Source organism: Ochotona curzoniae, unplaced genomic scaffold, assembly GCF_017591425.1.
Source record: "Ochotona curzoniae isolate NIBS_2020 unplaced genomic scaffold, NIBS_Ocur_1.0 scaffold_461, whole genome shotgun sequence".
Lineage (NCBI taxonomy): Eukaryota > Metazoa > Chordata > Mammalia > Lagomorpha > Ochotonidae > Ochotona > Ochotona curzoniae.
This window is the reverse complement of record NW_024467120.1, coordinates 3,336,500-3,408,024: the sequence shown is the minus strand read 5'-3', so window position 1 is coordinate 3,408,024 and position 71,525 is coordinate 3,336,500. Positions and strand designations below refer to the sequence as shown.

At 48.0% G+C, this 71,525-nt stretch overlaps 1 protein-coding gene across 1 annotated transcript; it reads right to left on the bottom strand.

The window, feature by feature from the left end:
• Positions 1–48,759: 48,759 nt before the first annotated feature.
• On the bottom strand, positions 48,760–66,836 carry LOC121147666 (myosin regulatory light chain interacting protein). The gene is made up of 7 exons (XM_040967553.1): positions 66,539–66,836; positions 65,266–65,456; positions 54,029–54,214; positions 53,443–53,640; positions 52,700–52,864; positions 51,476–51,896; positions 48,760–50,301 (listed from the first exon to the last, which is right to left on the bottom strand). The coding sequence occupies exons 1-7, from the start codon at positions 66,623–66,625 to the stop codon at positions 50,212–50,214; spliced, it is 1,338 nt and encodes a 445-aa protein (XP_040823487.1). The 5' UTR covers positions 66,626–66,836; the 3' UTR covers positions 48,760–50,211.
• Between the last annotated feature and the right edge of the window lie 4,689 nt (positions 66,837–71,525).

Below are 71,525 nucleotides of genomic sequence, written 5' to 3'. Positions count from 1 at the left end.
ATGCTGAGGAAAAGCCCAACCAACTCTCACCCACTCTAATTTTTGCTTGCACCAGTCTGAACAGTCAGCCCAAGCTGGTTTTTCCCTGATCTAGTTCACATGAGGCCACAAGTGTTGTAGCCCTGCTTAGCCTGTTCTGTCCCCATCCCAACCCATGTTCTCCATGGGTTAGCCTTCCAGTAGCCTTCCAGTAGGGGAGCCCACATTCCCCCTTCCGGCCTTGCCCCCTCCCTTCCTGGTTCTCACGTGTGCTGGTGGGGTGCTGCGGCCACATCTGGTACTGATCACCTCACCTTGGCATTCCATAATGTGCACTGGTTTGTGTCATGACCAAACCTGGCCTGACCCACACTCTGTTCTGGTGCTCGGATTTGCCAGTGGATGACATGAACTGGTTCCACCTGGTCTGCACCCAACACATGCCAAATGTATGCCAGTGGATACCTTTCCATGGCCTGGTCTGGGCTGTCCCCTATAATGCTTCTTGTGCTTACCTGCAGGGACTGTGTCCTGCCAGAGGAGTTGCACAGGCTGCTCCATCAGAACCTCTCCCAGTGCCAGATTTTGCACATATTAGTGGGTCCACGAGCCAACCCTATTTAGTCCACCTCCTGTCTAGTAGGAACAGTGGCCTTTCCTTGCTGGCCTTCAACCCATTCTGGTTCTTACTGTTTGATGTTTCAGTCCAGCCATGGCTCGTCCATACCCACACACAGTTTACATTGGCTCAGTAGGGGCAGAGACATAGCCTAGTTTCGAGAATGTTATTAAGACAATTAGTGAAAGTGATGTTAAGGTTGTAGATTAAGGCATTAAATTAATATTAAATTTGTTGAATTTGATACCTGTCTTATTCTTAGAAAGTAGATACTGAATAGGTATTTAGGATTAGAAAAAAAAATATGAATTCTGAAACGTTCTTTCAAGTGATTCAGAAAAAGATTTGTGTGTGCATATGTGAAGAAGAGAGGGCAGAGAGATCACACAAGTAGACACACAACTCAAATGAGGAAAAAAGTTAGAACTTAGTGAAAACTGGTGAAAATGCATAAAGGGAATAAGGGAGTTCTTCGTGTAATTTTCAACGTTTTTACCGACACCTAAACTTACTTACAACGAAATATTGGGCTTTAAATAATTATTTACTTAGTGAATTTAAAAATAAAAACACACATACAGAAGTAGCAGAGAGAGAGAGATAACAAAAACTCTCCCATCTTCTGGTTTGTTCCCCAAGTGTGTACAACAGCCGGGGATAGACTAGGCCAAAGCCTGGAGCCAGGAATTCAGTCGGCATCTCCTGTCTGGGTGGCGTGGCTCAGGTGCCTGAGATGTCATCCGTGCCTCCCAGAGCGCACAGCATCAGGAAGCTGGACTTGGGAACAGAACCAAGATTGGAACCCACATATTCCTGTACGGGACATAGGCATATGAAATAGCAGCTTCCCCACTGTACAAAGCCTTGCCCCTAAATAAACTAGGCTTTTAATAAATCACTGATATTAAACATTTGTGTAAATGACTTCAAAAGTCCAGGTGAAGTCCATTAAAAACAACTGAAAAGCCAAATTCATTATCCACCAGCAGAGAAGTATACTAAACAAGCACGAGCCATTGAAGAAACTTACTTGAGCTAACCATTACGAGGGATTAGCAATGCCGCCATGGATTCTCTTTCTATGTTGGTACTACACAGTTCATGAACCAAAAGAATCCCACAGGCAGCTAAGCCATTCTCTCCCCTCCTTCCTCAACCCTCAACATCCATGTCCCACCTACTGCTTCACTTTCCAGATACTAGTAATGTTTAGGGAATTAAAACCAGGAGCCGGAAATCCAGTCCAGGTCTTTCACGTGGATGACAGGAACCTTGAGCCATCATTGCTTCCTGCTTGAGTCCACATCACACATTTACAGGAATCTGGAATCGGCAGCAGGAGCCAAGAGGTGATCCGGTGTTCCTTAATGATGGGCACAGGTGTCCCAGTTGGTCCCTTAACCCTTAGGTCAAATGTCTACCCCAGCTTCTTCAGCCTCTTATTTCCCTAACAACTCTGGCATGTTGTGACTTCTTAGTGAATGCTCAGTTAAATGGAAGATGGAGTGATCAGAAAGAACATAAGCCTGAACTTCATAAAACTAAAATAAACAAATTTCAATACAATTAGAACTTATTTTTTTTTTTTAGTTGGAAAGGCGGATATACAGAGAGGAGAGACAGAGAGGAAGATCTTCTGTCCGATGATTCACTCCCCAAGTGAGCACAACGGGCCGATACTATGCCGATCCGAAGCCAGGAGCCTCTTCCGGGTCTCCCACGCGGGTGCAGGGTCCCAAAGCTTTGGGCCATCCTCGACTGCTTTCCCAGGCCACAGGCAGGGAGCTGGAAGGGAAGCGGGGCTGCCGGGATTAGAACCGGAGCCCATATGGGATCCCGGGCGTGCAAGACGAGGACCTTTAACCACTTGCGCCACCGCGCCAGGCCCAATTAGAACTTATTTTGTATAAGTAAAGTATGAGTAAAAACTACCAATAGTTCTCCACCTGATGGCTGTAAGATTTACACATGTCCAGAAGGGGAATGATGCTAAAATACGGCTGTACTTCTACAAGTCTGCAGAAAAATGAAATTAAGAGGTAGCTGACTAGGGTGCAAACTTTAGGGATTAATGCACACGGAAGCTCTTCAAAAGCTTCATAAAAATACATATTATGAAAAAAATTGAATGGATTTCAAAAAGTGTTACATCTAAATGAAGATGATGTAATTCCATCACTCCATGAAGTTTTTGCCTTTGCATGTGACAGCCACCTTTCTCTTTCTTCCCATTGAGGCCAGTTTTGCTCCAATATTTCTGGTGAAAGTGAAGTCAAAGATGAGAAGGTTACAAAGCTGTTCATAGATGTTTAAAAATTAAGTAGAAAAGTGTGTTCCCCCCTACTGTGATGGACGCTCTATGAAATGAATACAGTAGTAAAAAGGTGTACCTTTTTCAAAAGGGCTTGCAGTATGTCAGGTGGTATGCCTCGGTTCATTTTCTTGATCTGACTTATTCATCAAAGCTCCATTAAAGTCTTATTACAGAATCTGATATGGGAACAGGAATTCGTTAAATCGTGTTCTCAAAGTCCCACAGCTGATAAGAGGTTGGCATTTGATACTGGTCAGATTAGCCATTTCTGACTTCATGTGATTTCCGTGGAGCAGGAGGAGTGGGACTGGGGATAGAAAAGATGAAATTTGGTGTTAAGCCTTAGGATTGGATGAGCAGCAGTTCTTGTCACATGCTGGAGAGTGGATGAATGGGGAGGGAGTTCAAGGGCTTGTTCCTGTGTCTGACTCAATAGCAAGAACTCTGCCAACGTCAGCCGCTCTTAATCATGTTAAAATATACATAACCATGTATGCAGATATTGTTGTTGTCACTGTTATTAAAGGCTTATTGATTTATTTGAAAGTCAGAAAGAGAACAACTGGTTCATGCCCCAGATGTCTGCAAATGGTTAAGATGGGACCAGGAGAGCCAGGAGTTTCCTTGGGTCTCCCCCCATTGGTGGTGGGGACCCAAACCCTTGAACCATCTTATGTTGTTTTTACCAGGGAGTTAGATCTGAAGTGGAGCAGCCAGGCTTGGAAAGGACACCCATATGGTGTGCAGGTGTCACAGGCCAAGACTTTACCTGCCATGCCACAGTGCCGGCTTCATAGGACTAAGCTTGCACCTTATGTGGCATCCATTTATAAATAATGTTGATTATTGGCTCAATATTGATAGAGGGAGTTTCCGATGTAACCAGGTTGAGATGGTAGGAATGTCCAGCAGCTTTGTGGGACCTTGAGTGAATCCCTTGTTGTTGCTTACCTGTGTGATTTCAGATGTACATGGCAATAATAACCCACCAATATCTCAGGGTTGTTACAAGAATGAAAAGTCTAATATATACAGTGCACTTTTAATTCTTGTTTTATTGATGGTTTAGTCAAAATAGAATCTGATATGTAAACCTGGCAGCTTGCCAATGCATTCATTTTAATGACTGCATAAAATCTATAGTGTGGACATACGGTGATTTATTTGTCATAATTTTACTAACAAGTGTTAAATCCTACACATGTGACTGTTTCAGCAATTTAGTGCACATGTTAGAGTCATCCAGGTCAATGGATTTGTGAAGCGGACTCAAATAATCAACTGATAGGTCAAGACATAGAACATTCCCACTTCTGCAGAGGTCTTCATCTCCCCTTACTGTCATCAGCAGTTATCTCCTCCGATTCCTGTGTGTTTCGTATCTTTTGGGACTCTATATGAATAGAATTATGCCTGGCTTCTTCTCTCTCTCTCTTTAAAGACTTATTTATTTTTGCTGGAAAGACAGAATTACAGAAAGGAGAGAAAGATCCGCCATCTGCTGTTTGATTTCCCAAGTGGCCACAATGGCCAGAGCTGAGCCGATCCAAAGCCAGAAGCTTCTTCTGGATCTTCCACTCGGGTGCAGGGTCCCAAGGCTCTGGGCCCTCCTCCACTGCTGTCCCAGCCTACAAGCAAAGAGCTAGGTGGGAAGTGGAGCAGCTGGGAATCGAATCCCGGAGCTTGCAAGGCTAGGATTTAGCCATTAGGCCATCATGCCCCTGGATTCTTTTATGAGATTCATTCACACTAATACTTGGAGTTATAATGTGCTCATTCTTATTCATGCATGAAATACTGAATGAATATGATAATGCTTGTGCCTATTGCATTCTTCACGGCTATTTCGGTGTTTTCTATGTCTGCTGTGTACTGCTCCAACAGAGTATCAGAGGCTGGGTAATCTACAGGGAACAGAGTCACACTCTTCATTGTTTGAGAGCTGAGTCCAAGATCAGGTTGCCTCATGGAGGCTCAGTCTTCATTTGCAAAACGGCACTTTGCGCAATGCTTCCTCTAGGAGAGGAAGAATGTGGTTCTTCAAATGGCGAATGAGCAGAAGAGCTGAGAAAGGCTGGGAGACAGAGGGATCCAAAGCCGCCTGTTTACACTGGCACTGATACTGCCCATGGTGGTGGACCCTCACGGACCAACTCTCTCTTGAAGATGGTTAGAGTGAGTGTTGGAGGGGACATCCAGCCCATGACAGGTGGCTTCCAGTTTCAGCCTGGTGTGCGTCAAGCTGCATCCCTCATTCCTTCATTTTTCTCAGATGCACACCTCTGCGTGGAGCAGACACCGCGAGTGGCATTGCAATGTGACGAGGCCTGCAGGTGCTCAGGCCTAGAAGGTCCAGCCAGCAGGTTTTCACAGTGATTCGATCAGAACACACTTCTCTAAGCAGCCTAAGTGATTTTCGATTGCCCCACAGTCTTGCCAAGACTTGGCAGTTTTCTTACATGTGAGGTTTTTACTTCTAGGAATGGATTCTGGAAGTGAATTTGCTGTGTTGAAACATATACATATATATTTTATGTATGTATGCATGTTTAAACTGACGTGGCCAAATTGTTTTCCCAAATGCTATAAGACTGCACATTTTCACCAGGAGCGTAAAATCATACTCTTCTTGCTACATTTTCATCAACAAGAACAATAATTGCCCAGTAAAAATTTGTTTGACGCTTAGCTGGGTATAAAGTGATCATATGTCGCTATTTTGATTTGCACCCCTACTCTCAATTAACTTTATATATATTTTTGGACACTTGGATTTGATCTTCTATAGACTATCTTTCTGGTAGGGAAAGGTTATTAAATACCGACTAAAGCTGTTTAAAGGAATGATTTTAGTCCAGAGAAGAGAAAGCTTTTAAATATTTGAAGGCTTATATTCTATGTGATTCCATCCAGTTTTGAGTATCTCTTGGGGGAAGAGTTGGAACCAAATGACCGAACATTTTGAAGTTAATGATGATAAGTTAAATCAAGAAAGGACTTTTAAGTCAATAGTGCCATGTCATTAAAAAACAGCTTTTCTCTCAGTTTGCAAATTCTCAGATGCTGCATGAGTTCTTTAATTTTTTTTAAACGATTATTATTATTATTTTTTTTTACTGGAAAGGCAGCTATACAGAGAGAGATAGAGAGGAAGATCTTCCATCCGATGGTTCACTCCCCAAGTGACTACAACGGCCAGAGCTGAGCCAATCCGAAGCCAGGAGCCAGGAGCTCTTCTAGGTCTCCCATGCGGGTGCAGGGTCCCAAGGCTCTGGGCCATCCTCAACTACTTTCCCAGGCCATAAGCAGGGAGCTGGATGGGAAGTGGAGCTGCCGGGATTAGAACCGGTGCCTATATGGGATCCCAGGCACGTTCAAGGCAAGGACTTTAACCACTACACTATCGCGCCAGGCCTGCTGCATGAGTTCTGATGACACTGCCCCCTTGCATGTCAACAATGGTGGGAAAGGGTTCCTCCTCAACCGGGGATGGACTTGGGCAAGGGACTCCAGAGCCATTTTCTTCTTGGGAATCAATTTAGAAACTTTAAAACTCAGATTCCTACTGCCCTGCCTTGGATAAGAAGGCCTAGGGAGAGGTTCGGGAATCTGTATTTTTTGCCAATGAACCAGGTGACTCTGACGTAAGGTATATACAATCACTAGTCAAGAAATTCTGATGTAGGAGAATTCTAGACTCTCTTGGATTTTTAAAATGGTAGATTCGTAATAGCTGACATGTTAATGCTGTAACTTAGCATAAAATGTTACATAAATTCAAAAGAAAAGAGCCATAAACAGCCCCATCCACAGGCTTTACCCCTTTGAGTAGTACTTCCCACTTATTTTTCTCCTGCAAATGAGAATATCATAACCATAGCCCTCCTACAAGAAAGCTGCCTTTGAAATTATGAACTGAAGGTAGGTAATTTGTAAAGGAAGCAGCTTTGGAATGCTGCTGCTTCCTGTTTGGGGACAGGTGATGCTCCTGATCTCAGGAGTTCATTCTCTGAGATGACAAGCCTCCCTTGGGAAGGCGTTTGGCACGTCAGTTAAGACACTACTTGGGGCACTGTTGTCTCGTGTTAGGGTATCTAGATTGAGACCCTGCTCTGCTTCTGGTCCAGCTTCCTGTTGCTGTGCATCCTGGGAGGCAGAAGATGAAGGCTTAAGTACCTGAGTCCTTGACATCCTCGTGGGAGATGCAGATGGTGATCCTGGCTCATGGCTTTGGCCCAGTGCAAAAGCTGTTGCAGGCACCACTCTATAACCCAGCAATCCATCTACTGAGTATACCAGTACTTCTCCACCTCCCAAAGTTAGCATGTCTGTCTAAGAGCTACCCACACGCACATGTTTATGAGAGTACTGTTTGCAGTCCAAGTGTCCATCTGCAGATGAATTAGGAAAATGTGGCATATGCACAGTGGAATACTATACAACCACAAAAGGATGAAATCCTGTTAGGTGGGACCACCTGAGTGAACCTGGAGAATACTCTAAGTCAAACGTGACAGACACAAAAGGAAATCCTGCGTGATTGCACTCATGTGGCATGTGAAGACACCGATTTGGATAAATAGAATAGAAGGTGGCTACCAAAGGATGTGAAAGATTGGGGGTATGGAGCTTGGGGCACAGTTGGGCAACACGTACAAACTCGCCCTCAGGTGGTAGGAATAAGTTGTAGTGTTCTATTGTATTTTCAGGTGACTTCGGCTCAAGGTGATGTATTATATATTTCCAAAAAGCTCTTACAAAAAACAGATATGTATTTGCAGTGATGGATACACTAATTATACTGATTGAACCATTGTGCAATGCCATGTATCAACATGCCAACTTGTCAATGCAAACTAAAATTAAAAAAGCAATTCAAAAATCAATCATCATGAAACAGAATAAACTTTGGAACTGCAAGTCTGAATTGCTCCTCACCCTGGTTTCCTTATCTTGAAAGTAGGGTCCATAGCACAACAGTATCTCCTCCACAGAGATTTTTCTCCAAGGACTAAGTGAGATAACATGTAAGGTGCCTAGTGCAGAACTTGGCAGACGAAAGTAACTCAAGACACACACAAAAAGTAACTCTTAAATCTCTTCCATTCTTTGCATTCTAGGGCGAGCAAAAGCCACTTCACTTTTAGCACAGCTTGTTCTGTCTTTCTACAATTCAAGAAACCAGAACATAAGCTTGATTTTGATATGATCATTTAAAAGTATGGCAAGCATTTCAAAACATTTGGCTTTTGATATTCATCAAGCATTTCAGGGCACATTTAAAAGAATGTATTTATATTCACAGAAGAGGAATAATTGGTCTTAGGAATATTTCTAAAGGTTACACAGGAAGGCTATTTTCAGAATACCCTTATCTGTTCCAGAAGAGTTGAACAAATTAGTGTCTTTTTTATCTTTTCACCAGTTATTATGGGCTTGAGCTATTCTTTGGGGCTAATATTCAGTTAAGTTTAATTTTATAGATAATTTCTTCTGCTAAACCAAGAACCTGAAGCCACAGCTTGACCAAGTTTCTATTAAAAGAATAGGAATTTCAGTCATTCTCAGATTGTCTGAAGTGTTTAAGAGATGACACGATCAGTTCCCTTGGAGCAACTGAGGCGAGTTGGTAAGCCAGGCTCTGTTTTAACCAGATCTCCTGTTACCATTAAAACACACACACATGGGCCCGGTGCGGTGGCACAAGTGGTTAAGGTCCTCACCTTGCACGCCCGGGATCCCATATGGGCGCCAGTTCTAATCCCGGCAGCCCCGCTTCCTATCCAGCTCCCTGCTTGTGGCCCGGGAAAGCAGTCGAGGACGGCCCAAAGCTTTGGGACCCTGCACCCGCGTGGGAGACCCGGAAGAGGCTCCTGGCTTCGGATCAGCATAGCATCAGCCGTTGTGCTCATTTGGGGAGTGAATCATCGGACGGAAGATCTTTCTCTCTGTCTCTCCTCTCTGTATATCCTCCTTTCCAATAATAAAATAAATCTTAAACACACACACACACACACACACAACATGTAGTAGGTGCTCAATAAATGCATTCCAGATAGATGAATGGAAGCAGAGCTAGGATCTGAGAACTGGAAATTGGGAAGAATGCAGTGCAGAAGATACAACTAAAACGCTGACAATGGACTCTAGCTGTAGGAATACAGAAAACCCAAGATGTCCTCCACCCATTCCCCCACATAGACTGTTTATATCATGCCTCAATACAGATTGTCTAGAAACCAATGCAGGAAATATGTTCCAGAATCCTTTTGAGAGTACTGGAGGCATCTGTAAGAAACATTTGAATAAGTCATTTGAGGTGAGCACCCCCAGGATTGCCCATATAAGGCAAGGGAGGGGAGATTTATTTATGACTGTGGCAGGACAGTGGGAAGGAAGGAGGTGGCAGTAGAGGATCCTGAGCCTTGCGGAAAGCCCCAGGGCTGCCACGTGAATAACCTCAGTGAGGCAATCAGAGAGGCTGAGGTGCTCAGCTGCCTTGCTGAGAGCAGTGAAGAGAGCTCACCATGCCGTGGAAGGTGATGCACCTGCTGAGACGGAAAGAGGCAGGAGGAATTAGCAGCACGCCAGAGCTGGCAGACACTGCAGGGGAGGGGCTGAGGCTGACCCCGGACTTGAGAATTCAGGGTGGGCCAGCTGTCCCTGAGGGCGAGAGACCCTGCTGAGATCTTGGTGATGTGAACAGGCACCAAGAAGTAAAGTCCAAAGAGGGAAGCAGGGTGAGCCCTTCTTGGTGTGGTCTATTACTGTGCCAGGGGTCGGTGTTTGGTTTATTGAGCTAGCCACCACTTAGCTCCGTCTTACTCCTAAGGCTGTAAAGCAAGTGAGGGAGATTTGCAATGTTGTCATCAATATTCCCATCATCAATGTAACAGATGCATGTTACATGCATGTGTAATGTACATTACTTATATCCAGGCATGCCTGTACATGCACACACCCTTCACCTACCTATGAGCATAATCAAAATGCTGTGAAAATAATTGAGTTCCAAGATGTTTATCTTGACATAAAAAATTTGGAATACACAGTTATTTTTAAATATGCATTTCGCTAAACTCTTTCACACATATGTAGCATGTATGTCCACCTGTGATTGCATCGGAATTGGTATCAGTATTTCTGTTTCTTAACTTCTGCAAGAGCTTACAGTCCATCCGGTATTTGATTAAGACACCTGCTAACCAAATCAGCGTGCTCTGAGATACAAAGGTGCAAGAAAGCCTCTGAAGAAACAGTCATTTCTGACTGGAAAGGACTCGCCAGCAGGTGGCTTGCAGTCAGCCTGGTCCTGCGGCACACGCAGGGAAACGGGGCACACGCCTTATGGAAGGCATTCCCAGTGCTTGGGTTGGCAAGAGTGAAGAGCTCCAGGTGGGAAGTGACACAGTTTCTGGCAAAAGCAGTGTTGGTCTGCTTGACAGAACAAAATTCCTTCTCCTGGATCTCAACCCAGGAGTCCGGCCGTGAAATTGCCCATTGCTCAGAAGTGTCCAATTGCGATGGACATGCAGTCGCAGTTGGGTTTCTTAACGCTGCAGCTCTTCTAGACCAGGGCTCCTAGTTCAGACGCACTTCATGGTGCCCTGGGATGGATTCAGTTTAGATTTGTTGCCTATGTGTTCTTAAATGTAAAAACATTTTAAAAATTTTTTTTATTTGAAAGGCAGAGTTAGAGAGACAGAGAGGTCTTCCATCCAATGGTTCACTTCCCCAATGGCTGCAATGGCAGGAGCTCAGCCGATCCAAAAGCCAGCAGCCAGGAGCTCCTTCTGGGTCTCCCACTTGGGTGCAGGGGCCCAAGGGTTCGGCCGTCCTCCGCGGCTTTTCCAGACCATCAGGAGGGAGCTGGAGTGGAAGTGGAGCGGCCAGGACTTGAACTAGAGCCCAAGTGGGATGATGGTATCATAGGTGATGACTTAACTCACTGCACCCACAATGCTGTCCTTGACCTTGAGTCCATTTCGTCTCCAGTCTATGTACTGGTTTGAGCAGTGAAATCTTGAAGTCCATATTACTGCAATCAGAGCTTTTGTTCCATGAACTTAGATGACTCAAGGTTCTGAAAATGAGAATTCAAACTGTCGAAATTCACACCAATTCAAACTGTCCACATGAATTAAAAACGACTGGAGTATATACTCTGTTATCCAAACATAATTACTACTAATTAAAAAAAAATTAAAGTAAAGGCCTATTTAGAGCCCGGCACGGTGGCCTAGCAGCTAAAGTCCTCAGCTTGCATGTGCTGGGATCCGACATGGGTGCCGGTTCTAATCCTGGCCGTTCTGCTTCCCATCCAGCTCTCTGCTTGAGGGAGGGAAAGCAGTCGAGGATGGCCCAAAGCCTTGGGTCTCTTCAGACTCATGGGAGTTCCAGAAGAGGCTCCTGGCTCCTGGCTCCAGATCGACACAGCTATGGCTGTTGCACTCACTTGGGGAGTGAACCATTGGACCCAAGATCTTTCTCTCTGTCTCTCCTCCTCTCTGTATATCTGACTTTCCAATAAAAATAAATAAATCTTAAAACAAAAAAGGCCTCTTTAGTGGAAGGGCAGAGTGACACAAAAATAGGAGAAGAGGGCCCGGTACAATAGCGTGCAGTTAAGGTCCTCGCCTTGGACACCCCAGGATCCCATATGGGCATCAGTTCTAATCCCAGTAGCTCCACTTTCCATCCAGCTCCCTGCTTGTGACCTGGGAAAGCAGTCGAGGACGGCCCAGAGTCGAGGACTCTGCACCCGCATGGGAAACCTGGAAGGAAGTTTCTGGCTCCTGGCTTCGGATCGGCACAGCACCGGCCGTTGTGGTCACTTGGGGAGTGAATCAATCTTGCTCTCTATATATCTGCCTTCCCAAATTAAAAAAAAGAAGAAGAAGAAGAAGAAGAAGAAGAAGAGAGAGAGATCTCTCTGCCCAAATGCCCGCAGTACCAAGGGCTGAGCCGGGCAGAGGTCACGACCCAGGAGCTCCACCCTGCCTCCCACGAGTGGCAGTGCCCCGAGCACTTGAGCCATGATCCGTTGCTTTCCCAGGCACATTAGCAGGGAGCCAGGTGGGGTGGGGACGGACACTCCAACGTGGGATGTGTTTCTCTCGAGTGGCGGCTTAATCTGCTGTAGCCAATGCCGGCCCCCAATTTTATTGTTTTGAAATATTTCGCCTGGGATTCCTTCACCGTAGCCTCCTGTCCGGGCATTCTTCAGCTGTATAGAAACGCAGCCTTTCAAGTTGGGACATTTTAGATGATTACTGCTTCCTCTCATTTGTGTTTTTTTTCTCTCTAGGATTTCAGTTAACTTGGGTTAATTGCAGTCTCAAAATCTTAAATGGAAATTTCCAGAAATAAAGAATTTTTAGCTTTCAAACAACTTACAACATAGAATACTGTGCACTTAGGCCTGGTGTAGTAGCCAAGTGGCTAAAGTCTTCTCCTTGCAACCTCCAGGATCCCATATAGGCACCAGTTCATCTCCCAGCAGCCCCGCTTCCCATCCAGCACCCTGCTTGTGGCCTGGGAAAACAGTCGAGGACGGCCCAAAGCCTTGGCACCCTGCACCCATGTAGGAAGCCCAGAAGAAGCTCCTGGCTTCGGATCAGCCCGACTCTGGCCATTGCGGCCACTTGGGGTGTGAATCAGTTGATAGAAGATCTTTCTGTCTCTTCTTCTCTCTGAAAAACTGGCTTCCTAAAAAAAACGCATACCTTAAAAAAAAAAAAAGAATATTTTGTACTTTTCCTCTTTTTACTGTATTGATTTCTTCCTGTGCCTGATTTATGAATTCAAGTGTATCTTTAGTGTGTGTGCTGTTAGGGTCCAGGTTTGTCAGCCTCCCACCCCCTGCCAGAAACGACAAAGAGTCTCGCTGGTAATGCAAAAGCAAGCAGAGTTTATTGTGCCGCATGCTGGGGTCAGACCGTTCTTGGAGTACGCAGGCCAGCCAGGGAGGGGTCGGACCCCGAATCAGTAAATGCCAGCGATTTTATAGGCACTTTTGGGCGTTACATACATCACAGCCCTTGCAAATCCAGATACAGCAAATCAAGTTAAAGAGTAACACATTATCCAATCAAAGGAACACACTTCAAGCACACCATGGCCATGGGTTCTGGGTATCAATAGCACATCCTGTTTCCTGGAAATGGACAACTGCCCTGCCACCCAGGTGGATTCTATAGATAGGGCTCGCGGCACTGGTCACTGTGGATAGGGCTCGCTGCACTGGTCAATAGCCCTGACTCATCCTGACTAGGGTGGCATCTCCCAACAGCCCTGGCTTATCCTAACTAAGCAAAGCAGTGAGTTCTTAGCACCAAGAGGCCTGACAGGCTGGCCCAGCTTTCTACTATTCTAACACTCCAACATTCTATCGACATTGTAACAGTGCATAGTGTGTATCTATGTAGGGTTCAATTCTATCTGTGGGTTCAGGCATTCACTCAGGGTCTAGTAACTTATCCTCCAACGATGAAGGAAGCTGATGGAGTTTTCCATCACAGCCCAAATGGTCCTTTTTCTGTTAGTCTTGTCACACACTTCTGATGAGCATCGCGAGGCCCTGCGCTCCTTAGATTCCCAAATGCCTTCCCTATGAGTCCTGTATCCTTGGGCTCCTTTTCTGAGATGCTTCTTTTGACCATGAACTTCACAACGGCAGGATTTTGCTGCAGGAATAAACATTTGGTGCCCAAGCATGAATCAATCATCAGGCTAAACATGTCAATTTGATGCATTTCGGCTGCATTCAACTCAGCTTTTAATTTTTAGACATCTAATCAAGTTTCCCTTCAGAGCCTGGGAGCCAGGGCACAGCAGCTGCCCTTATCTCTGACTGCTTAGGCTTAGCACCCTGAGGAAGGCTCTACCGCCCACCACAGCAGCTAGAGGGTCTCTGCTTCCGGCTAAGCATGGACTCTGGGCTACTGAGAAGCTAAGACCTTGGGCCTGGTGCAGTAGCTGAGAACGCTGTGTTCCAACTAAAAGGGCTTAGTCATTTTCACCTGTGGTCCGGACAGTCAAAATCTGTCGCTCTTCCAGGAGTGGAAGAGGAAGATAATGTTTTTGAAAGGCGAGTTCATTGCTCGATGGGGGAGCAGTCAGGGAAATCCAGCCGTTTGTCTGAAAGAGCAGTATGTGGACCCAGAAGACACTTTATCCTTTACATAGTAATGTCACTGACTCCTGCAGACGCAAAACCAGACCAGCTTCTTAAATCTGAGGATCGCCTAAAGCAAAACCAGCTCAAGTGAAATTTTGCAGGAAAGCGAAAGTCTTCTAAGTATGCTTCTAACTGCCCGTGCAAAATGGAATTACCAGATTAGCTTAGGGACAGACTCTAACAGGTAAGACTCTCGCTAAGATACCCATGTCATATATCAGAATGTTCAGGTTCGAATCTAGTCCCTGGTACCCAATTCCAGCTTCCTGGCAATGGGCTCTCAGAGGCAGCTGGTGACGGTTCCAGTAGTTGACTTGCTGTCGTCCATATGGGAGACCTGGATTGAGTTCCAACCTTCTGGCTCTGGCCCACCTCCAGTCTTTGTTGGCATTTGCGGAGTGAACAACTAAGTGAGAGCTCTGTCTGCCTCTCCAATACACCTTTAAACATTCAGAAAGAAAAATTCACTATGGTGCAAAAATTTTAAAATCTGTGCCTGGTTTCTCCCAATATGCTCTCTGTACACTTGTTAACAGACAGCCACTAGAAGGGGCTGGGTGGGGAGACAGCCAGTATACTCACAAAAGAGGCAGCACCATCGCTGGTCAAATGACACCTTGGATGTCTTTAGATCTTTGTGTTAACAATGGGTGGCTTTGTTTCTACACACGTAAATGGCATTTCCGATTGCATGCTTGAAAGAGATGGCTGGAGGACTGACCACAGTTCGCAGACCTAAGAAAGCACAGGCTGCACAGACTTCTGTAGCGATGGTTGCAGCGCAGGAGCCACGAATCTGCAGCTTCGTGCTGTGTCTAACAACCCCAGGGAATGGTTAGCCTCAGACACCACACATCATCACCGTGTACAAGACAAAATGTTCCATTCGAAACCCTACAGAAACACAAGATCTTCTCATCATAATGTAAACAGATTCTATTTCTGCTTTTTCCTAGCCCCAAACCAAACCAAACAAACAAACAAACAAAAAAAAAAATCTGATTTCTCAAGCATTTCAGTTAAGAATCACTTTACTAGACTTAAGCTAAGTTGATCCCTGGGGGTTCACTTTCACATTGTAATTTCAATAGAGTCTGACTGGTAATTTTCTTAATGAAAAACACACCGTGTGGGCAGCCCTTGAAAAGCAAAGAGGCTATTCTAGTAAGAGCGAATATCTTAAAATTGGCACCAGGAGGTGGAATCTCCGGGACACAGCTGTCTCTTCCATGATAGGGTGAGAACGGGTGAGACTGAGTGTTCTTGGGATTGACTTGCTTGAGGAGACACTTCTGAGCATCCGTCTTGGCCTAGTATTGGTCTTCCTGTTCCCGGGCTAGTCTGGGCTTAGGTCATGAAGTGTGTGTTCACAGATGCTCCCCTTCCTTAGCGGGACTCCAACTCAGTCGATTACAGTTTGTGACTGATGGAGATCCACTCAACACCAACTGGAACCCATGTGACACTGCCTCGCCCCCATTATCCCGGGAGTGACTGAAAGAAGGCTCGTCCCCATGAGGCAATGCCTCCAGTCCTCTCCCATCTCCCCTTCCTTGCCAGTCTCATGTTGGTTCGTTTCAGAGATGTCTTTCAAGCCTGTTGCCTTTGGCTCGTGTTTTGAAAGAATGTGGATTCTTTCCACTGGTAACTCTGGTTGCCTTCATCTATGGAGGCTTGAGTGGTTCTTCTGGACTTGAAAGGATGCTGAGCTCCCCATCAGAGCACCTGGAGCCCCAGGGCAGTTAAGGACTACCGGAGTGCTCCAGGGAACTTGACTGTCCTTGAGTTTCAAAGACCACACGCTGGGGGTAAGGCCCTTGAAGTGCTCCAAGATCCTTGAAACTGACCATGGTCTCTGGCAGTGCTGTGAATAGCAAGCACTTCTAACCACAGAAGAAAATAGTTGTTGGCTCCCCACAGTGTTAGACACAATAGCAGCGAATCTGGTAGAGGTGCACGCTGTCTGATCTCTGCGGTGAGAGCCGGAGGCAGGTGGCTTATCTTGAAGCCATTCTTCTGGGAAGAAAACCAACTCTTATTGGAGTCTGCTGGTAGGTTCTGTGCCCTAACCTCCAACGACCGTGGCATCTCACTTTACCACACAAGGACATCTGGGTGCCAGGCCTTCTTCACCCTGGGCAGCAGCCTTGTGGGTCTCAGGGCCTCCACACCTGGCTGTTCCCTACACGAGACCGAACCGTAGGCTGGCACTGTAATGGCCTGCACCTCTGATGGTCATTGCTCAACTCACCATGGAGTCTCCCACGCGGGTGCAGGGTCCCAAAGCTTTGGGCCGTCCTCGACTGCCTTCCCCGGGCCACAGGCAGGGAGCTGGAAGGGAAGTGGGGCTGCCGGGATAGAACCGGCGCCCATATGGGATCCCGGGGGTGCAAGGCGAGGACCTTAACCACTTGCGCCACGGCGCCGGGCTCGCTTTTTTTAATTTTATTTTATTTTATTTTTTTGGCCTGCATTTCACAGAGCAAAAAGACTATCCAAACCCAGTGTAGGCCCAAGAAGATTTCATAGTCAGAAGACACTCCTGGGTAAGAGCAACAGCTTTGCAGACGCCAAAAAGATGAAGACCATAAGGAAATGCAAAAGTTCAGATACATAGTTATCGATGACACAACCCTTTTAAACCAGTCTCCCCCCCACCCCCCAAAAAAGGGGACCCTAGGAACAACCCGTTTTTCCACCTGGTCTTCTCCATTCCTTGACCTAGTTTGGGAATGCTGCAAAATACCCTTTTTTGTAAGAACCATTTATTTCTCCCAAGGACCCAGTGTGTTACGTCAGCTCAGTGTGATCATGGAGAGAAACCACGGTATGCCTGGGAATGTACAGCCACCTTTGCTTCTTATTTTTGTAGTACTCGCTGTTGGCCTCTAGGTGTCGGTAAAGATTCCAACCAGTTTTCACGAAGCCCAGAAGCCCCAAGTACCCAAACTTCCCTAAGGAGCCGGACTCCGTACCAGGACGATGAAGGTTGCCTCATTTCCTTATTTCAGGATTGCCTCGCCCACGCGCACCTTCATGCCCTCATTCTCAGATCAAAGTGGTGCTTTCTTTAGCGTGAAGTTGAAAACAGAATTTGTAGGAAAAGTTTCGGTTTAGATCTCCCTTGAAGCCTAGGGCAACACATTTCAAAACAAATGCAAATGTCTTTGAGTTTTAATTTGTTTACAAGGAAAAAAACCGACACAGTTTCCCGATTTTCATGGAAGAATATTGGATCATCAACACTTAATAACTGGCATCAGGTTGCTGGAGGAAGGAGGCAAGCATATGGTTTAGATTTCCTGCAGAACACATTTAAAAAATTAAAAGCGGTTGGGGAGGTGGGGGGGCAGCAGGCTCGGAAAGAATCTCTTGGACTCAAAAAAAAGTGTTTTGGAAAAACTTGTGACAATCAGAATCGTTCTGATTCGCTCTTGAACTTGAGCTTAGGAGACACGCAGACATAATGAGGCCTGCGTTCGTGGAGGTCGCCGTCTTCCCAGCAGCTCTCAGACATCAGCCCTGGGCATCAGACACACCATGCTGGTCTATATAGTCACCTCCTACCCTGGTGAGTTGAGGACCTAGACCTTGGACGAACACTTCTTGGTGTGTGTGAAGCTGTGAGCTGCCCGGGAGTTGGCCCGGAAACCCTCCAGATTTTGTCTTCTAGATTCTTCCATTCACACTTATTGGTTTAGCTTACAACAACACAGTGGTGTGGATAGTTTAGCCACCTTTATTCTGAATAACAAGTGCTGTGTCCGTGTTAACTGCATGCATGGCAGGCTGTAAGGCTAACAGGACAGTCACCTACCGTGTGCAGGGACAAAGTGGCTCATCAGCTGATTTCTTTTTTTTTAAGATTTATTGGTTTTTAAGGGAATGTACAGTAGTTATGTAATGGAGACTAACAACCAGATGTGAGGATGCAGTGTGGTAAGCATCTCTGTTTCCAGACAAAGATGGACTTACAGTGAAACTGTTTATATTATATTTTGACAATAGGATTCTGGACTCTCTGCCATTGTCCATGCCTGCAATGATGGACATATGACTGTTTATGAAGAACTAAATGTTAGTAATGATATAAAGGAACTGGGGGGAGGGAATTGGGGAGGGGATAAGGGAATATGGAACTGTATTGTAAAATGATAGCAATAATAATAAAATGTGAAAAAAAAGATTTATTATTATTATTATTATTATTTTTTTTTGCAAAGTCAGATATACAGAGAGGAGGAGCGACAGAGAGGAAGATCTTCCCTCCAATGATTCACTCCCCAAGCGGCCGCAACAGCCTGGGCTGAGTTGAGTTGAAGCCAGGAGCCTGGAGCTTCTTCCAGGTCTCCCATGGGGGTGTAGGATCTCAACGCTTTGGGCCGTCCTCGACTGCTTTCCCAGGCCACAAGCAGGGAACTGGATGGGAAGCGGGACTGTCGGAATGAGAACCGGTGCCCATGGGGGTCCCTGGTGCCCATTGGGGATCCTAGCATGTGCAAGCAAGAACTTTAGCTGCTAGGCTACTGTGCTGGGCCCTCATCTGCTGTTTCCCACATATAGATACAATAATTTAAATGTGCTATTTCTTCTCCCCAAGTAACCTTTTGGTCCCATAATTTTACTTTTCCAACTTCAGCGTTTTACTCTTGGAGGGGCGTGATCATGAGAAAAGCACTGTCACCCCCTTACCCACAGCCCTGTGAGACATAGCTTACCATTTAGCCATTAATTCCAGTGTTTGTGCCCTATTTACCGTCTGCATATTTCTAAGTGTGCGTCAAAGACGTATTAGGGAAAGGAATTGAAAGCTATATTCTGGGAGATGAAAGAACATTCTAAAATTCATGCATAGCAACAACCTTCAAAAAAAATTCACAGAAAATGTGTATTACCCCCCAAATGCATAAATTTCAAAAACTTCATGTACCCAAATTAACATCTTTCAGTTCCACATCCGTTAGCTTCTTGAGGTAGTCTTGTATGTTCCAGATTATTGGTGTGGGGGCGGGGCCCTGTGTCTCTTGCAGAAATTGCTTCACCCTTCTCTGTGTTTTTCCAGGTTTCTCTGAGAACCCCTTGCCCTTGAGCTATTGTGGCAGACAGTCATTAACTTAATGAATGGCTGTACGACTTTCCAAGACGGAACTGGAACACTTGGAGATTTAATGCTTGCTAAGCACTTTCTTGCAGGTGGTTTTATTTGTTGTCACAGCGAAGCAGATAAGTCAATGAAAAAGAGTGTGAACTTGGGAATCAGCCAGCCAGAGCTGAATCCTGATGAAGCCACCTGCAACCTGTCGACCTTGGGCGAGTTACTGATGGACATAGATTCCTTAGCTGAAAAAAAAAAAATGTTGGTTTTTACTCAACAGCCCCATTTCAGGTGGTTGTACAGAGGAGACTGTGAGACGGTATTCGTCACGGATTAGGAGGTACTTTATGTGTTCTTATTTCCTTTCTCTGACAAGAAGGTGTGGAGAATTTGATAAAGGTTCAATATGTATGTTTCATCAAACCAATATACAGCCCTATTGGGACTACCTGAGCTAAATGATAAATTTCAACCATTGCAGTAAACCTTGAGTCTACCATATTTCTTTGTATGGTGAAATAAATTGAGGTTAATTTTGGCTTTTGGTAGTTGCCTGTGGGGGTGCCACTCGACAAATCTTCTCCCAAATGTCTGGCTGCCTCCTGAGGAACAGGTGAACTAACAGAGAGAAGCAGACACGGATATCGCAAGTCAACCGCTAAGATGCCAATGTTGATAGATGCCAGTGTTTGATAGTGTTTTGGAAAATCAAAAGCTTTTCTGATCTCCGTCTTAGGGTGTCTTCTAAATGGCAATACTATTTCAACAGAAGTCTTTTTAGCCTTTCATAGTCCACCTATTGTCTTGAAGGCCTCCCAAAAGTTAGATGCTCGGAAAGAAATTGCCCCTTAACATGGGCTGTGGGGTAGGGAATGGAGGATGTTGACCAGAGAGCACAGAGAATAAATAAAGGTCAAGAATTATTGCACAGCATGGAGAACATAGGCAAGATATCATACATTTCATAATTACTCTAAGAACAGACTTTAATGTTCTCACTACAAAACCTGGTAAGGATGTGAAGTGACAGATGTTCATTAACTTGGCGTAGTCATCCCACAATGCATACAAGCATTAAAACATCACATTGTACTCTCTCTCTCTCTATTTGTCTATTAAAATAAAAATATAACTAGGGGCCGGCATTGTGGTGCAGTGCATGAAGCAGCTGCCTGTGATGGCATTCCGTATGCGCACCAGTTCAAGTCCTGGCTGATCTACTTCTGGTCCAGATCCCTGCTAATGTTCCTGGGAAGAGTTGAACAGGGCTTCAAGTACTTGGACACCTGCTACTCAGCATAGGAGATCCAGACGGCATTCTGGCCTCCTGGCTTCAGGCTGACCAAAACTGGCTCTCCTTATAATAATCTGCCTTTCAAACAGACAAGTCTCTTTTTTTAAAACGCATAGTTACAGACACACAGACAGAGACGGACAGGCAGAAAAACAGATGTTCCGTTCACTGGTTCCCTAAATGGCCGTGATGGCCAGGGCTGGGCCAGGCTTAAGCTGGGAGTCAAGAGCGTCATCTGGGTCTCCCACACTGGTGGCAGGGCTCAAGTACCTGAGGCTAATGCCTTCCTACACTATTTGCAGAGAGCTGTATCGGAGTACAGCAGCTGGGAAATGAACTGGCACTGCATGGGATGCCAGCGCTGCAGGTGGCAATTTAAACCATGAAGCCACAACGCTGCCCCCATTTTTTTTTTCCAAGAACAAGCTTGGGGAAAACAAAAACAAAAACAAAAACTGAAGCAAAAGCCATGTTAAGAGTTCCTAAACGCCAGTACTACCCCGCTGGCAGCCTAAGCATGGTCTGTGTCACTCAACAAACTCACTGCCTTGCCCAGGATCAAACCCTAAGCTGATCTCCACCCCCACCACGCCAGTTGCATACAGAAAATGTGGTACAAAGTTGCTGAATAGAACCTGAATGCCAACGACGGAGACCTGACTGACCTTGATAAGGCCGCTCCATTGCCATGGTGAGGGTACCAGGTGGATCCCACTGCTCAGCCAGGCCGAGGCAGCCCCTGCAGCTGTGTCAGTAACGGCCAGTGTAGACAACATCTAGGCCAGGCTTCAGTGACCTTAGTGTCTTTGAGTCACACAACTTGGTATATCATAAACATCAGGAGGAGCCAGGAGCGTGGCATAGTAGGGTAAGACTCTGCTCCTGACGTGGCTATCCCACATGGTACTTTTATGCCAGGATTTTATAATCCCCAGAAAATCATCAGAAGTCTGAAGTCAATGCAAAACCTTAAAGGCGGTTTATCCAAACTAACACAGCCTCCCAGCCCAGCAGGATGGGGGAGCAGTACCAGCTGCCCTGGCCACTTCTGCTGCCTAGGTGGCCTAAGCAAGAAGAACGCAGCAGAAGGGGTAAAAGACGGTCCAGAGGAAAGAAAAAGGGCTGAGGTTCAATAGCACAGGGTTCTTATACATTTCAGGACAATAATTATACAGTCATGATTGGTCAGTTTATCTGTTCACTTTTAAAAAGAGCAAGTTGGCAGGCTTCTATTGGTGGGTTTGAAGCAAGCAACTTTCAAGAAGTACAGACTGATGGGCTATAGGGCAGTGGGTCTTATCTAACACCAAGGATTTCCTTCCTGAGGAGTGCTCTGCCTACGTGACCTGCCAGGTGTCCTGCTGGATGTCAAGTCACGTAGACTGTCAGGCCTGGAGTTCACACAGCCCCCAGCCAAGTAAGCAAGGCGGAAACCACAAAAGCAGACAACACCTGAGTTCTTCACTTGCAGCTCAGTGTCCTGGCTGCTCTTCCTCTTTTTTTTTTCTTTTCCTTTTTCAAGATTTATTTGCTTTTATTGGAAAGGCAGATTTACAGAGAGGAGGAGAGACAGAAAGACCGTCTATCTGCTGGTTCACTCCCCAGGTGGCTGCAATGGCCAGAGTTGAGCTGATCCAAAGCCAGGATCCAAGATCCAGAACTTTTTCCAGGTCTCGCATGCTCTGGTCATGTTCTATTGCATTCTCAGGCTACGGACAGGGAGCTGGGTGGGAAGTGGAGCAGCGGGGATACGAACAAGCACCCATATGGGATCTCAGCACGTACAAAATGAGGGTTTGTGGCTGCTCTACTTCTTATCTTTCAGCTACCTTGCCTGGGATGGCAGTGGAGAATGGCTCAAGCCCTTGAGGTTCTGCACCCATGGGGGAGATCTGGAAGAAACTCCTGGTTCCTGCTTTCAGATCAGCCCAGCTCTGGCCATTGCAGCCATCTGGGGATTGACTCAGTGAGTGAAAGATCCCTCTTTCTCTCTCAACTCTTTCAAATAAAAAGAAAATAAACCCCTGAAAATGAGGAGAGTTTTGTCTCCTGGTTGAAATCATTCTTCTGCAATAGAGTCTGTTGTAGTTTATCTGAATGAGTACTACCTTTTTGAAGGTTCTCTAAGAACCAATCATACAAGCCCTGCATGACCAGGACAGCTGGGGAGGAGAGCCTTGGCCTCTCCTTTCTAGGATGACACCCATCTCTGGGTGGCGATGACTCCAGGCTGTTACTAAGAAGCCAGAGACTTCCATCACCCCGTCTACCACCGCGCACTAGAGGCTCACACAAACCTTTGTTCTTGGAGAAAGTAGACCGGAGGTGACTCTGGAACTGAGATGTTTTCAAGGACAAATGGAGTCCAGGGGTTAATGTTTAACACAACACAGCCCAAGGCCATCGGGCATCGACCAGAGGGAGACCTCTCCTAGATTCAGGACTGATGGCTTACGAGGCTGGAATGCTGGTTTGTGTCATGTTTGTCTTTGCAGGCCTGCCCCATTCACTCCTCCAGATGAAAAGAATGATGCGAGAAAGAGAAAAGCAGCAAAGAAAAGATGGTTGTGGACTAACAAGTGGCGCCACGTGCCGCTGTTTCTGCATCTCGTTGGCATTTTTTTCAAAGCCCTCTCCCAGTTCACTCCCCTCCTGTTTTTTCTCCACCCAAACATGCCTAATTGTACTTCTCAATGGAGAATCTAACTGAGCTCACATCTACTCCCCAAAGGGTAGGTGGGGGAAAAATAATATCATTCTAGTAGTTCTTAGCACCTGGAGAAAAGGTGCACCTGTGTTACTTTCAAAAGCACACTGAGTTTCAGAAGTTTTTGGCTTAGAGAAAAAGTCTGATGGCAGTAGGATCTCCATCCATCCCACACCTACTCCCTGGATATTTGTCACGGTCAGTGACCCAGGATGAACTGAAGTCTGTAACAGTCACACATTCCCAGCCTGTTACTCGGTGTCTTCTGCCTCACAAACAGCCACCCAGGATCCTGTAGTACCGTTAGTTGTCGCATCTCCCAAGGCACCTCTTGGCTGTTAACAGTTTCCCAAGGCTTCTTTTTAATGATCTTGATGCTTCTGGAAGAGTACTGGGTCAGGGACTTTGTAGAAGGTCCCTCAATGAAGATTCTCCTGAAGTTTCACTTGTGATTAGTCAGGGCCTAGGGGGTTGGGGCGAAAGTGCTGAAGTGTTTCATCTTAGCTTCTGCACAGTTGTTCCTTATCTCTCTTCAAAGCCAAGTTGCCTGGGGCACGTGTTGCTCCACCTGCCTGCACACGATTATTTGCCTGCAGGGACCTTCTACTGTGTGTGAAAGAGCAGAAATGCCGTTAGAGCTGGGGGTGTGGTGGGCGGCCTCTGCTGCAGGGAAGAGTGTATTGGTAACTCACTTCTAATTAGGAGCTGGCGTGCAGGAAGGGGTAAGGAAGGAGATGCGAACCTCACGTCTTAGTCACAGACATACGTGGTGAAGAAATTCCTTTAGGGAATTCCTGTCCAATAGGGGATCCAGTCTTTCCCCACCCGCTCCCCAAACAGTTTGCACCTTCTTCCATTTTTAATTTTCACTGCCACGGGGATCAAGTGCATCTTCAATGAGGCCTTTTCCCAGGATTGCTTTTGTACCTTCCAGTGTAACTGAAATTCAGGAAAAATGTACTGAAAAGGATATTAGGATGATGCATCAAAAAGGGGGAGCTTTTAGGCCAGTATCACTTACAAATGTCATCGCAAAGATCTTACATGAGAGATTGAACTAGAACTTAAGAAATTGTTAAAAATAACGTGTCAAGTGCAAGTGGGATTTATTCTAAGAAAGCAAGAATGAGGCGTTATTAGAACATTAAATAACAATCTTTCACGTGAGAGAGAGCTTCAGAGAGCAAGATCTAATCACCTTCACCACAGGTGTTTGACAAGGTTAACGTTCATTTGTGCCTAAAGCATTCAATAAAATACCAGTTGTGGCTATTTCTTCTCTATGTATCATTTACATACACAAAATGTGTCAATGACATACGTGTAAATGACTTGCTAGTGCTGGCTGGGTGGGGGGCAGTGTATCCCGCCTTCCACACTGCTTCTGCATCTTGGTTTTTTTTTTCCCCCAAGTTCTTTCCTAGTCCAAGCCTCCTCCTACTGTTTCCCACCCAAACAAACCTAACTCTGTTTCTCAATGAAAAATCAAATTGGAGCCGACACCATTTCACATTTCTGTATGGTTTCTTCTGTCTCACAGATGAGGATACTGCAAACAATTTATTAAAAATGGAAAATTTAAATGTAAGTTGATCTGGGGGCAAAAGATTTAGAAATTCGTGCACTTATAAGAGGGCTTTAAAAAGTCTGTGAAATTGCATGTAATGAAAAAATTTGCATGGATTTCCAAATGTTTGGATCAAAATAACTTTTCTAAACTCCGTTTTCCCTGAATTTTTTTTTTTTTGGCACACACTCCTATGAGGATCACATACACACCTGAGTGTGCGTTTGTGCACGCTTGCGCCCCAAAGCCAGATTTCCTGTTAGAGTGAGGAACAACGCAAGAATGCGCATTGTCTAAACACTGTCCAACACTGAGCTGGAGGTAGCAGGCGGAGTAAGTAAAGAGAAGTCATTAGAAAGAGGAAAATTGGAAAGGAAGAGATGAAATGACCTCCATCTGCTGGCACACCAAATCCAAAATCATCTGTAGGCCTTACGGAAATCCTGATTGGAACACAAGCACAGCACTTTAAAAAAAAACTTTGTTTGTTGATTGACTTGAATGGCACAGAGAGACGGTAAAGGAGGAAGCAGATGGAAGGGAGGAAAAGAGAGACTCCATTTGCCGGCTCATGTCCCAAAGGTCTATCACTAAAGACTGACATTTGTACCTTTGAAGAGTGGATATTGACTGATAGGTGTAAATTAACACCCTAGGTCGGTAAGATAATGACATGGAACTTACTTTTTTTTTTTTTAAGTTTTATTTTATTATCGACTGGAGCTGAACTGATCTGAAGCGAGGAGCCAGGAGTCTCTTCCGAGTCTCCCATGCGGGTACAGGGTCCCAAGGCTTTGGGCCATTCTCAACTACTTTCCCAGGCCACAAGCAGGGAGCTGGATGGGGAAGTGGGGCTGTCGGGATTAGAACCCGTGCCCAATTAGGGATCCCAGTGTGTGCAAGGCAAGGGTTTTAGCCATTAGGCTGCCACGCTGGGCCCATAAAACTATTTTTAAAATTCTTGTGTCTGATAGATACCTAATGACGCAAGCATGGATAACCACTGGAGCTGATCGCTGCTGGCCTGCTGGCCTGCTCAGTCAATACATGCTGTTTATCACCTAAGCCCACGTTTGTATAGTCCTGCAATTTGCCATAGTAAACATTCAAAGCAACATTTAAACAGAGATAACAAAATAGTCACGTGTAAAGATTAATGGTGAGTATACAGATACTTTGTGTAGTCTTCCTTTATTTATTTATTTTAAAGATTTATTTTATTTTTATTGGAGAGGCGGATATACAGAGAGGAGAGACAGAGAGGAAGATCTTTCGTCCCATGATTCACTCCCCAAGTGAGCGCAATGGCCGATGCTATGCCGATCCAAAGCCAGGAGCCTCTTCCAGGTCTCCCACACGGGTGCAGGGTCCCAAAGCTTTGGGCTGTCCTCGACTGCTTTCCCAGGCCACAAGCGGGGAGCTGGATGGGAAGCGGGGCTGCTGGGATTAGAACCGGCGCCCATATGGGATCCCAGGTGGTTCAAGGCGAGGACCTTAATGAAAGGAGTTCTAATTGCTCATTCTCGCAAAGAACTTTTAAAGGAGATTACAGTGAGAATAGCAAGTGGTTCCCAAGCTGAAAGAGTGGTACAGCTCTAAGTTGCAGGCTTTTTTTCTTTAAGTGATCTTCATTGAATAAACATTTAAAGCCAGTTGATCCTGGTGTGCCTCTTGTTTTTCATGCATCTGTTTTCTAATTTAAGTAGTCACTATTTTGTTTTCTTAAAAAGTTTTTAAAGTGTAGATAATGACCAGGTCACACAGGTCCTAAGAGTGAAACTTGGAGACAGCCATGAGGTTTTGTGCCAGGTAGAAGCAGGTAGAGGAGAGAGTCGCCGTGGAGAAATCGTATCTCCAAAACCCCCACCCTGCATTCTCCCAGCTCCAGCAGGCTCTCCCGGAAAACAGGCTTCCACATGGCAATGAACAGTGAACGCAGAGAGGAGGGGACACACTTCCCATTGGGGGTCAGCCCCTGGGGGTCTTGACCTAAAAAATACACTCCCTGAGCGCTCCTCTCTCTGCTCTCAGACAAGTTCTAAGACTGCTAGGTGAATCCACTCTGTCATTGGTTGAAGGAATGGGGAACTGACTTGGTCCTGTTTTTTGTTCGTTGTTGTTGTTGTTCAGTTTAGCTAACTCTAAAGAGTTTCAAAGTAAGATCTGGTCAACTGTGCAAGGCGTGTAAACCTGGAGGAAACGTAGCGAGTTTATACCGTCTCGACTGTGTGAGCTCAATATAACCCTTTTGGATGACCAGAGATGGCAAGAATTTGCCATGCCTTGCCCTGCAAAAGCCAGTAGCAGAGCTGTCACCCCAGATCTTGCCCCGGCAAGTCTAGAGTCGCGAAGGGAAGGCGTTGCATGGAGACTGGAGTGTGCCAGCTGAGCAACTGTAAATTCTTGCTCTGAATCCTCAGCAGTCCATCAGGGGCCACACCCACCAGACACGTGCATCCCAGCTGGCTTTGGTCTGTCTTTTCTGGAGAAAACACTATGGATTTGTTTCAGAGGAAGGGGCAGCATTAAGGAAGGTATAGTGTTGACCGCTTTGTCTCACTCGTTACTCTTCAGTACGATTATACTTTTAAAAGAGAAAAATGAATACTCGTGGGAGGAGTCACTGCAGGCTCAGATCAAGCACTCACCACGCGTTCACTCAGCTACTCAATGGTTTTAAGCTCCTAAATTTTATTATCGACTGGAGCTGAGCTGATCCGAAACCAGGAGCCAGGAGTCTCTTCCGGGTCTCTCACGCGGGTGCAGGGTCCCAAGGCTTTGGGCCATCCTCAACTACTTTCCCAGGCCACAAGTAGGGAGCTGGATGGGGAAGCAGGGCTTGGGAAGAAGCACCCAGTTAGGGATCTCCTGCTGATTTTGCAGTTACTGGGACCACACAGAGGCCACTTGCCGGGAGAGGTATTGGGTAAGAATCTGCCAAGTTTTGCTTCCACTAAATTGAATTGAAAACTGGCTGTTATTTCAGTAATTCTATAATTACAGGCAGTTGTTATCCGGGTTGTTTTTCAAAGGCCACATGTGTGTGTGACTCAGTGCTTCTTTGATTCCCTAGCCACATGCAACATGTCGCCAGAACGAAGCACACTAAAGGAGCCCGGGAGGGTTAGCATAGGAAAAAGGGGGCAGGGAAATGGCTCCGAGCACACTGCTCTGCCTCTGGGCTTCCCAAGGCAGTGGTTTAACACTTAAAGGCTACTCCAGCATTTACTCCTGAAAGTTTCACACATTTACCAACAGGAAGTACAATAGCACCCCAACATCTTCGCTCTCTGGAGAGGAGTTTCCTGCTTTTACTTTAGATAAAAAAAAAAAAAATAGCATTAACCTCTCTTAGAGCCTGCAGACAGGATTACGTTGGAGTCCTCTCACGCTTCCCTTTGTCAAATTGTGAATTGTTAGCCAGGAGATAATGAAACGACCTCATCAGGCAACCCTGGATGTTGCAAAGTTTCCCTCCACGCCCTTCTGTCTGTAAGGTTCCTGTGTAAATATCAGGAGGGCGCCTGACTCTTCCCAGACTGGCATGTCAATGGCTGTTTCCTAATTGGATCCTGCTGCCTCCAAGGGATTTCAGATTTTGTTTCTTATCCGTCTCCTGTGTTCTTCCTTGTGGACTAGATCAAAATTCTCTTAGCCACCTTCCTGATTTAATTTGCTGATAATCTGACATTGACAACATACATGTTCCCAGTTGTGAGGGATCCTACCCACGTGTTTAATTGAGCTCCATGGAATGATCAGAATGACAGCAAGTTTTCTTTAAAGAAATTGCAGAACAGGGCGTGGTGCAATGGCTCAATGGCTTAATCCTCTTCTAGCTGGCATCCCATTATGGTCACTGGTTTGTATCCTGGCTGCTCCATTTCCCATCCAGCTCCTTGCTTGTGGCCTGGGAAAGCAGTCAAGGACAGCCCAAAGCCTTGGGACCCTGTACCCACATGGGATACTCGGAGGAGGGGAAACTCCTGGCTTTGGAATGGCACAGGCTCAGCCGTTGGGACCATTTGGGGAGCAAACCAGTGGATGGAAAATCTTTTTCTCTGTCCTCTTTTTTATTTCCAATAAAAATATTTAAAAAAATATACAGAACAAAGCAATCCAATAGGTACTTTCATTAAAAGATGTCTGATAATAGAAAAAAAAAAAAAACGGCCAAATAGCAGTGAGTGGGATTTCTTGCGTGCATTCTGTAGAAATAACACACTGCTATTAATCTCATAGTCCCTGAGAACATCATGGATGGTCCAACCTGCCAAGGGATGTGAGGTCCCGAGGAGTAGCAGGAGTTCTCCATGGCCTTGTTACACTCTGTCAGAGAAGAAAAGAAGTCAATATCTAAAAGAATCCCTGAAACACAATTAAGGCTCAGGGATGGACTTGGGCCTTGCAGCTGTGATGCTGGGATTGGATGAGAATTCCTGGGACTGACAGGCAGCTCTAACTACTGAACCCAGCATCCTGTTAAGGTGCGCTCTGGTAGGAGGCTGGGGAAGGCTCAAGGACGTGGGTCTCTAAGTCTGTCCTGAAAAACCTGAACTGAGTAACCTGGCAGCTGGCATTTATGTCCATTGGTGGTTTTATACATTTGGAAATTAAATCAACCAATGGGATTACCTCGTCCCCCAACCCCTCCCTGTTTCTCTTTCCCTCAAAGGAGCAAATAAAGAACTTGATGGTTACTATGGTAGTTGGAGGAGGGCAGTTTGCTTCCAACCCAATCAGAAAATGAAGGCAGAATTCTGGGGGGCCCCTCAGGCTGTGAAACCACTGTTGCACCAATGAGGGGCACCAATCCATATCCCCCACCAAATAAGGGTTGAGGTGACCCCCATTTTGGCTTCCCTGTCCAGGGGAGTTTAAAAGGCCTCTGCATGTCTCCTCCATGCTCTTCTTCCTCTACAGCTCACTCCTTCATGTCTGTCCTTTCTGCTGTGCGGGGAAGGGAAGCCTGTGGCCATGGGTCCCTGGAATAAAGGCCACCTGGATTCTTTTTTTTTTTTTTTTTAAATTTAGAGAACTGCTTTATTGATGTTACATGATTTTTTTTTTTGAAATTAATTATGTTGCATTATGTGACAGTTTCATAGGCTCTGGGATTCCCCCAACCCCTCCCCACACCCTCACCCCATGGTGGATTCCTCCACCTTGTTGTAGTATTACAATTCAGATTCAGTCAAGATTCTTTCATTGCAAGCATATACCAAGCATAGAGTCCAGCATCTTATTGTCCAGATACATTCATCGGTTTCTTGGGGAGACCATCTCTGGTCTGAAGGCAGAGCTGGCAGAATATCATCCCGATCAATTAAAAGCCACAACATAACATCAGCAACAATTTACAACATTATGGAATTATTAGACATGGTATTGAGTAACCAATATGTTCAAAAAAATGCAAGTTCTTAACCACATCCTGTGACTACTTCATTGACATTTCTGTTTTAGTTTATACACAACTGGTTTCTATACACCTTAAAATGGCTATAGGGTACTATTCAGCTGTCTCGTGTCTATTTTCATTTTAGTATTTAGCAGTTTATAGTGCTGAAGCATAATTTTGCTGAACTTAGCAGATTTTAGGATAGTCTAAACTGGCTTATAACTCTAACAAGGCCTATGTCAACAGTTGAGGTGCAGAACAGTTTTAGGAGGGGTGTGCAGAGAAATCTTCAATACCTTAGTGAGGAGTAACTAGTCTCTGTGTCCTACCTAGCTTATGAATCCACGCTGACCTTTTCCTGTCTGGTTATAAGCTTCCCTTATTGTTCTCTGTCTATCTATTCTAATTTTGTTTGTTTGTTTGTTAGTGGGGGGGGGGGGCTCCGGAAATTCTTTTTAGCTATTCGGCTGAGTTACTCTTTCCTTGGTGTTTGAGAAATCTAACAGAACCAACACTAAGTTCTCAGCGCACTGGTTGTCACCCAAACTGTGTGTCTGTAGAGAAATGAGCCCTTCCCCACTGGGTGGCTGTTCTACATTCCAACATCTCCCACACTAGTGTCCATTCCAGGGGTGCTGTCCACCTTGGTCCCTGAAACAATCTGAACACCCAGAACAGGTCTTGGCCCCCAGGGGATGATCAGAAACTAAATGTTGAATGGATGAAGGAGTGAAGGAATGAAATGACAGCTGTCTACCACCATTGGGGAGGATGTAGAACGAACAACAGCAAAACAAACAAACAAATGGAGACCCGAAAGAGCACTGTATTAACTTATAACGAAAAGAGAACATTCAGGACACACAGTTTCAGTCTTCATGCAGGCTCTGTCTTCTATGGTGGCCATGAGGGTAAATGAGTGATTACCCCAATCTCCTTGAAACTTTGCTCATTATGGGCAAACTCCTGGAATTTAATGACACACACATTCTTCTATCAATTTATTTTCTGGGACTAATAATCTCATAGACCGTATTTGGTCAAATTCTTTTTTTTTAAAGATTTATTTATTTTTTGGAAAGTCAGATATCCAGAGAGGAGGAGAGACAGAGAGAGGAAGATGTTCCATCTGATGATTCACTCCCCAAGTGAGTGCAATGGCCAATGCTATGCTGATCTGAAGCCAGGATCCAGGAACTTCTTCTGGGTCTCTCACGCGGGTGCAAGGTCCCAAAGCTTTGGGCCGTCCTCGACTGCTTTCCCGGGCCACAAGCAGGGAGCTGGATGGGAAGTGGAGCTACTGGGATTAGAACTGGTGCCCATATGGGATCCCGGACTGTTCAAGGTGAGGATCCCAGCTGCTAGGGCACGCCGCCGGGCCCGCATATTGGGTCAATTCTAAAGAAATCATTTTAGTTCAAGATCGAGTCATAGTTCAAGTCCAAGGTCGAGGAGCTGTATCTGGTAACAGTTTCCTTGCTGACGGAGTCTTGAAGCGGCACAGGACATCCCTGGATACAGACAGGAAGCAAGCTTGTATTCTATGTTCTCTGTTCCTATGGGCTTGTGTCCTACGGTCTCCGTTTATATATACACATAGAAACTATTACTCAGGGGGAAGACAGAGTGAGGTTAGGGAGTGATAGATAATAAATAGATAATAGACCCCATCCACTGGTTCACTCCCCAAATGCCTGCAAAGGCTGGGATAGGGTTGAGGCCAGAGGTGGAAGCTTGATCCAAATCTCCCACGTGGGAGGCGGGCACCTAACTGCTTGGGCTGTGACAGCTGCCTTCCAGAATCTGCATGAGTTGGAAGATAAGAGGCAGGAGTCAGAATAGGGCACTGAACTCAGCTACTTTGGTGGGGGTTGTGGGTGTCTTAATTGTTAAGCTACACTCCACTCTGCAAGAGCCATTAAGTTACAAATACGTAGTGTTCACTGTCCCAAGTTGCCTGGAGTTCTCATGTTGCCTGTCTTCTTTCCAGTCGTGACAATGGAAGTTCAATTCGATTTTGTTTGTTTGCTTTGCAAAAACAGTTTAGGTTATTGAGCATCTATTCAACAAATCACTCTGCTAGGCATTTTAGGACTAGATACGTGAAAAAGGCAGAGTACTACTGTCTTGCTTGCCGGACACATGGCTAAGACATCAGCGGCAGGAAATGTTTTGTTCCATGGTTCCAAATGGGAGAGGAGCTCTTTGTGTTGGAGTAATAAGGAGATAGAGAAACCAGCGTTTGTTGAAGACAGAGGTGTCACAACTGACGAAGAGTTTGGGAAGATTAAAGAGACTTCCAAGGACCTGGAGCATTTTACTAGGCATTTGCAATCAAGAGAAAGATACAAAAAGTACAAATAGGAGCATAGGAGCAAGCACTGTGGCTCAGTGGATTAAGCCACTGCCTGTGAGTCCAGCGGTCCCTGTGGTATACTGGTTCATGTCCTGGCTGCTCCACGTCCTGTCCAGCTCTCTGCTAATCCTCCTGAGAAAGCAGCAGAGGATGGCCCAAGTGCATGGACCCCTGTCATCCATGTGGGAGATCTGTGTGAGGCTCTTGACTCCTGGCTTGGACCTGGCCCAGTCCTGGACATTATGGCCATTTGGGCAATGAACCACCAGATGCAAGATCTCTGAAGCCTGAGTGATGAGAGAGAGAGAGAGAAGAGAGAGAGAGAGATTTATAATTAAAGGGGATTTAAAGATTGCTTTGTTAGGAATGATCAATTAAAATGTAGCTTAAACAAGGGCAATCTTGATTATAAGAGCAAGAAATAAGAAAAGAGGAAAAACGCATAGTTCTTAGATAAAGATAAATACTGAAGACAGATGAAGCTTCTGACAGATATAGACAAAAACAAAAAATCTTAAAAAGGCCCCACCGAGAGCAGGTTCAACAAGACACCACATGTACAAGGATCTGAGAACTAAATATTCATAGTTTGGCAGGAAGAATCAAGAACAAGAGGAGGAAAAAAAAGGGGGGGGGCATTTGTCACAAAACTCAACAGGTTGTCTAAATAGGAACTAAGACAAATTGTGACTGCATGGAGGGCTTTTCTCGGGGATCGGATTAAATGCAAGCAGCTCCACAGGTGGCCAAAGCCCACTGGGGATGCAGAGACAATGTTTACAAGGAAAGAAAAAAGACACAGTGTATCTTGTAGATGACAAACACCTGCTGTGTGTTTGTTGTAGACTAGAACCTTCTAAGGGGGATGGATGACAATGTCAACGGCACAGGACCTATACAGAGAAGGTAATAGGAAAATCAAACAGCTGTAACACTAAAACAAACAAACAAATAAATAAAAAAAAACCCACATTCCACTCCATAGATGTACGTCAGCAGGTGGAAGGGATTCCCGAGTGCAGTGAAACCCTGGTCAGTGCTGTCAGAGTGACCCAAATCTTTCTACCAGACTGAGCTGCCATCCTCTGAACGTGTGCCAGCTCCCCTCATTATCACAAGATTGTTGCAGCAGCTCCGCACATGACAGTCTCCCAACAATGCTGAAAGCCAGGAAAACAGGTGACATATCACCCCCCACACGGCCCATTTCAAAAGAGAAAATAGAATTCAAGCAAAATCCTTCAGTCCTTGGCATTCAGATGAACAAGAAAGCTATTCAATGCCATGTTTAAACCAACATGACAATAAAAATCAGATTACCAGTTAGTTTAGATGTAAGCTGCATAAGCTGGATATGAGCACAACCACAGCTTATTAAGGAGAGAGCAGAGTGGGGGAGAAGGGCTGTTACAGGGGCAACCAGTGGCATCTGCCGTATGCTCTCGCTTAGTAGACACCAGTGGTGCTCACTCGCGGAGCTGTACAGCTGATGGGTTTTGACGTATGCATTGCCCATTACTAGCAAGAGAGAGACAGATGCATTGTCAAAGTGGATGTCAACATGGACTTGCTTTGTGCTACAAATGAGCTGAAGTTCGTGTGTCAAAGGCTGTTCCTACATCCTTTGTTGATTAGGAACAAAAAAAAGTGAGCAGTGGGCCCCGGCTTGATAACTTAGTGACTAAGGTCCTTGTCTTGCACAAGCTGAGATCCCATAAGGGTGCTGGTTCTAGTCCCGGAAACTCTGATTCTCATCCAGCTCCCTGCTTGTGGCCTGGGATGTGGATGGCCCAAGGCCCTAGGACCCTGCGCCCGCGTGGGAGACCTGGAGGAGGTTCCTGGCTCCTGGCTTCAGATCGGCAAAACTCCAACCATTGTAGCCTCTTGGGGAGTGAATCATCAGACGAAGATCTTCTTCTCTCTCTCTCCTCCTCTCTGTATATCTGACTTTGCAATAAAAATAATTTTTTTCTTTAAAAAAAAAAGAGGTGAGCAGGGAGTGCAGCACAGAGAGGCACAGAGGATGTATTTGGGGAGTCTGAAGGAGAGGAAAGGAAAGCTTCCCACTCAGATGCTTGCCTGCCTGGACCTCAGATCTAGTTCCCTTGCAAAGGGGGCCCTGCCAAGAGTCCATCGCTAATGACTACACTGTGGTTGATCTAATGGCTTATTCTGATTCCCTGGGTCTCAGCCGCCTTTGATGTAGTCTGCCCATGCTTCTTACCATCCCGTGGCAGCCAGCCTTGGACATTCAGGTCCTCAGTCTGCTGCAGGGCCTCTTTCCATTCCAGAGAAGGAGGCCAGCTCAGAAGAAAGGGGTCTCGTTCCACGGAGGCCTGGCTGGCTGCTGCCTGGACTGGAGGTAGCCTGGCTTGGATTTTTTGACCTTCACTGCAGCGAAGGATCGGGATGAACTGTGTTTTGAGAAGATAGGCCCTGCGACTGTGCTTGAACCTTACCAACTCTTTGAATGCAACACATAATATCAGAAAAAAAATTTTTTTAATTAAAAAAAACCCCACAATTTGAACAAGGACAGCAAATGCAGGAGCTAATGATTACACACCAAAAAGACCATCCAGAGGGAACAGCTTTTCGGCTCCGTTCAACAATACTTACAGTGTTTTTAAGGAGCCATGAAAGAGCCCGACTGTGGCTGAAGACAATGGGCATCTCACCCTCTGGTTGCTTTCTTGCAGCGAGCTGGCGCCAATGCCTGTGTCTGCTGCTCAGGGCCAGCACTTGCCCGGAGAGTGCCTTTGTGCAAACGAGAAAAGCACCCCCTCCCCTCCTCATGCTGCCTTGTTTTTCATCTTTTGGGAAATTGTTGTAATGTCCTGTAAATGTGTAATAGTCAATATGCAAATCCTTGAAACATGACCTCGGAATGGTGCCTAGTGGGGTTGCATGGTGTCTAACCAACCCTGTTTGGGGGAGATGACAAGTCCCATCATCTCAGAAAAATGCAGCAGATCTGGGCCCGTGGCTTGGAGGATGCCTGGCAGCCTCTTCATCTGTTCATTCCACACATACAGTCATTACTGTATTCGCAGCACAGTGCTTTGGGAGCAAGGTCTCATGTAATGGTTGCAAAATACCTAAATGGACATTAAAAAAATTTTAAATTGATATTCTTTACATAAAAGGCAGAGGCAGAAAGCTTCCAAGACTACTTCTTTTCCCAAAGTCCCTCAACCGCCAGGGCTGGACCAGACAAGAACCACTAACTCAGTCTGGTTCCCTGAAGAAGACGGGCCCTCCCCTGTCCACATCACTACAAGGAGACAAGGTCCTCCCCAACCCCGTACCTTAGTCATCACCTGTTACCTCCCGGCATGTGCATCAGCAAGCTGGACTTCATGGAAGGGAACCCAACAACAGAGTGGAGCTAGGACTGAGACCCGGTCACTCAGGGATGGAGCACAGGTGTTCCAAGCAGCATCTTAACCGCCATGCCACGATGCTCTTCCCTCTGGATGTTAACTTCTGTTTACAAATGAGCAAGTCAAAGGTTAGAGAGCTTTTATCATTTCCGTAGTTCATGGGGTTAGAGACAGAGCTAGCCTAGGATCCTGATGGAGCTGATGCCTCAGGAGACGTTCTTCTTTCTGAATCAAAAAATAAGATGGATATATGCATATATATACACACACACACTCAGATGTATGCATATATGTGTAGCCACAAAGATATGTATGAGAATACTTCAAAAAGAGCATGGATGATGATGTTTGCACAGTTGATCAGTGTGGGATGGGTGGAGGATTAGGGGAAAGTGGGTGAGACTAGTATTTCTAAATTTTCTTTTTCTTCCTTCTGTGTCTTGGGAAGGGGGAGATAAGAGGAGATGCCACTCCTAGCTTCCTAACAGCCTCAGCACCCAGAGATGCGGAATGACCACCTGCTGTCGTCCCAGAGCCAACACTTGGCTCAGGAAGTTGATCAATTTGTTCTGCCCTCCTCCGTCTGCTCTGGTACCAGATGCCCTCTGCAGGACCTAATGGACTGCCATATCCTCTGTGTGCATCTGGGCATGTAATCCACTGCTCTGTCTTTGCCACTGAGGAGGCCCAGCTGTGACACACTCACTCCACGGTCAGTCCACAGATCCTACAGTTTTCCCCATGGTTGGAGTTCTGAGTCCAGTGGTTCAGTTGGGGGGGATCCCCAAAGAAACCTCATCTGTGGTGATCTCAGACCTGACTCAGTGTGTGCCTGGCATAGTCCGGAACCCACATCAGCCAATACACACACTGGTAGTTGCAATTGCTGGGTTATTTCTGTCTCCAGCCCCACCTTTTACATGAACCAATAGATGCTGTGGCCCAGCTCAGCCCAATCCACTACATACTTGGCCCTCACATACACAAGCAGGAGCTATAGCCTAGTTGGAGTGACCTCCCAGGACTTTTACTGGGCCTGCATCCAGCCCTGGTTCCTGTGCTTGCCGGTATGTACAGCAGACTGGTCCAGTCTGTCTCACATCCCATTCAACTCTCATACACATCAATGGGCATTGGGGTCTAGTTCAACCCAAGCAACCCCACGATCCAGGCCATACCCATGCCAGTGGGTGCCACCACCTGTCTAGCAGGCCCGCTCCCAGTCCTGGTTCTCATGCTCACCAGTGGGAGCTGTAGCCCACCAGAGAGGTTCCCACAGTTTCCATAACTGGGCCCTTTCCCAGTCCTGGATCTAGCTCTCTCTAGGTGGTTCTGCAGTCTAGCTTGACATGATTTGGCCCTAGTCCCAGCACTTGCTAGCTGATTCTGTGGCAAAGCCCAACTACCCAATCTACTCTGGCCTATGCATGCACCAGTGGAAACAGTTGGTTAGCCCAGCCTGGCTAACCTCCCAACCCAGCCCACATGCAAGCCAACAAGTGTTGTAACCCTGCTCAGCCTGACCCTCACCCAGTTCCAATTCTTGTGCTTTCCAGTGTAAGCAGTGGCCCAGCTGGAAAGCCAGCATTTCCCTTGCTACTTGTCTCATACTCCTCCCTCTGGGTCTCATGTGAACTGGTAGGTGCTGCAGCACAGTCTGGTACGGCCCAACTCACCTCACCATTCGTTGCTGGGTATTGCAGCCTGGCCCAGCTTGGTTCGTGCCCGGTTGCAGCTCATGGTGGTGGGTGCTGTGGCCTAGTCCAGCCTAACCAGCCCAACCAGCCCTTAGTCCTGACCCTAATGTGAACTGATGGTGTTATGGCCCAAACTGGTCTATCCTACACTCCATCCTGGTTTTCAGATCTGCCAGTGGGTGTAATGAACTGGCTTAGCCTGGCCTGCTCCCAGACCTGACCCACGCATATACCCTGGGTACGATGGGTACTGTACCCTGACCTGGTCTCTACCTTGGTTCTTGGGCTTACTGGCAGGAACTATGTTCTGACAGTTTCCCAAGCTCCTCTACCAGGTCTCCTCCCAGTGGCAGATCTCTCGGGTACTGGTGGTTCCTTGACCCAGACTGCCTGAGCCCACCTCCCGTTCTGGCAGGAACAGCAGCTTTGGCCAAAGCAAGTCTTCCACTTCTGACCCAGTGACTGAAGCACAAGGAACTACACACGACAGGGCATGACCCGGGGCCTGGGTGGTGCTGGCTGGGGCCTGGGTGGTGCTGGCTGGGGCCTGGGTGGTGCTGGCTGGAGCCGGAGCCGGTTCTGGCTGGAGCTGGGACTGTTTCGGCTTGTTCAGGAGGATGGGCTCCCTAGATCGGACAGCTGTTGGCACGGGCTGGCATGGGCTAACCCCAAGATCCTTGGGCTCTTTGAAGAGGTGCTGTGGCGGTTTCTCTGAAGAATATGCCAAAGGGGAGCAGAGGGGCCGAAGCCCGTGTTTGTGTGCTTGTTCCCTGTCCCCCTCTTCCCCGTCTCTCCCTCCTTTACGATCTTTGTGTTAGCACTTCTGAAATTATTTTTTATGAGGTATTTATTTTTCTTGGGAAGGCAGATTTACAGAGAACAGAGAGAGAGAGAAAGATCTTCCATCTTCTGGTTCGCTTCCCAAGTGACCACAACGTGTAGAGCTAAGTAGATCTGAAGCCAGGAGTCAGGAGCTTCCTCCAGGGCTTTGGGTCATCCTCTACTAGGCCTCAAGCATGGAGTTGGATGGGAAGTGGAGCAGCTGGGACATGAACCGGCACCCCTATGGCATCTTAGTGCATGCAAGGTGAGGATTTAGCCACTGAGCCATCAAATGTATTTGAAAAGGAAAGAGAGACAGAGACAGGCACAGGGAGAAAGAGATCTTCAATGAGATGGTTTACTTCTCCAATGTTTGTGTTGTGCCCAGATTTTGCGATCCCCAGAAAATCATCAGGAGTCTGAAGTCAATGCAAACGCATAAAGGCGGTTTATCCAAACTAACCCAGTCTCCCAGCCCAGCAGGATGGGGGAGCAGTAGCAGCCGCCCCGGTGGCATGCCATGGTGGCCTAAGCAAGAAAAATGCAGCAGAAGTGGCAGAAGAAGGTCCAAAAGAGAAAAAGGGCTGAGGTTCAACAGCGCAGGGTTCTTATACATTTCAGGCCCATTCCACACAATTATACAGTCATGATTGGTCAGTTTATCTGTTCACTTTTAAAAAGAGCAAGTTGGCAGGCTTCTATTGGTGGGTTTGAAGCAAGCAACTTTCAAGAAGTACAGACTAATGGGCTATAGGGCAGTGGGTCTTATCTAACACCAAGGATTTCCTTCCTGAGGAGTGCTCTGCCTACGTGACCTGCCAGGTGTCCTGCTGGATGTCAAGTCACGTAGACTGTCAGACCTGGAGTTCCACAGCCCCCAGCCAAGTAAGCAAGGCGGAAACCACAAAAGCAGACAACATCTCAGTTCTTCACTTGCAGCCTCGAACTCATCTCGGGCTTCCATGCATGATAGCGACTCAGGAGTTCTTGAGCCATCACTTGCTGGCTCTTTGGGTCTGCATTAGCAGAAAGCTGGAGACCAGAGCTGGACCCAGGAATTGAATCCAGACTCTCTAAGATGGGAGGTGGGCATGCTGGGCACCAACCCCTTGTCCCTGACTTTTTTTTCTTGGGGTTAGCCATGGAAGTATAACCTTTGGCTCAGGAAAACACCCCTGCTGAAGCCCTATTGTACTGCCTTCTTGGGAGGTTGAGGAGGGAAGCTGATGGATGCCAGGAGGAATGGAAAGTTGTGTCCAGCAAGCTTTTTAATTTGCTTGTTGGTTAGCTTGGCTCTCTTACCCGAAGGATCCTTAATCTCATCGACTTCCTTCCTAGTTAGATTTAACAATTAGAGTTGCCCATTAACCCACCATTTTCCTGTAAGGGGCTCATCCTCCCCTTCCTGTCTGTCGGGTTTGCAGCACCCCAGCTGTGTAACTGGCAGTTAAATCCTCATTTCCTACTGCAAGCAGAGACGGAGATAAACACAGCCAAGCCCAGCCGGCTGCTGCTGCAATCTGGTGAGAACCGAGCAACACACACACAGCACCTGGCCAGCCCGGCAGCGGGGAGGAGACATGAGCTCCCAGGAGCCCACCTATTCCACGCACTATGATGGAGCATGACAGAACCCTTACTATGTGCTGCAGGTTGCTGGAGGAGTTTGATGGTCAGGTTGAGGCACAGAAGTTGAGGGTTGCAGGCAGTTCGGAGTTACTGAATGTTTTGTGTGGAGGGTGCCAATTTAAGAGCTACAAAGCTTGCAGCAGCAAGCCGGGCAAACATGTTGCCCTAAGAGGCTGAGATTTTTATGGGCACACTCTAGGTTAATTGGTATCCTAATTAGAAAGGGAGCCATTTGCTTTAAAATTGTCGTGTGAGGGAACCCAAGAAGGAGGCATGAGTGTCTTATTGAGCCCAAATCAGGGCAGATGTGTGTTTGTCTGCAGAGGGCAATGCAGGAAGCTGGACCCCAAGATCCAGGGGTAAGGAGACACCTGGAGTGGTCCTGGCCCTTGTGGCTGGCACCTAAGTGGCCCTGAGGCAAGAGGAGTCCCTGGTTTTTGTCAATGAACATGTGGTTTTGTCTTACTACTTGGCTTATTCTAACTAACCGGATGCAACTGCTTCCTGTAGATTCATGTGTATTCAAACATGGTCTTTCCTGCACTCCTAGGCCACTGTTGCATTTCTGACTCAGCTTCCCGCTCATGCACCCAGGAAGGCAGAAGATGCCCCAATACCTGGACCCCTGTCACCCACTTGGAACATCTGGCTGGAGGTACTGCCTCCTGGCTTCTACCTAGCCAAGTTCTACCACTGAGGCCATTTGGAGCATGAACCAGCAGACGGAAACTTGTTCTCTCCCTCCCTCTTGCTTTCTCTGCAACTCTTTCAAAGAAATCTTTTTTAAAAATAAAACACAGCTACAAGAACTCAAATTGGTGCTTCTGTGGGAAGCTGGCATTGTAGGTAATGGTTTAATCAGCTGCACCCCAGTGCCCACCCAGGAGTGTTAACCTTGATACTTGCAAAATGCAAAGACCAAGGCATGAGTTCTGTAATCCTTCCAGGTAGGCGACAAGTGCAAGGGAAATCCCAGGACCACAATCCCATTCGGCTCTACCTGTGTAACTTCCTCGTTGCTTGTCAAAGGTTTGTTTTCTTCCCTGGAAAAGCACGTGGTGATTGTATTCTGTTAGCCAACTTGTCAGCATTGTGGTAGGATTCCGGAGACGATCTAGCTTGATCAAGGAAAGGGGCTTATTTTGGCTCAGTACTCTGAAGAGTTCTGGTCCAAGATTGGGTGTGTTGCATGGTTTTGGTCTCTGCATTGGTTCCCTGCAGGCCAAGTCTCAAAGTGGCTCAGACCATCACTCAGCAAGGGGGTCAAGGAATATGATGGGCAAGGAAGCAGAGAGGAGCTGAGCCCAGCCTGGCTTTGATAGCCAACCCTCCCTAAAGAATGACCCGTCAGGGGGATTCCCCGAGGACCCAGGGTCCCATGAGGTGCATTTGCCAAGCATCATAACCAGGTACAAAATTTCTATCTCTGTAGTGCCACCAACTTGTGACTGTGCGACTTTCAGTCTGGCCTGACTGTAGGATGTGAATCCAGTTCAAACTACAGCAGTAGTTTGCAGAATTGCGTGTGGGATGAAATTGGGCAGCCCCAGAGGCACCAATGCACAGGTGGGGCATCTGAAGTCACATCCCCTAACAGATAAAACAAAAGCAAGCAAGGCAGTGCCACTGTGTCCCTGCAGATGCCCTGCCTTGACCGTCTGTGCCCTGCCTGGGGCCAGCTGAGCCCAGGAGAAGGGCTGTCTCCTGAAGCAGCTGCGTTGGGGTGGGGACAGAGGATGCTGAGAGCTCCATCAGCCTGCCTTTGGCTCCCAGCTCTCCCCTGCTCCAGCTCTGCGCCCTTGAACAAGTAACTTCTGCTCTCGGTGCATTGGGACCTCCTGTGTAAATGAGGCCGGAAGGAGTCTTGCACAGGCAAGCTGTGGAGATGCCGCGAACAGAGTCCTGGGAAAATCCTAGAGCTGCCTCCCCGGGGGACCCTGCGCAAGATCCTGAAGGCCTGTGTGTAAATTTAGGTTAGGTTCAGAAAGCAAGCAAGGAGGCGTGGCCATAGCAGAAAAGGGAAAAATCAACATTCAAATGCAGAGATACGTGAAGAGGTAAAAGAAGTCCCTTGCAGACGGGGTGGGGGTGAGGAACCGGTGCTGGGAAAGCGGCTTTTTAAAATCTATACGGGGCCCGGTGCGGTGGCGCAAGTGGTTAAGGTCCTCACCTTGCATGCCCGAGATCCCATATGGGCACCGGTTCTATCCCAGCAGCCTCGCTTCCCTTCCAGCTCCCTGCCTGTGGCCCGGGAAGGCAGTTGAGGACGGCCCAAAGCTGTGGGACCCTGCACCCGCGTGGGAGACCCAGAAGAGGCTCCTGGCTTCAGATCGGCATAGTATCGGCCCGTTGCGCTCACTTGGGGAGTGAATCATCGGACGGAAGATCTTCCTCTCTGTCTTTCCTTTCTGTATATCTGCCTTTCCAATAAAACAAATAATAAAAATAAATCTTAAAAAAAATCTATATGGTGGTTTACTCTTCAGCGCCCACAATGGTCAGGACTTGGTCTAAGCAAAACCAGGAGCTGAGAACACTATCTGAGTCTCCAGCACGGGTGGCGGGGGCCCAAATACTTGAGCCATCATTCTCTGCTTTTCCAGGTGCATAAGCAGGAAGCTGCATTGGAAGTGGAGCAGACAGTACTTGAACCTGTACCCTGACAGGTGATGCTGGCGTTGAACAGCAGTGGCTGAACCTACTGTACCAAATGCCAGCCCTTAGATTGCTGCCTTAAGAGGATCCTTTGCAGATATCCCTTCAGTGCAAGCTCCAATGGCCTTTGCTTAGAGAATAAGTAAAAAGAAAGAAGTGTTAGCATGGAAGGAGTGGCTGGAGGAATCATGACCACCTAGGCTGGACAACACAGACAGGACCCATCCGGCTTACGGTTCTTGAGGCTGAAGGGTCCTCACAACCTGGTGCCGGCCGAGGGCCCCAGGCTACGTAACAGCAGGATGCACAAGTGGCTGTGTGAAGAAGGGGTCACACATGGCGGGGTGGGGGCGGGGGGCTGGCTTCATTCCACAACTCTTGGCTCTCTCTGGAGGACTCACTGAGGACTTGAACAACTGCGTGAATCCCTCCAAGGACAGTGCCCCATGACCTGGTTACTTTCCACTTGGCCCCGTCTCTTAAATAGCAACCAATGCTTCAATAGCGCGTGGACATCAGTGGGGTACAAAGCACAGCCACACCCTAGCAACCTGGGAAGCTGTGTATCTCCATTTGGGGGGGCTTGGGCTTGAATAAATAACCTGAGTGGGACTTTGGAAAAGTGCAGCCTGTGGCCACATCTGTAAGCATGCCATGTAGGGACGGCCTTTCAAGAAAAGCTGGGACACAGTTGCTTTGCTCTCCTCTCTCCCGCCCTCTTAACTCTCTCCTGCGTGTCCTCTCCTGCCCCGTGGCGGCGGCCACCTGTGTTGAACAAAAAAGGCCATTTGCTGCATGTAATCGCTTTATAAAGCCAGCCCTTTTCGCCTTATGAATAATCATGATGCCACGGGTGAAGGAGAACGGTAACTCCACATTGGAAACTACTAAGAGGCCGCGATTCATCTGTGGCCTTTTTATTAAGTAGCGTATCTCTGATAATTTCAGCTAAGTTTTACCCTGGAGCAAGTTTCTACATTCATGTTAAATTCATGGGGAAAAAAAAAAATTCTCCAAGGACTGAGAACTGAGAACTAGACAGTGTTAATAACAGAAACGCTGATGCAAAGAGCAGGCAAAGGCAGCGCGTTCTCACCATTTAGGGAAGATGCGGGTTAGATGGCGCTAGTAAGCGATGCTGCATTTTCATTTTCTGCATCTGAAGGAATATGGAGATGAGCTTTTCAGTTCCAAGAGATTATCTGACAGCTTCCACGTCTCAGGCAATTTCTCAGCAAATCCTTCATGGTGCTCTTATCTAGACTAAAATCTCCTAGAACACATGCTTACCAGCTATAGATGCGAGATCTATGGACTGCAGTGCATGGAACAGCTGGTAGAACTGGCTCTTTCGGGCATGGTGTGGTAGCCTAGTGGCTAAAGTCATCACCTTGCATGCTCCAGGATTTCCATATAGTAATTGGTTCGTGTCCTGGCTGCTCCACTAAGGGAGTGAACCAGCAGGTGGAATATCTTTCTCTCCTTCTCTCTGTAAATCTTTCTAACAAAAATAAATACATTAAAAAAAAAGAATTGGCTCTTTTCTTGGTTGTGGAGGTGGGGGGAAGGCAGAGCCTAAAACATGTCCCTCGAAAGGGTCCCCACTGCTCAGCTTCACCTCCATTCCACCCATCTGACCGTATGTCTTACATCCGAGTTACGCCTACTTTGTGACCACGCCTCCTCCATCCGCTCCTTGCCACCCAGTCCATCTTTCAAGCCTCCTTTTAATGTAATGTTCTTCCAGGAACTTTATAAACTCTCAAGCCAACTTACTGGCACTTTGCCCTGCTCTCCCCTGGTGCCAGGTACCTCCTTCAGCTGTGGAGTGCAGGAGACTGAGATGATCAGATTGCAACCTCGAGTTCCTGAAGCTTCCCAGAGAGAGAGGCAAGGCCCTCTCCTGAGACCCTGGATCCCCCTAGCCCAGGGTCTCTCAGACGTTTGGGACTGGAGCATCCTTGCCCGAGGGGTTATGCTGTACACTGCAGGTTTGGTAGTGTCTCTGGCCTAACTGCCAGTAGCAACTTTGCCTCCAGCATGCGCAGGAAAGCATGTCAGCAGAGGGGTATGTTTAGCAACTCACATACACATCGAAACCCATGTCCTGGCTCTGGCTCTGGACTCCAGCTTCCTGCTAAGGCAGACCCTGAGAAACAGCAGATGAGGGCTGAAGTGGCTGAGGGAGACCTAGATCAAGTTCCTGGTTCCTAGATCCTGTCTGTTAGGTGTTTGAGGGAGTGAGCCAGTGGAGTTTTCTTCCATTTTCTCTCTCAGCTTCTGAAGTAAGTACACTAAAAAAAAAGTCTGCAGATCTTTCTGAAGTGCAAAATCATCACCTGTTGAAAACCACTGCCCTATTCTTAAATGAGAACCTGCTATCTACTAGCTGTGTAATGCATATTGGTTTGCTATATGACTCCACAAATGACTAAAGTAATACATAGCAGGTTGAATGAATCCAACGAATAAAGGCTGCCCTATGTTTTCATACAACTCACCATATGGAACTTGAAGTCCTTGTTCTGGCAGCCAAGTCTCCCTGGGAACCAGCCCCATTTCAGCCCCCCGTCTGTCGCACACTTGGCACCTGACCTGTGGGTACTTCCGCACCGTCTTGCCGTTTTCCTGTCCATCAGTTCCAGTTCCGTGATTACTTCAAGACAAAGAACAACTCATCTCTTTGAAGGCTCCTTCTCCCATTTCTCATATTCATTCACACAAGAAAACACCCCCACTTTTTATATAAATTCTTTTTTTTGTCAGTTACTTACCCTTTTGATTCATCAGGGGGCAGACAGGTCTCCCAAACAAGAATAGGATTTTGATAGGAGGAAGGGCTCACTCCCTGTGTTGTTTTTCTCTGCATGCTATTCTAAGCTTTATGAGCTACAGATGTTTAGCTTTGGCTGGAACTATTTTTTTTTTCTTTAGGCAAATCGCAGGTGCGTTAAATCTGTGTCATCTGTGTGGTCCCCGACTAGTTTTGCTTTTAAGAGGCACGGAGGGGGTAACTTTTTGGTATCTTGCTGTTTCATGCAGTCTTTATAAAAACTCTTGGGAGATTCTGTAGATAGGAACGCAAGTAGGAATGCAAGTAATTGGCAGTGTTCTAGAAGCCCCCTAAATACAAGCCAGGCTGTATTTGTCTTGAATTCTGAGTGTTCACACTCCGTTGCTTGGTGAAATTGTTAAAGCTGTTGGTCTTCCTGGTTTATCCTGCACCTTGTAACCATGCGCGCATGCCCTGCCTGCCTCCTGCTTCAGTTGACACGTGCAACAACTTGTTCCTGCCCTTTCCCCAGTGCTTGGCAAACTTCCCAACTCCCTGTTGGACAGGGCTGTTCTTTCTCAAGTGTCTCTTGGAAGGGTTGGCACTTTCCACGTGTGTGCTGAGCCCCTAGTCTGGTGTTCCGTGGCAGAGTTAAGGGGACAGTCCCCAGAGCTGACCCACGGGGCATCATCTTGTGATGGGATAAGCACAGAGCTGGCCTACTGGAATAGAATGGGGTGGGGAAAATCATTTCTTGCTGCGCTGTTCATTTTTGCAGCTCCTAAGAAAAAGGCAAAAGAACGCCTTTGTTCCAGCGTCATAAATTCTCTTTGGCAGATTAGCCCCGTGGGGCCTCAGCCTCTCCAGCATGCCCAGATTTAGGCTCTTGCCTTCATTCCACCACTGCATCCTGTGCTCTGTGGCTTCCCAGCCTCTCCTCTAGGCTCACCCACTGAAAGCGTAAAACCGAAACCTTCCTCTCTGCGATTGCTTCCTCCCATGGTAACACTTTTTTTTTTTTAAGATTTATTTATTTTTGTTGAAAGTCAGATTTACAGAGAGAAGGAGAGACAGAAAGATCTTCCATCCGCTAGTTTACTCTCCAAGTGGCTGCAATGGCTGGAGCTGAGCTGATCCAAAGCCAGGAGCCAGGAGCCTCTTCCAGGTTTCCTACATAAGTGTAGAGTTCCAAGGCTTTGGGCCATCCTCGACTGCTTTCCCAGCAGGGAGCTAGATGGGAAATGGAGCAGCACGGCCACGAACTGGTGCCCATATGGGATCCTGGAGCATGCAAGGTGAGGACTTTTGCTGCTAGGGTACCGTGCCAGGTCATTTCCATACCCATGCCTCAGACACACCCAGCTCACTACTATCAGGCAACTTGCTTGATCACTGTTCACTTTTCAAAGTGCACCCACTCTTTCTCTAGACCCAAGACCTTCCAATATGGCCATTTTATGGTTTCCTGGCACTCCAAGCACGTGGCTTTGTTAGTGTTTGGCGTAGCTGACCTCACCCCGCAAAGTTTTCTCTTGACTTGGCTGTGTCCTGTGTCTTCTGTTGTGTTGTCCGTTCTGAGTCCTTCATGGCCTCACCATCCACACATGCAGGTCATTTCAGAATACCCAGCTCCAGCCTCCTCCCACTTTTTCAAGATTTGTTTATTTTTATTGGAAAGAGAAAGACAGAAAGCCATCCTCCCCCAGCTTTGTTTTTAAACACGCTTCCTGATGGCCTCTCGTCGCACCCCCACCTGTCAGTTAAGCATGAAGGGCTGTCAAACGCTTCTCTTCCTGCCGACTGTCCTCTGGAGGAGCCAGCCTGTGTTCACTGTCCTTTCAGAGCCATGGATATGCAGAGGATGGCCCAGCCCCATTGAGCTGCATTCTAGCTCCGACAGGTGCCATAGGAAGCTCCTTTGAAAAGTCATTGCTGTTGGCCCCCACTCACAACACATCACTACCGTGCTGGGCATGTGGAGCTGCTGCTTCTTTCTAGTTTTAGAAGCCACTGTCTGACACAGTGGTTTTTCAGGTTAGTGACTGAGCCCGAGGAGACGAGGGTCTGGTGAGGTGCACAATGTCATTGCCTTCTTGATCTTTTTTTTTTTTTTTTAAGATTTATTTTATTTTTATTGGAAAGGCAGATATACAGAGAGGAGAGACAGAGAGGAAGATCTTCTGTCTGATGATTCACTCCTCAAGCTGCCATAATGGCTGGAGCTGACCCAATCCAAAGCCAGGAGCCAGGAGCTTTTTCTGGGTCTCCCATGTGGGTGCAGGGTCCCAAAGCTTTGGGCCATCCTCGACTGCTTTCCCAGGCCACAAGCAGGGAGCTGGATGGGAAGTGGGGGTGCCGGGATTAGAACTGGTGCCCATATGGGGTCCCAGGTGTGCAAGGAGAGAACCTTAACCACTACACTATCGCGCGGGGCCCTCTTGATCTATTTTTATCCATCCTTCCATGAACTTGGCTAACACAGGCCTAGGATCTTCACCAGTGCTAAATTCTCACATCTATAAAGACAAACAATAGTGTCTGTGACACATACTGGGGACGTAGTTCAGGCATCCTGAATCATTCATGTCGGGACCACTGTTAAAATTTTCAGGCCTACAAGAGTAACTTAGTAGATGCCCAATTCCTGTTGAGGGAGCAAAACTGCATCGATAGTAGAAAGTGATGGGAGATTGACAGACTCCCAGATTCCCATGCCTTTCTTCCTTTAGCTACTGCAGGAGCTCAGCAGTTACGCGTGCATTCCATGTGACAGCTCCTCTCCACACAGCCTTTCCTGAGTCACCCTACATAGACACGTGCGGGCAGGCCCCGAGCAGTTGGGGTCTGGATGCAGCGGGCTGACAATCCTGCAGGGACATGGGTATTTTGGGTCTCTGTGGCCTGAGATCACTACTGACAGCACTGAGCCCTACTCTCTGGCATCTGTCCCACACAAGACACCCACACTCAGTGCCAGCTGGGCGTCTGTATTAACTTCCAATCCGCCACTCTCTTCTTCTTCAACACCGTCCAGTCCTTTTCCCAGTATTTGCTTTTCATTCACCTGTATGTGTCATCCATTTTCTTCCAGATTCTAATCTGCAAGCCCAGACACATGGATGGGGGAGTAACTGGGCGAAATGGTCTCAGTTGGAGCCAATACTTGAAACATATTTCAACTTTTCCAAGTTAGACTAAATTAGCTATCAACTCTGATAGTATCATAGGCTATTTCTTTTAACTGACCAAAACCGATTTCAAAGACAAAAACTATTGACAATACAAATAGTGATGTTTGCTTTAAAGTCTTTATTCTGAATATAAAAGACAGAAGTCTTCTAGGATATAACAGAGTTCTTTATGTGGAAACATTTTTACAAGTGAAAAAATAAATACCTCTTGGAATAAAGGCTTATATGCGAATATGCGCCATAAAAAAGTAGAGTTTTCATATCTGACAAAATGTCTGTGCAAAGAAACAAATGCATAAACACAGTACTGCTACATTAAGGCAATATGGAAAGTATAGTCAGATGTCTCAGTAAAGTGACAGTGTAGGTTTCTAGCTGTAACTCAGCTAGTATTGCACCCGGTAAGGTCGTCAGGGTCTCCCAAGAGCCGAGGAAATCCCGCCAGCTGACCAGCTTTCAAAATGCCAGAGAGGGAGTGGAAAATGACTTGAAGAAGGCAGAGAACCCAAAGAAGCAAAACTCCTCGAAAACAGACCGAGGAACAACCCAAAGTCACTACTATAGCGTTTACCTAAGAAAATACTTTAGACAAACGGGAAAAGGGGATGCAGACAGCTACGATAAGGCTTGACGGTTCAGTTCAAGCGAGGCAGCTTGGCCTGGGGAAACTGAGAACAGCCCAGAGGACCGGCGGGAAGCTGCAGCACCCAGCCAAGGGAAACGCTCCCCCACGCCTATCTTAAAATAATGTATTTCACCAACTTAGGAGCCTCCCAGAGTGCTGGACTACTCCATAGCATCTGATAACCTAGTGGTAGCATTTGATAATCAAAAGGCTGGGCCGCTGAACCCCTCTTGGGATGGGGCTGGGGGCAGAGCGTGGGAAGCCGCCCACGGGAGGTTGGTTAGCTGCCTTCGCCTAGCCAGATGGTTTGGTTGAATTCAACAACACGGTGCTCAGGTTTTAACAAGTCTCAAAATTGATCCTGAAAATCCGTTTGCCTTTCCTAAGCATGCTCAACTGAGTTATAAAAACAGGAATGACATTAAAACGGCGACTATGTAAGAAAAACAGATTTCCTATTAAAAAAAAATGTCTGGAGCTCCGTGACCGTACAAAAAGAACCAGGTAAATTTCATAAAACTCACATTCTTACAAAATCTGCTGCAGGTAGGAAACTTACCTTGGGATACACCGAGGAGACTTAGACCATCATTTCCTAAAGAGCACCCCTGCTTTGGGGGGGCGGTTTGTGGGGGACAACTTTGCCACTTCACTGACATTACAGGTGATTTTATCTATTCCTTTGTTGGATTCCCCCAGAAAGCAAAGTCCAAGGAAAAGGTGTCCATGTTCCAGGGCCAGTCCCACCGCTGGGGTCGCTGCTTCCACGCAAGGATGGGTGAGGAGCTACAGTCTCTTTTTTCATTTTTCACTTTTGTGTTTGACACGTCGCATGGCAGATGGATGGGAGGGGATCCATCTCTCTAGGAGTCTAATGGTGAAGAACACGGAGACACGGCAGGTCCAGTCCGTGCCGCAGGCCTGCTCAGATGACAGCGAGATTGAGCAGACTGGTGTGGGTCGGCAGGTACACGTGTTGGACGTGTTCCACACGGGACCTGCAGACCGGGCAGGACTGCAAGAGAGAAGGCGACAGGGCCTGTTAGACACCTCTGCGGGCCTGGACGCCCCCGGGCCCCTGCTGCCAGCTGTGCCTAGGCTCTTGGGTCAGTGTGTGGATATAGTTTTTTTTTTTTTGAAGCTTTGGATTGCTAGAAGCCTCTGCCTCTTAATGGGTTTGCAAGGTCCTCTTTTACAAGGACTTCAATGTGAGCAATACGAACACGCATAAACTGAAAGACATCAATTTGATTTATAAATTCTAAGCAAGGCACAATGAGCACAGTGATGACATAAGACTTCCACGCATGACGGGCCCCTACCGCGGACTAGCACATCCTAGGCAGTGACCGCGTGGCCTCAGCCCAGCTGCGGTGGGGTGCCGGGGGGGGGGCAGGATGGCTCTGCACGCGTGGACCCTAAGGGGCAAGTTGGGCACAAGAGTCACAATGCAACGTGGACAGGACAAAACAAACCCACAACTGTTCTTGGCAGCGTGAGCCGCTCCTAGAAGGACACGGGTATCCTATGGGCTCATCATTTATCTCCAAAAACAGCCCTGAAGTGAGCAGCTTTCAAAGGACTAGATGTTGTTTAGGGCTGCTTTTACACAAACCTAGAGTGACATTTAGCAAATGCTTCTGAGAAACGAAACCAAATGAAAAAAATCATTTTCACAGGAAATCTGAGGTGTGAGAAAGGAAAAAAAAAAAACCCTATTTACATTACTCTTACTTGTGGGTTTATTTTCAGCTTGTTCACAAGCAACAGACAATCCAAGAGGGCCCCAGAGGCAAATGTAATCATAATGGAAATTAATCATAAACACTCACTGGACAAACAACAGGTGGATAATTAAGAGTTAATTGTCACTCGCAGCCATAAGTACGCTTTCCCAAGTATTTTAGGTAAATAACACAGCCTAGCTACCAGACCGGCAGACAGTAAGTAGCAGGGTGAAATGCAGGCATCAGGCCTGCATTTCAGTCCTCGGTCAGCCACAAATCAGGTGCACCGCCTTGTCGATCTAAGCGCTGTTCCCTGAACACCAGCAGAGCCAGTGATCTAGGCTTCGTTTACTGCTGGGAACAGCAAGCTCACCCAGGAACAGCCTCAGCGAGCCATGCCTCTGGGCGTTCTGGCTGCCTGTGCCGCAGTGCCAGTGCTAGCGGGCACGGCGCGGGCCTCACCTGCAGCTGGGCGGCGCAGCTCTCGCAGCACACGGTGTGGCCGCAGGGACAGAAGGTGGAGTTGATCTCCTCCTCGCAGCACACCATGCATAGCATGGCCTCCTTCAGCTTGCGCAGCTTCTCCTGCAGCGCCCGCGTCTGCTGGCAGCTGAGGCCCTCGCAGCTGCTGCAGTTCATGCTGCTCTCGGAGGACTTGAGCGGGGAGCTGGGAGGGCTCTGGTCGCTGCGCGACATGAGGTCCACAACGCCCGCGTTGTACAGGGCCCTCCTGGCGTGGTCGTACACCTCCTTGGACGTTCTTCTGATATCGAAGACGTACTTCTTGCCCAGGTTGATGTTCTCATTCAGGAACAGAGATGCCAGGTGGCCCTTCAGGTCGCGACTGTACTGCATCATGACGGCGCTGGTCACTGTGTCACACCTGCGAGGGGTTAAACAGTGGTCACTTTACCACCAGGGAGTCCAAGCAGCTCCCTGACACAGACCTTGCTGCACACTGATGGGGAGCTCCTCTAATGCTCTCATCCTGGGGACCCCTCAGGATCCCCAAAATACCTCCAACAGAGCAGCTGCAAACACAGCGGGCAGGGGGCAGGCAGCCCAGCCCCTCTTCCTGGATATGAGGGAGAGCCCTAAGCAGCTTTGGAGGGGAGAGGTCACTTTTCTCTGGAGCCTTGACCTTCCTGTTTAAATGTCTACCAGTTCTCTATTCTGTGCTAGAATCTGCGCAGCTGTCTGAATAGAAGACATTTTAAGACAGCCCACCAACGAGATTTTTTGGGTATAGCTGTGCCAATATCTGAGCTCAACTCCAACTTGGCTTTCTCAAAGCAAGCACCCCGTGAGGCAAGGTCATCAGTAATCTGTTCAAAAGATCCTTGCTGTGTACGCTGGGAGGAATTAGGGCAACAACTTTCCCAGCCAGGTGGGGGGACTGGCCTGGGTCATCCTGCTGCTGGGACAGGGCAGAGTGGCAGTGGCGAGGCCCAGGCACCCAGGGCTGTCTCAGGGCTGCAGCGGGAAGAGACCAGCAGGGAAGTGTGTCTGCACAGCAGCGCCCACAGTGTGCTTTCTCGGTGTAAGGATTCAAGCATCACTGCAGCCCACTTCTGATCCTATGTAAAAGTCCCGGACACAGCACTGCACACCACTCTGCAGAAACCTGCCTGTCACACCAACGGCAGAGCTGCGACGCCAGCGCCCCGAGCCCCGAGCGGTACGTGCCTGTAGAAAGCGTGCGTTTCTGTGATGGCGCGGTAGAGCCCGCTGGCCGCCCTCGTGCTGATCATCTTAAACAGGAGCACGATGCTGTTCCCGGACTCCTTGGTGACCGTCAAGTACACGTTCTTTCCTGACTGCGTGGCCATCTGCACCACAGGATAAGCTATCCTGCAAGATGGGGAAGAGTGAGCATGCCCAGAAGGTGTGATTTATCACAACGCGTGCTTCTCTGTAAGGCCCTTGTTTGTTCCTTCCCAGCAGGACAATGAGATACTTAATCTGAAGGTGACCTATGACCTCCTAGGCCATCCTGGAACGCTCTCCCTGTGTCACACAGGCATTCAGAAGAGCAGTTTTGTAACCTGGGGTTCAACAGGTCCGTGGAAAATGTGTGTTCTGAAAATTCATGTTCAGTTTCCAAATTTTTTTTTTGGCGGGGGGGGGACCAAGATAAGCTTATCTTTTAATTCTACTTTCCAAGGACTTTAGGAAATAACTGAGTATGAAAAGTGCTGGAGTAAGTCCGGGAGCATGCAGAGGTCAATTTAGAGATTCTACTGCCTCCCTTGACCGTTGTCCCACGCCACAAGCAGGGAGCTGAGTTAGCACTTCAACAAACAACCATGTGGCTATTAGGCACATGCTAAAATGAAGCATTCTGCCCTCTCCATCCTTTTTGTCCTTGCGACAGACAGCTACAGACACACAGATGCGCTGAGGCCTAAAACCCCTCAGGACCCGGGTACCTGTTAATCGGGCTGAAGTCTTCTTTGCAGATGGAGATGCCTTCGGGGCCCACCCCAATGAGGAGCTTCTGTCCCTCACTGTCCCTCACAGAATGCCACTCGATGCCATAGTTCTCCATGGCGGACACGATCTGCAGAACCTGGTACTCCGCCGAGGCCTGGCTGGTCCCCTCCAGCTCCTTATGCTTGGCCACGATGCTGTAGGGGAGCGGGAGGGCAGAATTACGCAGGCAGCTAAATCAGACACTGCTCGGAGATGGCGCAATGCTCCTGGTGAATTAAGCGAACTCTGTGGTCTATGAGAATCCGAAAATCCTAAAACTCTAGTTTCATTTATTCAGGACATTTATTACAAAACACTCTTGAAAACATTCGTCGAGAACTAGACTTTCAAATACTCAGTAATATTCAGTAGAAAGATTCAATAGAAATTTGGGGAGGTTGGATAAGAGTGAATTGGAAGAAGAGTTAGGGGGGGAAAAACAACCCTCGAGAAACCCACAGATGACAGACTCTGCTGTGAGGGTCTCTCACGCCTTCATCTACACACACCTTCTCAACTCCAGCACTCCGACAGCAGCCTCACCTGTTCAGGGCCGAGCTGGAGAGCTCCTTGGCGCATAGCTCCTCGTAATTGTACTTGGCAGTGTTCTGGTTGTAGTCCCCGAACTTGGTCTGGGCCAGCAGGGCGCAGAGCTCCACTGCCTGCTCCGGCGAACAGGGCAGATGGCCGGCCAAGAGGGCCTCCTTGATGTGCAAGAAGAAGATATGCCTGCAAAGCAAGGTGGCAATGAAGCCTGAGCTCGGATGTGGCCGGCTACCACCACGCTCCACCTGTTCACCAACGTTACACTTTTCAGGAAGAAGACTGGGGCAAGTTATAAAGTCACACGGACAATGCCTGAGGAACTCTGATTTCCCCCTCCCTGCCCCCTGCCGATGAACATTAAGGCGAAGAAAGTTTAAGGACTAAGTTTCTCTGGGAAAAAACTGTAAGTCAAACACATTAAGTTTGGCACCAGGTCATACCATGGGTACACAAGTTTCTGCATTGTACAGTTCTAAAAATCATTTGATTCAGAAGAAAAAAAAAAACCTTGTTTTTTTTTCTTTTTGTTTTTTACAGAGAGGAGGAGAGACAGAGAGGAAGATCTTCCATCCGTTGATTTACTCCCCAAGCGGCCGCAATGGCTGGAGCTGAGCCAATCCAAAGCCAGGAGCCCTGAGATTCTTCTGGGTCTCCCACATGGGTGTAGGGTGCAAGGCTTTGGGCTATCATCGACTACTTTCCCAGGCCACAGGAGCTGGATGGGAAGTGGGGCGGCTGGAATTAGAATTGGCGCCCATATGGGATCCCAGCATATGCAAGGCAAGGACGTTACCTGCTAGGCTACTGCGCCAGGCCCCAAACCCTTGATCTTAATGTGGATTCTCATAGATCTAAAGGAACTCAGTCTGACAAGACCCTCGCAGTACCTCCAACACCCCCTTTCCCTTAGTCTGGCCGGAATCTACCTGCTGGCAGCAGGTACCACCTTGATACCCTCTAGCCCCTCAGCTGGTTTGAGACTACGGTCATCATTTCCCTTCCTAAATCCACTTCTCCCGGTGGAAACCATTACAGGCTGCACACTGTCTTCCGAGCTGTGCTCTGCTGCGACTCTGGGAGAGGCCACCTTGTAGCCCTTTGACTCCCATCCAAATACATCACTCCGGTGCTCAGAATCCCTCAAGGGCTTCCTCTTGCGGGTGGTAGCATGAACTCGGGAGGTGTGCAGAGTATGGCCCCGCCCCTTGGCCCCATCCACACCCCACCTTCACACCATCTGTTCTCCCTGGAGGCACGCCTGGCTGCGGTGGCATGGCTGCTGCTGTGCCCGCTGCCCTGAGGGCCTCGCTCCCAACCTCCTCAGGCGGCTAGCCTTACACCGACGTGGCCTACAGTCTCTCTCCGGTACAGGAGGTACGTGACATGACAGCAGCCACGTGGGCTGCACACACTAACTGCGCAAGCATCTGTGACATCCTTGGGCTCCGCAAGTGCGCATGAAGTTGCTTACCGGGGCCTGCGATGAGTTTACACTACAACCTGCGTTTCACTCTGTCCCAGCCTGTCCCAGCTGTACACAAGGCTGAAAGGAACTGAAAGGTACACCTAGGAACTCGGGAAAAATCCAGGTAGCGTCTGTGTTGCCTCCAAGTCTGAAGAGAAGATCTAAACGTGGGGACAAACTGGCCCAGGTTGTTAAATTTGTCTCTGGAAAATGCCACGTTGCAGCCTACCGCTGATGGCTCGTGATGGCCTCTGACACACGCTGACAAGCTGCTAGGGTTGGGTGACTCACGGCCACTGGTGATGCCCACTCTGACCAAGTCAGTCTCGCTTCAGTCCTCAACACTGCTTCTGCACGGTCAGCCCTCCGTAGCCACACAGTTCCAAAGTCACACAGTCAATTGAATGTCAAAAATAAAATTTATACAGATCGTCTGAGTTAGGAGAGGCAGGGACGTCTTCCTCCTTGTTATCATGCCCTGAAGGTTGGAGCTGTCACAGTGTTTTCGCTGTGTTAGTGTTTTCGCTGTAAGTCAGGCTGTGGGAGGTCCTGCCTGGGTCACATGTAAATATTACAATTTCTTATGCAAGGCACCGGAACCACTGCGTAGTTCCCTGAAGCAAATTCCCCGTGGATCCCAAGGGGTCACGGCGTGCCATGGTGTGTGGGACACGGTAGGCCGAGGGACCAGCATGACAGGGTGGGAAGGGAAAGGAGGGGCAGGTGTGGCCTCCTGGAGAGAGCAGGGAGTCTCAAACAAGAGCTGCTCATCCTCCTTTAGCGGGCAAGTGCTTCAGCCCAACCTTTTGCGTCTTCGACAGTGACAGAAATAATGGGGGATGGTGAAGCCTCCAGAGTGTGCTCTCCTCCTTATTCAAGGCTTCCAAAAGAAACCACAGCCAGAATGCTCAACAGCCTGGGGAGGATAAACATGACTGTTGTTAACCCAAACATCTGCAAGTCTTTAAAGTGTTTCTGACACACGGGCTAAGCTGAGGAGGGGGCCTCTGCTGGGGCCAAGAACTCGCCAAGGAAATCATGGGACCTGGAAGGGTGATGTGAGGACCGAGGCTGAGCACCCTTCTATGCCTAGTGCTCCCAGCCCGGCTGGGGACCCCCCGAGACTCGCCAGGTGCTCTGTAGCCATGGTGAACTCACCCCTGCCTCTGTGTTCAATCGGTGGGCGGTGTGTGATTGGAAAGCTGCTTGCTCAGAGACACTGTGTGCTTAGACTTCAGGGGATCTCGCAAGCTAAGCCTTGCCCGTGTTGTGACCACGCGATACTGTGTGTGTAAAACGTCTCTCAACTTGTTTTCCAACTGGGGAGTTAGAAGCCACTTCCTGTTTGAAGAAGTGGTCGGCGAAACAACAGTTTCAAAATCGGTGCCAGTTCCTTTCCCAAGTTCAAGCTCCCTGCTGGAGCAGCAGCTTCCAAGATCACAGCTAAGAGGCAGTCACCAACTGTAAACAGGGGTGGGCAGCCTGGGGGGAAGCGGGGAGCTGAGCCTCTCCTGCAGGTGGGGCACCAGGCGAGAGGGGGTGGCGCCAGTGCAGCTGGCCTGCTCCACGCACCCCTTCCACTCCGGACTACCAGGGCTGGAGGAATCCCCTCCTCACAGCTCGTGGAAAATTTCCCACAGGCCCTCGCTTCATCTGGCAGTTTCATAGCGGTAAGGCAACCTTTTTCAATCTGGGTTTATAAGGCGGACATGTTTAATGGTTCCTCTTTGGACAGAATTAGCCTTTTAAGACAAATGAACGCATTGCATCCTATGAAGAGACCAGGGGCAAACTGGCGGTGTGTGTGTGTGTGTGTGTGTGTGTGAGAAAGAGAGAGAGACAAAGCCCCTGCTCTCCAGGAGAATGGCATGGGGGGAAGTCCCTGCTCTCCAGCGCGACATGGAGGAGTCACAGCCATGAGGAGGGTGGCATGGTTCCAACAAGGACTCCGACAGTGGCGCAACGTGCGGCAGTGGCTTTCAGCGCAGGATTTTCTCCTATTTCCCCTCTCAAGATCTGGTCCTAGATTTGCCTTCTCCTTTTCAGTGAAGTGGGTGAAAGGTTGCCAGTGGTAAGCAACCCAGCAGATGTGGTCAGCGAGGAAGATGACATAACTAATTCAATAGAGGATACACCCTACAACCACTGACAAGAAGAAAACTTTGGGAAAAATATCATCTTTGTCCTAAGAAAATGTCTGTGCACATGGCCTCTAGGGATTTCAGTGCAAACTGCATTTTTAAAACATTCTTCAGGTTTTGCTGTGAAACTCATTCTTTAAAAAGGTTCACCTGGGCCCGGTGTGGTAGCTTAAAGTGCTTGCCCTGCGTGCGCTGGGATCCCATATGGGTGCCAGTTTGAGTCCTGGCTACTACACTTCATGACAAATGTAAAGTGACTATATCCAGACTATTATACCTGAAATTTATGTTACTAACCTAAAATATCTTTGAAATGGCAGAGTAGTTGCTTTAAAAACCAACAATAACAACAACAACAAGCCCTCCTAGTTAGCAGTAGTGGAACTTTCTCTCTGTGAGAAGCTGTCCTGAGCTGGCTGGTGGTGGGGAGTAAGGAGGGAGCACAGGGAACCCTGCTCTCCAGGTCAGACCCCTATACATGGATCACAGGACCACATCCCACCAGCAACTCACTTAGCCATGTCACTGTATTTTAAGTATTTTAAACTAAAGTCTGACTGCTAAGTTATACTTAAAAACAATCATATGAAGGTCATGAGAGGGGTTTTTTGGGGGGAAGGGGAGGAAGGTATTACTATCTTAAATTTCAGCAAAACAAAAATCAGTTCAAGATGGATTACACAACATCGTAAAAGTTAAAAGCACAATGCTTTAAAAGCTCAACATGACCAGGGCGTAGCAAAGGCTTCTTAGGATACAATCAGCAAAGAAACAATTACAAAAGCAAAGAAAATGTATAAGCTAGATTTCACTAAAATTGAAAACTTTCTACCCACTAAAGGACATCAGAGAAACAGGCAAGCTACAACAGGAAATACATTTACACAGTACACATCTGGCAAAGATCTGGTACCTAGGAAATCTGGAGAATCTGTGCAATTCCAACAATGAAACTGGTCCATGACTTGGTAGATCCTTCACACACATGGAAGGGCCCCATGCACATGAAAACGCGAGTAATTCAACCAATCATCAGAGAGATGTAAACTGAGGCTACCATAGGCCTGAGGAGGGGCTGGGGGGAACTGCACTCTCCTCCCTTCCTCACCGAGTACAGAACAGTGGGACTGCTTTGGGAGCAGGTCTGGCAGTAACTTATAAGACTGAGTCATGACCTGCTCTGCCACCCAACTTTACTATTCTTAGGTATTTACTTAAGAGAAATGAAAACACATGTGCCTGCAAAAAAAGATTTGGAAGAGGGTCCATGGCAACTTGGTTTCTGAAAGCTGGAAAACAGGTGTTTTCAGTCGGAAGCTGGACAAAGCAACAGGATGTTCACATGAGGAACGCCATCCAGCAGAAGAGCCATGGACGCAGACAGAAGCATATACCCTGCCAGACTCCACAAGCACAACGCTGAACACGCACACCTGGGAATCTATGGTGGAAAACATGCCACAGTGGTTGTGGAGTGGGGAGGAGAGGCGGGACATGAACATTAGGGAGGAGGGAACCTTCTGGAGGGATGGCTATGATCTAAATCTTGATAACAGTTTTGTTAGAACAAGAAAATCCTTCTGTCAAAACTCTTCCAATAGTATACTTAGGGTTGGCACGTTTCACTACATATAACTTTTTACATCAAAAGAAAAAAGGCAAATTGTAAGCAAACACTGAGTTCTAGTTATTGACGTGTATCCTGAAGTATGGGAGCAAAATGTATTAATGCACATCTTACTTAAGTACATCAAAGACTGATGGGGGTGTAGATGGGTTGGTAACCAGTGTAACAAAGCCAAGCAAACTAGTTATAGTAGAATGTACAGGTATTAAATCTTCAACTTCTCTGCCTGTGTGAAAATTCTCCCAATAATTGGTTCAGACACACATTCAGACACCAGTGTAAATTCTGTATGGCTCCATCTAAAAGGAATCAGCAAACCCATGCATGGAGGGCTTACAACTGGGAAACTTGACTCATTTCTTAGTCAGGTCTCCGCTGGAGTGAAGCAATTGTTGTGCTGAAATAGGTGAATTGTTTACCGGCAACTCTAGCATCCTGTGCGGGTGACAGTTTCAGTCCTGGCCAGTCGGCTTCCAATCTAGCTCCCTGCTAATGTGCCAGCGACTTGGGCCTTTGCTACATGCTTGGGCCACCTGGATGGAGTTCCAGGCCCAGACCTAACTGCCATGGCCTTTTAGCGAGTGAAGCAACAGATGGAAGCTCTCTCTTTCTCCCTGTAATTCTGTCTTTCAAATAAACCTTCTTCTTCTTTTTTAATCTTCTCAATGCCCCAAGCAAAATGAGATTTACTGATGGAAAAGTTCCTCCTCAGGATCTAAGGCAGATAAAAGTTACGAGGGAAGGGAATTCCTGATTTCAAAATCGATTATGGCCCACGCCACAAGAATACTACATGTTGAAAGCATAAAATCTGCACTTGTAAAACATGCTCATCCACACAGAGCAGGTGCCTATGTATACTACCCAGGCCATGCTCAAAACTGTGAACTATAATCTTGTCTCACGTATATTGACTCCGCCCTCCAGGGAAGACTCAGGCATTCTCAGACCTAATTATCTCTTAGACTACCTGTTTCTTGTCAGATCTTGTTCCTGCTATACAAGAGGGCAGGGACCAGGTACGAGAGAATGAACACATCTGACGTGTCCTGCAGCTGCGCCACACGGTGTCACCCTGAAGCTGGCCCCAACAGCTTCCAAACATTCAGATTTTATTCGTCATTTGATGACATTTTAAAAATGCTATCTGAGTACTGGATGCAACCATGTAAGTATCAGAAATTCCTGGAGACTGAATGAGCCCAGATGAGTTCCTTGGCTAGAATGCTTGTGTGTGTGTGTGTGTGTGTGTATTTTAACATAGACATCCCGTAGTCTCAACAGAAGTAAAAACTCAATGAAATGAAGCGAAATACTGTCTTTTGAAATAATGTACACACGTCCTTTTTATCTTTTCACTTTCCCAGGGCTTATTTTGTGTTTCGACATGTTTAAGAAAAAGAAAAAAAAAAAACCACAAAACTACCACTTGATTCTTAGGCCTATGCCTGATAGGCTGATCATAAGCGAAACCTTCATCGTGGACAGACAATACAGAATCAGCACCCTCAGAGCTTACTCAACCTGAACCTCTCAAAGAAAAATCACCGACACGGGCCAAGGTCTGAGACTTGGGACAGAACTCGGGCACAGCCTTGCCCTAATCCAATCCAGCTGAATTGAGCACACTGCATTTGCCCAGAGTTTGCGCATTGCATCTGCTGTCAGAATGTAAATAATGCCACTTCTCCTGTTTCTAAAAGTCTGCAGCATTTTGTTGTTGTTGTTGTTGGGAGGCAAGGAAATACTGGGTTAGTAAATATTTAGGACTATGCATTTTCTAAATTTAGCTGAACTGATGTTTTAGCTGGAAAACACTTAACCATACAAAGCGCAGGCCAGTGGGCGTTCATGCTAGAAAGGAACTAACGGGAACTGGCACTGTGGCATAGTAAGTAAAAACCACCACCTAGGGTGCCATCATGCCATGTGTGCTGGTTTGAGTCCTGACTGTTCCACTTCTGATCCAGCTCCCTGCTAATGCATCTTGAAAAGCAGTGGAGGATGGTCCATATGTTTGGGTCCCTGCACCCACATGGGAAACCAGGAAGAAGCTCCAGGCTCCTGGCTTCAGACAGTTTCACCTGTTGCAGCCATTTGGGGAATGAACCAGCAGATCCAAGACCTCTCTACCTCCCCCTCTCTCTAGTTGCCTTTCAAGTCAGTCAATAATCTTCTTCTTCTTCAAAAAAAAAAGTCCAGTGCTGTAGCCTAGTGCCTAACGTCCTTGCTTGGCAAGCACTGAGATACCATATGGGTGCCAGTTCACGTCCCGGCTGCTCCAATTCCCATCCAGCTCCCTGCTTGTAGTCTGGGAAAGCAGCTGAGGATGGCCCAAATCCTTGGGATCCTGCAAGCACATGGGAGACCCAGAAGAGTCTCCTGGCTCCTGGTTTTGGATAGGCTCAGCTCCCGCCATTGCAGCCACTTAGAGTGTGAACCAGCAGATAGAAGATCTTTCTCTCTGTCTCTCCTTCTCTATGTAGATATGACTTTCCAATAAAAATAAATCAATCTTAAAAAAGAGGGTGAGAGAGAGGAATTAATAGTCACAGGATGTGTGGCATGAGGTGCAAGGGATAAAAGCAAGCAAAAGAACTCCAAGCACAGACCAAGTTCCACACAGGATAAAGCCACTAACATATATTTTTAATGGCGAGATTTGAGGCACTCTCAACTTCTCAGTTTATAGAAGCAAACTGAAAGGAAAAAAAATCTGCAAGAAAAATCAGCTCGCTCCATTTTTCTTTATTTACATGTTTTTCTAGTTCATTCAACAGCTAATTACGCACCGGGTAAAGTACAATGCTTTAGTAGTTCCCTGTGTAACAGGACTTGGATGATTAGACTGACAACAAGTGGACTGCCGCTGAAGCAAATGTAGTGTTATTAAGTCACTCAATGCTACCACGGAGACACTGCACTAAGCTGAGGTCAGGAAGGTGGCAGGGAGCTCGTCGCTGTGTTGCTATCACGGAAATGTGGAGGGAATGCAACCTCTAGGCTTGCAGCATTTCTGGGAATCTCTGCATGGCGGGGAGGGGAGTGTTTTCTGGGAAAGGGGAGTCGGGTGTGGGTGAGCCTTCACTGAGCCAGACTGTCCCTCGCGGAGGCCACAGAACCGTATGAGCTCTGGTCAAGTCAGGAGAAACAAGACTGTGTTGGCAGTGGGTGGGGTAATTACCACTGTGATGATTAAGTATAGACTTCTCTAATCTCTGGTTGTGAAAATGTTGACAAAATCCAATCTGAATTGCTGTGAATAACTGCAAAGCCCTTGAAAGGCAAGAATTTCCAAGATGATTATTTTACAGCCACTTTCAGAATGCATCAATTTGTTTCACTTTTTTGTTTCAATCCGCAGCCTGGCAAACATCTGCTGAGAATACCTGCTGCCGCCAGCTCTAAGAACATGCCAGCTGAGTCTGAAAAACATCCCCACCCTCCTCAACCCCTCTGCATGTGGCAGGCCCCCCCCCCCTCGAGGAGCCAGACTCATGATCTGGGGAACAGAATCAAATTTAAAAGGAGCCCAAGTCAGAGACCAGATGAACTTTTCCTCTCTGCCGGCCCAGGCAGACATCCGGCGTGTCTTTTTATCTTCGGAGCTAGTCAGCAAAGCAACACGCAGACAGAGCAGAAGCAAGCAGTAATGATGCTAAGAAGCTACTGCTGGGGAGGGGGGAGCCCTTTCAGGGGTTTTCAATGGACGAAATCCAGCCTTGGGGGAGATGGTACAGCCCTTTCACCTGGCCCTCGGGCCTGTCCTGCCTTCCTAGCTGTCATCCTCCCAGCGGCCCCTCTAATCCGATGTGAACTAGTGTGTTAACGGCTCATAGTTAGGCCAGCTCCACTGTGAGCTGGCTGCTTTAATTGTTCACAGAGGACAACTTTGCCAGGTTAGTTCAGCACCATTTAATAAGCTGTCCAGACACTTGCAGTATACTAAATGCACCCTTATGACTTGCTTTAGTAGAAAATTCACCTCTTACAAACAGGCTGTCAAAGTCAAGTTTACTCACTACAGAAACAGACCTGTTGTATATTCATAGCATCTTGTACAAACACTGTATAACAAATCATTAGACATGCAAAAGTTCATCAACCAGCTTTATTACACTATTTTGTTCTATGGTATTATGCATATCAAAATAATGGTAATTATACACTGGACCCATTCAAATTCCCATGTACTCATATTTAGAGGTACAAATGCTAATAATATGTTGTCTGGTTGCTAAAGCAGAATGCTATATAAACCTTAAATGGCATTTTCCTATAGTTTGATATTTCAGCCAACTCCATAAAAACAAATAAAATTCACCAACATATTATAAGCCTAAAATGAAACACCTTTCAACAGTCAATTAAAATTACCTGGTTGAAGTACACATATGAGTGCAACCAGCCACGAATGTCACAGCCTCAAAGGAAATTGAGTCAAGAGAAGAAAAACCCAGATAGGAAATTTGATTCAAGTTCTAATTCATAAAATGCCTCCGTTCCTGGCATGAATAAAATGGAATGGACACCAGGTTATTAACCCAATTACAGGAAAGCCCAGGGAGACCATCTAGTCAGCAGCTACAAAGTCTGACTGATGCACAGTACAAACACGCCATGCTTTCATCACCTCCACTGTTGAAGCAAAGTATGTGGACCTCCAAGCTTGTGCAGATCCAAAAACACAAATTAATGCCATCAAAACCGGGCTGCATCTGGTAGCCCTGATAAAGACTGCAAATCGTAACGAGCATTCCAGTGTGTTCTATTATATATACTTCTTTCGTTTATACTCTATTGCAAGTGATAGCAGTGACGTGTCAAGTAGAAACTTTCACAAATCAGTTTCGAGGAAAAAAAGCCCATTTTGATTAATATAGACTGCTACGATATCCTTATGTCTGCAGTCACTAAAATATTTTGCAAGACATTTGCAAGAGCATCCAAAATGCGATATACCAGCTTCCTTCAGACATTATCTCTTAAAGTGCAAAACGATTTCAAATGTGTTTCTATCAGCTCTTTGGTAAACACACCCAAGAATCCAACGTGTTTAAAAATCCCTCCAGGATACCGTTCAGTCATCATTATTCCAAATTTTCAGAATCACATTTTTCACATGCATGGCAGATTTCCAATGCAAAAGATTATGATAAACATTAGAGCTTAGTTCCAAGTTTGCTGTTTTTAAAAGCAACCATTTCTCTTTTCTTTTTCTTTTTTTCTGTTTTGGACATGCCATGGTTAAGACTGAAGTCTTGCATTTCAGCAACAAATATGAAACATAACTTTGTTTCCCTGATCCTTGAGAAAAACAGCGAGCAGTGCTGAGGAGTGCACATTTTTAGTGGGGAGAGGAGGGGGTGGGGAAAGAGGGGGAGAGAGACACAGAGAGAGAGAGAGGGAGAGAGAAAAGGTTTTCAGGAAGGAGAGAGAGAGAGAAACGCAACAAGCCTGTGTGGGTTGGGTTAGTTACTGCAGCCTTAAGAGTTTGAAAGCTTGCAAAGTTTGTGCAAAGTCAGAATTTCTGCCGCACACTGTAATCTGACACTAGCTGAAGAAGTTGACCAAGTTGAAGTAACCCAAGAGGCACGCTTCCTGCTTTCTGTTAGCGCGTCCACAATGACCTACAGTAACACTGTCGAGCAGAGGTTACTCTCGGGCACTGGATGCTATCAGCAACTCAGTCGGCCAGGCTTTTTCCCTTTCTGGTTCTTTTAGAATTCAAAAAAATATATATTTTTTTCAATGTTACCATGAACCCAGGGGTTTGTGGGAAGGCCACCCTGCTCTCCCGTGAAGTCTGAAGACAGGAGATGGAAAATGCACGCAGGCCAACTGCACAGCATCCCCTTCATGTCAAAAAAAGGGCAGTGCGCTCCAGGACAGGAGGTATGCAAGGGGCCCCAAACACGCTGGCCTGGTGAACGCTGCTGCCGGGAGGCCGCACCAGAACCCCAGGAGGACCTGACATTGGTGGACAGGAGTGTCACCTTACCTAGTCTGCTCCTGTAAGATGAGATGAGGCTCCACGAAGAACTTGACTCTCAGTTTAAGCCTGTAAGGGGCGAGCCCATCCATCTGCTGGGAGATCCGGTTTCTCAGGTTTAGCCATAAACTTTCACCTTTGCTACCGGTAAACTGCAGTCCAAAATAATCAACTTCTATGATGCCCAGTCGCCTGCACACCTGAAGTGAAAAACAAAAATAAAAACAAGGCCGTGGGGGATGAGCAAAGAGACCTGCGGTCCAAGGGAACCCAGGGCTGAAGGCTGCCACACGCTTTGTGACAAAAACCCACGGGTTGCTACAATGCTTTTTGTTGGCGATGCTAACTGCTGGCTGGCTGCAGCAGGCAGCCCTGTCCTCCTGTCCCTTAGCCTCTAGGGCACTCCTCAAAAACGGGGGGGCTATCCAAGCACATTTTCTTTCTGGTTCTGCTCACCGGAACTCCCTCCACCAGCACAGACTGCACAGCGGATTCTGCAGCTTATTATCTGGAGAGCTTTAACCATCTGGACTCCAAACACACAGACGCACAGCGGCGACACATGCCACAAGTGTCAGCTGAGCTTCACACGTGGCTCTCCGAACATCTTACCAGGCCGGTGGGGTACAGTGTCTCCTGGGGGATCAAATCTACTGCCTGCTTCCCGAGCTAGGAACGATCTGAGCCGTTTCCCTTCAGTCTGCAAGGAAACGCGCGAGCTTCAAGACAGCCCAGCAGCTGATCAACAACTACAGTCCTCCGCCTGCAAATCCAGAGGAGGTCAAGGCTCTACAGGAGACAACGGCTCCTGGTGTGCCCCAGCAGGCCAGAGGACCCAAGATCTGAGATCAGGTCCAATCACTCCTTTCTGGGGACGCGTGTGGCATCGCAAGGACCCCACTGTGTGTGTGTGTGGCGTCATGCACACACCTGCGGCAGGTGTGCCAAGCCGCCTTCCTCTGCCCAAAGAGCCGGCTTTGCTTAGGGGGATGCTCGGTGGCTGTGCCTGCGCCCTAGCACCGGCGGGAAGGTGGTGGTGGTGGGGGGTTACCCAAGGCGCTTGTTCTCAGCATTTCGCCCCCCACACCTCCACCACCACCACCCCCGCTCGCGCGCTGCAAGCCTGCAGGGAGGACGGGGAGCTGTGCCCGGAGCTGCCGCTGCAGCGCCGCGGGGAGCCCCTGGCAGGCGGCGCGCAGGGGACGCCCGGCCCCGGCTTCGAGGCCCATGGGCCTCGGGAGACCAACCGGAGACTTCCCCCTCCCTGGCCTGGGTGCCTGACCTGGTTGAGGCAGTCCTCGCCGTTGGCTTTCGCCTCCACCTCCACCTCCATCAGCACCGCGTCCGGCCTCGTCACATAGCACAGCATGGCTGGGGCCGCCACCGCTGCCGCCACACAGCCGCCTCCTCTTTGGTGTCTACACGGGAGGGGGGATGGCGGGATGCCGCCTGGCTGAAAGCTCGCACCCAGCGCCGGGATGGGCGAGGGCTGACTGTGGAAGGGGGAGCTGCAGACCGACCCCGCGACCCCGCTGGCTCGCGCGGCCGCCTGCCCGCCAGCCCCAGCCGGCCCCGGTGCTCCGCGGCGGCGCCGCACTCCAGCAGCCGGCTGACTGCCTGCGCCGCGACGGGGACTCCTCGGATATAGCGGCCCCGCCCCTCCGGCTCGGCAGGCCGGCCAATCGCGGCGCCCCCGCCCCTCCTCCCGCCGCCCCGCCAGCCAATGGCGGCGCTCTCTCGGCCTCGGGGCCCGCCTCCCGCGCCCGCCCCGGGAGGCGGCAGTTTGCGGGCGCTCGGCAGCCGCCGCCGCTGAGGGAAGGACGGGCGCCCCGGAAAACGCCCGCTGCCTCAGCCCGCTGGGCGACGCTGCTCCCGGCGAGCTGGCGAGCGAACGCCTCGGGCTCCAGGCGGCGACGTCGCCCGCTGCTCCGGTGCGCCCAGACTAAACGGCTCCGTTGCGCTTGAGGAACGCCGGACCGGTTGATTTGTTTATTTTTTTCCCACCTCACCGTGAAAAGGACCGTATCTGAAGATAGAAGTTTCTCTGCGGCAGGCTTGCTCTAGGACTTCTCCCTTGAATGCCCTCCGAGGGCTCGTGACAAACAGAACTCTGTCCAGTCCGAGGGGTCTGGGCCCTCGGCTTGCCCGCCGCATCCCAGGTCTGGCTCATCCGTCATGGACCAGTCACTGTGAACACTCACGGGTCCCTTCACCTGTGTCCACCATCTTAAACGTGACGGGGCTCCACTCAGGGCTTCGGAGACGGGAAAACCTCCGTGGCAGCTGTGGTTTTAATGTAAAGATTTATTTGGTTTTGAAAAGCAAGAATTACAGAGAAGGAGACCTGCCGTGCCCCGGTTCACTTCCCAAATGGCCAAACGAGCCATGGCCAAGCCAGGAGCCCGGAGTTTGTTCTGGAGCCCCCACGAAGGGTACAGGAGGTTTTGATAGTTCAGCAATTCTGTATTGTTGTCAGTCTCGCCACTCCAATCACAATGAAATCTCTCCAGACTCCACTGGCTGACACTCTCCACCTTAGAGTCTCCATTTGCCCAGGTACTCACTACCAACTCTTGGCTGGGGTAGTTGATTGATTTGTTTTGTCCTCCATCCTCTGTTATGGTACTAGGTGTCCTCTGCAGGCTCCAGTGAACTGCCATATCCTCCATGTGCACCTGGATATGCTGTCCACCGTTTCGTCTAAGCCACTTAGGAGCCCAACTCTGACATATGCATTCCACGATCAGACCATGGACCCTGCAATTTTCTCCATGGTTGGAATTCTGAGTCCAGTGGTTCAGTTGGGGGATTCCCAAAGAAACTTCATCTGAGGTGATCCCTGACCTGATTCTTGGCTGTGCATGCCAACACAGGGTTCAGTACAGTCTGTTGCCCAGATTGGCCTATGCACACAGTTGCAATTGCTGGGTCAGTTGTCTCTAGCCCTTTCTTCTATGCAAACTAATGGGTGTTGCAGTCCAGCCTGAGCTTGCCCACCCCACTCTCAGCCCCCTTGCAAACTTGTGGGATGTAGCCTAGTTGGAGTGACCCGCAATAACCCTCACCAGTCCTGCCCCTTGCCTTGGTTCCTGTGTTTGCCATTATGTACAGCAGACTAGTCCAGTGTGTCCCACATCCCATTAAGCTCTCATACCTATCAATTGGCATTGAAGCCTACTTAACCCAACCAGCCCCCTCTCCTGCCCACACATGTGCTGGCGGGTGCCACTCTGTCTAGCCATACCTGCCCTAGTTCTGGTTCTCATGCTCACCACTGGGAGTGGCAACCCACGAGGTAGGTGTCCACTGTTTCCTTAATGGTCTCACTCCCACTCCTGGATCTTACACTCTCTAGGTGGTATTGCTGTTTAGCTCAACAGAGATTCCCCCCTGGTGCCAGCATCTGCCAGCCGATGCTGTGGCAAAGCCCGATCAATGCATATCCACTCTGGCTTATGCATGTACGGGTAGGTATAGTCCTCCAAGCCTGGCTTTCTCCCTATCCATGCCACATGAAGCCAACAATTATTGTAGCCCTGCCCAGCCTTTCTGCCCCCAATTCTAGTTCTCAAGCTTACCAGTGGGAATAGTGGCCCAGCAGGGGAGTCCCTTGCAACCCCTCTACCGTGTTCCCCCAGGTCTCAGGTGTGCTGGTTGGGTGCTGTGGCCCATCTCACTTTGGCATTTGTCAGTGGGTGCTATAGTCTGGCCCAGCCAGGCCCATCTTCAGTTTCAGCTCATGCTGCTGGGGGCAACAGCCTAGCCAGCCCAGCCAGCCCTCATGCAAACTGTCTGGTATTTTGGCCTACCTGGCCTGACCCACACACCATTCTGGCTCTCAGATTTGCCAGTGGGTGATATGAACTGGCCTAGCCTGGCTTGCCCCTGACCTGCGCCAAATGTGTGCTGGTGCGTATCTTTCCCTGGCCTGGTCTGAGCTGCTCCCTTTCTTGTTTCTTGGTTCTTGTGCTCACCTGCAGGGACTGTGTCTTGCCAGAGGAGTTTCCCAAGCTCTTCTATCAGAACCTCTCCCAATGCCAGATCTTGCACATACTGGTGGGTCCATGAGCAAATCCTACTTAGTCTACCTCCTCTCCTAACAGGAACAGAAGCCTTTTCTGACTGGTCCTCATCCATTCTGGTTCTTACTATTGGGTGGTACATCTTAGCCAAGTCTGGTACACACCCAGGCACAACTCACACATGGCTCAGCCGTGGCAGAGACCTAGCCTAGTCTGTGGTACACCTACCCTGGTTCTCATGATTACCAGTGGGTGCTGGAGTCTAGCCAGTCTGGCAGACCCCAGACCCAGTCCATACCTGTGCTGAGGGAGACTGCAGCCATGTCCAGACCAGACAGCAGCCCCCACTCCAGTCCCTGTGCTCACCAATAGGAACCACAACTCAGACAGGGCATCCCCTTAGCTCCCCAACCAGGCCGTGTCCTAGCCACATATCACACACGTGCCAGTGGTTTCTCTGACCTAGCTTGGCATAGTCCTCTCTTGTCTTGGCCTCTGGCTTCAGATGCTGCAGCCTGACCTGGCATAGCTGTCCCAAGTCCCAACTCTTGCTGGCAAGTGCTGCAAAACTGGCCCTGCTCAATCCGTTCTCATCCCTAGTTCATGCAAACCACTATGTATGGCAGCCTAGTCTGGCATGACCTGCACTCCATCCTGGTTTCTGCATTTGCTCATGGGCTATGGTTTGCTTGGCCCCGCCTGATCCATCCCCTCCCAAAACCAACTCATGTACTTGCTACAGATGGAGCTACCCTGCCCAGCCTGCCCAATACCCAGGCTTGAACCATGCATTCATCAGTAGGAGTTATGACCCACTGGGGGTGGGGTTCCCAGGTTCCCCCATTTGGGCGACTCCCAGACCTAGATTTCACTCATGCCAGAAGGTGCTTGGCCCTTACCTGGCATGGTCTGCCCCATCTGTCCTGGCCTTTGTATGAGCTGGTGTGGCCCGGCCCCCCTACCTCCTGTTTTAGGGTGCTCATGCAGATGCTGCAGCGTAGACCTGTCCCTCTGGTATACCCAGCCCGAATACCAGTGAGCATCAGTGAGTTCTATGATCATGCCTAACTCAGCCCATCGCCATCCCAATTCTCAAGCTAACCAACGCGACTTGTAGTGTCATAGGGTTGGACCCACATATTCTCTCACAGAATCCACCCCCGGACCTGGTTCTCCTGCAAGCTGGTTGTTGTCATGGTCCGGTCTAATATGACCCATCCCCTGATCTGACACTCACTATCAAGTACTGGGATCTAGCCCTGCCATACAGGCTCCCAGCCATAGCTTGCATGTAGGCTGGCGTGTGCTGGTCAGCCATGTTCCATGCTAACAAGTCCAACCCAAGACTCCCGTATGGACTCTGCATCAGTCTGACCCATAAAGATCTTTAGGTCTCTCCCTTCCAAACTACCAGGTCTCAGTCTCCTTACCTGCAAATACAGTGGCTTTGTTGTTGAATGTCCCTCAGGATTCATTCCTCACCTGCATGTACAGTGGCCTAATCCATGGATGTTCCTCGGCAATAATTCGTCCATACCCCAAGATCCCAGAGCTCACTGCCAGGTGGCCAGTGTCAAAGCCTGGTGCCAGTTGATGCTTTGGCTGACCACAAGCCCAGGATCCTCCCCCTGCCTAGCAGCAGTGGATGGGTAGCTAGGATCCCCAGCAGGAAGCCTGGACCACATGGGTTCTCCCAACCACAGCCACTTGGCTGTGGGATCCGGACATGCACCTGCTGCTGAGACTCGGCTGGACTCCACATACATATAAAAATCTTAGACGGAAAAGTGGAATGGTCCTAGTTCTGGCTCCCTGGTGTTACAAGGACACACAGTCTCCTGTCTCCGTGTCTCACACATGCGTGGTGTGCTGCTGAAAGAATCCCTTCCTTCATGGCCTCCCATTCTTCATTTCCCTAATTCCAGTTTGTTTTCTGATCTCTGCTTAATGGCTAGACATTGCGGGACAGGAAGAAGAGGTGTGGGGCAGTATACTAACCAGCATATTGGTTACAATTTTAGTGTTTGGGCCATAGAAACCCAGGCTGGCTCACTTTAAGAAAAAAAAAAAAAAGGAATTTAGTGGGCAAATTTTAGAGTTTTGTAGAACTAGTGGAGCTCAAACACACACAAGAGTAGAAAGGGAAGATCTTGGTTGGCCAAGAAAGAAGTCAACAATACCACATATGCAATAGCCAAGGTCAAATACTCCTTTTGTGGAGAAATTGCATTAATAGTATCTGTCTTG

Excerpts from the sequence above, each read along its gene's own strand:
- LOC121147666 (XM_040967553.1), bottom strand. The coding sequence starts at position 66,625 with ATGCTGTGCTATGTGACGAGGCCGGACGCGGTGCTGATGGAGGTGGAG. Across the intron at positions 65,457-66,538 it reads GCGAGGACTGCCTCAACCAG|GTGTGCAGGCGACTGGGCAT; the intron begins GTCAGGCACCCA and ends TTTTCACTTCAG. Across the intron at positions 51,897-52,699 it reads GAAACGCACGCTTTCTACAG|GTGTGACACAGTGACCAGCG; the intron begins GCACGTACCGCT and ends AACCCCTCGCAG.